Below are 72,089 nucleotides of genomic sequence, written 5' to 3' on the forward strand. Positions count from 1 at the left end.
TCAGAGAATAAAAAAGGAACAATAAACTTTTAACCCAAAGCAATAGTGAGGTTGCCTCAAAAGGATTTCCAGTTTTGTAACACAGATGGCTGGCTCAGTAGCATTGGCTTTGACTGTGTATAATAACACAGTAGACTAAAACAATCGATAGTAAAGCAACCACTTTGTGAGCCGAAAACTTTCAAAAAATATTACAGCAACTTTTTGCTAAAACCATCTTAACCGCTTCCCAACCACCCTATAGCAGAAGTACTGCTACAGGGTGTCACGGTTGCACAACAATCACATATATATGTGATTTTGCATTTCCGGGTAGGGGGTGCACGCCCTACCTGTGCCGCCTTTCGTGACTGTCAATCACCAGGTCCTGGCCGATGATTACTCGCCAGTGCCGTAACGCAAAAAATGGCCTGGTCAGGAAGGGGGGTAAATGCTCAGGAGGGCAAGTGGTTAAACATATACAAAGTAGAAGCACCGTTCCACGTTTGTCCAGACAGTATACTCCATTAGATACCTTGCATAGAGGTGCCAGCCTGATTCACAATCAAGGAAAGATTCAAAGTGGAAAGGTGGGTAGCTGCATACTGTAGCAACAACTCCAATGCTTTATTTAACCAAATATTCCAGATACAAACACCACAGCACTGCAGCCAAGAAGATATACGTGTTGCTGCATTTCACACTCGAAGGCACTTAATCATGATTATGAGTGCCTTTGAGCTGGAAAAGCATCAACATGTACAGGGGCTAGACAAAAAAAATGGAAAGCTGGCACCAACAATTTGTCCTCTTTGAAGCTCATTGAGCTCTGGCATGACTCCATATTACATGAAGAAAGTGAGGCTTCCCACCTGTTAGCTAGGTGTCTCATCACACAGCAGAAGCCAAATAATGTTACATCACTTCCGCTTTCAACGTAAAACATGTTGTCACTTTTACACCTGCAAATCATGTGTTTCCATTTTTTGTCTAACCCCTGTATATCTCCGTGGCTGCAATGCTGTGATTTTTTTTTTTTATCTAGAATCTTTGGTAAAATAAAGCATTGAGTTTCTTGCTACATTGTGTGTGGCTACCCACCTTTCCACTTTGCATCAAAAAAATATTGTAAAGAGATGGAATCTTTGGAAATTGATTAAAATGGAAATGATTTTTTGGTATTTAAATGCTTTTACTGAACTCTGAAATAACCAAATATTGTTTAACCCCTTGATGCCGACATAACACAAATATGTTGCCTCACAAAACTGTGTCTTTTTTCCATGGGGCCGCATATTTACGTACCTGTCTTTGTGCTGGGAGCGCACCATGGCTCCCAGCACAAAGACCAGGGTGTCACTGAGAGCACCGGGTCCCGTTCTAACAATCGGGACTCAGGACTTCAGATTCCAGGTCACATGATTGCTGTGATAGCCTCTGATTGGCTATCACAGTGATCAGTCACTGTACAGCCCGGCCCCCTAGTTTTTTTCTTTCTCTATGAATGGAGGAGAGAGATAGCTTGTATCTCTCTAACTCCTGGCATAGAGGGGGAAAAAGTTTGTAAAAAAAAAAAAGATAAATATTAAAAAATAAACAATACCTAGATCAAGGTTTGATCTAGTTCAGTGCCAGGGTTAGTGTTTGGGTCAAGATCAGGGTCAAAGGTCAGGATTTAAAAAAAAATTGATGTCAGTGTGTTTTTAGGTTAAAAAAGAAAAGACAAAAACAAAATGTGCACTATTGTTTCTGGGCTGTACTATGGGTACAAACAACAAATAACATACACATATATGGTATCACTGCGATCGCCAAGAGCCAGAAAATGTATTTTGGGTTGTTCTTTGGTGGTAGTTTATGGTAGTAACAAGAAACACATCTAAATAAAAAAAAAAGAGTTTTTTTTTTTACTATTTTGGGCCAGTTTTCCTTTGATAATAAAAATAAAATCAGGTGATATCCATTACCATTTACCACTAAATGAAAGCCCAATTTGTTCTGAAAAAAACCTGGATGCACAAAGTATTAGTGATGTTATGTACGGTTTTACTAACACAGGTCAACATTGCAAAATTGTGCTGAAGCATTTCGTTTTGTTTTACCCTTAGGCATGAAGGGGTTAAATACAAGTGGCATGTGTACTTTTGCTTGAATTTTGGTGCGCTTTGTCTATTGCTTCCAGATCTGTGCAGTAATCCAGCATGAAACGTTGCCTCAGTGCAGGATCTTCTCGGGACAGTCACTGATGTTATGCAAGGTATATGGTCTTGTATCCACCCCTCTTGTAGTTTTCTATAGGCAGCCTGTATTGGGTGTGCCTGCTGGGTCCCTCCCTCAGCTCTGCTCTCTGCATAAGCCATGTGCAGTGAAGTGATGATGTCACCACTACTTTTACATAGTAATAACAGGGTTTGCAAAGGCATTTGGTGCACACACAGTACATTTATATCTTTTGTGGTAATTAAGGAATATGAAATATGTTTTTATGTCTGGAGTTTGGTTTTAATATTCAGTAGAGGATTTTATATCTCCAGGCAGTCACTTCCCTCACAGTTAATGTCACAGCTGACTAACCAGGTTTTTTAGCTTCCTGCACGTATACTCTTTGCTCTGGTTAATGGTGTCACAAAAGCACAACATGAAACTCACATAAATATTCCTTCTTCTGTACACCTTTTTCTAATATCATGACACAAGCTAGAGGGGATACATATATTCAGAAATGCTGTCATTTGAATGTAATCAGTTTTATTCTCTCATTGAAACAGGTTTCTTATCCAAGGGTATCCATACCCCTTGGGGTATGGGAACCAACTGCTGAGGGTATGGGACTGGATCTCTGAATAATTATAAAAAAACATGTTTCTCTGTACTACTGAACCTGAAATCAAATAACATTCCATGTTTTGAATGGACAAAAAGAACAGTAAGATCTCAATAGTTGTATGTAGGTTGTATAATTGCGATTTGCTATTTTTGTATTTAAAAAATGATTTGATTTTATTTCATCTGTTTTGCTTGTTACATAAAGTAATGCTCTTTACATATATAAAGTAAAGCAAAGCTATCTGAACTCGTATGGCACCTAAAAGGGCTGGTGCTGATGATGGTAATGATGATTTCATCAGTCTGGCAATGGGTAGAGAGACACAGGCTACTTTCACACTGTATATTTTTTATTATTATTTTTATTTATTATTTATTGTACCTCATTATGATGTTAAGCATAGCGCTTCACCATTATTGATCACTAGTTTCACACTGATCCATAATAAAAACGCATATGCGGCTTTACCTTGTTTTTACCATGTTTGCGGTGCATTTTCTAAAGGACACGTGACTCAAAAACTCCATGAGAAACGTAACTCAGGTGTGTTTTTGCTGTGTTTTCCAATGATTTCATTAGGGAAGTGCTTTTTGGTGCACCTTGCTGCACCAAAAATGCAGCAAGCCTGATTTTAAATGCACTGGGCCCACAACGAATCAGTGTGACAAGTTCCATAGGAATACAGTCATATTGTTTTCTGCTTTTTTAGCACAAAAGCGGAAGAAAAATGGATCAATAGGAAAGCAACCATAATGAGCATTCCATAAGGAGTCTAGTAATTATAAGGTGCAAAGAACACCTGCTTTAGAAGTTAGTTTGATGAAACCAGTAATCTGTAGACAGTGCTTAGCCAAGTCCTTGAATTTATTTTCGCAGACTTCTCTTTCACTAATGGGTAAGTCTTTTTATTAATATTCTGTAATGTCTTTTGCAATAATATGAAAATGGGGCATTTAACATTTTATTTGTCTTTTCTTAATATTGTACTCAAGTTTGATACAGTAATATATGCATGGAATGTGCAAATTATCTTCGCATATACCTTCTGTATATTTTCAAAAGTATCAAAGAGGGAAAATTTCCAGGCATTATTAACATCTGCTTTTACAATCAGTTTTCAATGAGTGAAAAAAACTATATTTCTTTAGCTTTTCCTCCAAGAACAGCTTGATAAAAACCTGGCATCACACAGGTTCAGCTGTGCTTTTGTCCAATGTTACAGGAGCACTGCTGGATACTTTTTACTGGTGGGTAAGAGAGAGCAGTGTAATGAGAGTGTAACCTGCTTTTATATATCTGTTTGAATACTGTTTTGCATCAACCACTTCTTGTACAGCTTCTCGTTGATGGCGACCAGGTTCTACTGCATTGCCAGTGCCCTAAAGGGAGTTTTTTTGTGCAAATGCTCTGTTGTAGGAGCTAAATATTTTACTGGTACCTGCCGAGTGGATGGTTGCAGATGACTTTTAAGCATAAAAAATATATGTTAAAAAAAGGAAAGGAAGTAAAAACCACACAAATGCGTACCTTGTTTACCATTTTATTAACAAAGGTCCTGAATAAGTCTCACCCTTCTGTAAAATCCCCACCTGGGGTTATCGTCAAGGAGACTTGGTTCCCCTTTTCTTTACTTTTTTTAGAAAAATGCCAAGCATCTTGGAAGATTCCCATACTGTTATTTTCTGATATTTCTAGTATTTCACCAGGAGACATCAAGGTTTGTTGTATACAATAAAATGGCTATGCTTCACATTAAATTACTGAAGTAGTTCGAGAATACCAGCAAGGGACATTTTCAATATTCCCAGTGACATTCATTCACATAGATCACTATAGTTTGTTTACTTTCTGAATCATCAGAAATCAAATTGAATGAAATTTCCTTTTAACCATTTGCCCTCTTGAGGATTTACCCCCCCCCCCCCCCCCGACCAGACCATTTTTTGCGATACAGCACTTTATCTGACAATTGCTCGGTCATGCAACGCTGCAACCAAATGAAATGTATGTCCTTTCTCCCCCACATATAGAGTACCTGATCGCTTCTGTGTTGTTTTTTTTTACTTTTTGCTATTAAACATGTCAAGTAAAAAAAATTTAAAAATCATATTTTGTCATAAATTTAGGCCAAAATGTATTCTGCCACGTCTTTGCTAAAAAAAAAATCCCAATATGTGTAAATTAATTGGTATACATGAAAGTTATATCTTCAAATGGCGGTATAGATGCTGGAATTTTTGTTTTATACTAGCTATGGCGGTGATCAGTGACACATAGCGGGACTGCAAGACTGCAGCGGGCATTCTGACACTGGGGGGGAATCTGACTAACTGTCACTGATATTCCCAGGACACCAATACAGTGAGCAGTGCTAATAAAAAGCACTGACTCTGTACTAATGACACTGGGCAGGAAGGGGTTGACATCTGGGGCGATCAAAGGGTTAACTGCATGCTGTGTGTGTGCTTTCCACTTTAAGCACACTGCTTTGTATGGCTCTGCTATGCAGAGCCATACAAAGCAGTGTGCAGGAGCTGACGGGAGAGATCTGTATTGTTTACATACAGGTCTCTCCCCCGTTGATGATACATGGCAATTGTCGGGTGCTGGCGGCTGAGTACCGCAAACCAAATATGCAATATAATTCCTTTCTAATATTCAAAACAAACTCCTCCACCTATCCATGTCTCCATGTTTTATTTTGCTGAGTAATCATTTTGAAAAACACCTCCTGACATTTCTAGCAGTGGCCATCTTGAGTAAGGGCAGATGATTCATGTAGAAGTTAACTTCCTGGAATCCATCTGTCCTTAGCTCATGCATTGGTTGAGCTGAGAGCCCTCCCTTCCTTCCTGAAGACTCCCTGTATGTATGAATAATTTGCCTAGGCTTGGAAAACAGGAAGTAAATGAAGGAATGCAAAAAAAAAAAAAAGGTTAAAACAAGTAAATATGATATACTTTCCTATCTACAGTGGGGCAAAAAAGTATTTAGTCAGCCACCAATTGTGCAAGTTCTCCCACTTAAAAAGATGAGAGAGGCCTGTAATTGGCATCATAGGTAGACCTCAACTATGAGAGACAAAATGAGAAAAAAAATCCAGACAATCACATTGGCTGATTTGGAAAGAATTTATTTGCAAATTATGGTGGAAAATAAGTATTTGGTCACCTACAAACAAGCAAGATTTCTGGCTCTCACAGACCTGTACCTTCTTCTTTAAGAGGCTCCTCTGTCCTGCACTCATTACCTGTATCAATGGCACCTGTTTGAACTTGTTATCAGTATAAAAGACACCTGTCTACAACCTCAAACAGTCACACTCCAAACTCCACTATGGTGAACATCAAAGAGCTGTCAAAGGACACCAGAAACAAAATTGTAGACCCGCACCAGGCTGGGAAGACTGAATCTGCAATAGGCAAGCAGCTTGGTGTGAACAAATCAACTGTGGGAGCAATAATTAGAAAATGGAAGACATACAAGACCACTGATAATCTCCCTCAATCTGGGGCTCCACGAAAGATCTCCCCTCCCGTGGGGTAAAAATGATCACAAGAACGGTGAGCAAAAATCCCAGGACCACACAGGGGGACCTAGTGAATGACCTGCAGAGAGCTGGGACCAACGTAACAAAGGCTACCATCAGTAACACAGTACGCCGCCAGGGACTCAGATCCTGCAGTGCCAGACGTGTCCCCCTGCTTAAGCCAGTACATGTCTGGGCCCGTCTGAAGTTTGCTAGAGAGTATTTGGATGATCCAGAAGAGGATTGCGAGAATGTCATATGGTCAGATGAAACCAAAATAGAACTGTTTGGTAGAAACACAACTCGTCATGTTTGGAGGAGAGAGAATGCTGAGTTGCATCCACAGAACACCATACCTACTGTGAAGCATGGGGGTGGCAACATCATGCTTTGGGGCTGTTTCTCCGCAAAGGGACCAGGACGACTGATCCATGTACAGGACAGAATGAATGGGGCCATGTATCGTGAGATTTTTAGTGCAAACCTCCTTCCATCAGCAAGGGCATTGAAGATGAAACGTGGCTGGGTCTTCCAACATGACAATGATCCCAAACATAACGCCCGGGCAACGAAGGAGTGGCTTCGTAAGAAGCATATCAAGGTCCTGGAGTGGCCTAGCCAGTCTCCAGATCTCAACCCCATAGAAAACCTTTGGAGGGAGTTGAAAGTCCGTGTTGCCCAGCGACAGCCCCAAAACATCACTGCTCTAGAGGATATCTGCATGGAGGAATGGGCCAACATACCAGCAACAGTGTGTGCCAACCTTGTGAAGACTTACAGGAAACGTTTGACCTCTGTCATTGCCAACAAAGGATATATAACAAAGTATTGAGATGAACTTTTCATATTGACCAAATACTTATTTTACACCATAATTTGCAAATAAATTCTTTCCAAATCAGCCAATGTGATTGTCTGGATTTGTTTTCTCATTTTGTCTCTCATAGTTGAGGTCTACCTATGATGCCAATTACAGGCCTCTCTCATCTTTTTAAGTGGGAGAACTTGCACAATTGGTGGCTGACTAAATACTTTTTTGCCCCACTGTATGTACTAATGCTAGCAGCATAAGTTTTAAAAAATAGTCCATGTTGATTGAGAGAGTGAAGTTCCCCGTTAAAAACACTAAAAGATGCTGACAAGTATAAAGTTCATGCACCTAGAGGTATAAAAAAAAAAAATGTATATATGTGCAATTAGTTAACTACCCTTCCCTAAAAAGCTAAGTACCCTTCCCTAAAAAGCAAGTCAGCACTTGTGTTTTACACCAATACAATTAGACCTCATGCACACAAGACATAAAAAACTTTTACAAGCGTTTGACTTTTTTTTTTTAGCCTGTAAAAGTTTTTAGTCCTTGGACAGCTTTTTGATCTTTGCCATGGTGGAGAGTTTAGAATCTGATTGTTTGATTGCTCCTGTGGACAGGTGTCTTTTATACAGGTAACAAAATGAGATTAGCAGTACTCCCTTTAAGAGACTGCTGATAATCTCAGCTTGTTACCTGTGTGAAAGACACTTGGTAGCCAGAAATCCTGCTGAATGATAGGGGATCAAATACTTATTTCCCTCATGAACATGCAAATTAGTGTATTATTTGTTAGACATGCATTTCTTTTGTATTTTTTGTTGCTATTCTGTCTCCCAGTGTTACAATACACCTACCATTAGATTTTTAGACTGACCATTTCTTTGTGAGTGGGCAAACATTCAAATTCAGCAGGGGATCAAATACTTATTTCCTTCATGTTAAAGCAAACATAGAGATATAAGTGAACAAAAAAAAACCTAGTGACAAAATACCTAACTAAATGACCTAACTGAATAACAGCAATCCTGTCGTACTAACTATATACAATAATGGGGATCGCAGGAAAGCGAGGTAAAACTGGAGATGAAGGGAACATATAGGAAGGGGGAACCAAAACTGGGATCAGGAAGAAGGGAGAGTAAGAACAAGGCAGCACGGTTCAAGGTAAAGGTACTGGGAAGAGAGCACAAAGACCAGGAACAAGATAACAGCTAGCAGTATCTAAATACCCTCCCAGCAGCCAGCACCAAATGAAGCTGATTACTGGGATTTGCTGGCTGCTGGGAGACACTCGCTGGTGGACACTGGAATTAAAACCCTCCACCTAGGGAACCACAGCATCTCAAATATTCCAATCAAGTAGGTAACATGGTGAAAATATATTTAGCACAGTGCTGTGAATTGAAACACCCGATTGCTCTGTAGTAGTGACACCCAGCTTATCACCCTCCAGCATGATGACTTCACTAGGATGACTTCACCTTACATGTTGTGTCCTTACAGGACTGCGTCCGAGGCTTGAAGACCTGGTCCAGTCTCGAGGTACCAGCATATACTGCAGCTTTTAAGGCCTCCGCTGTGGTTGAATTTTGCAAGGCAGTTTAGATAAGGCAAAGTTATCTTAGTAGTTCCTGGTAGTGTCAGAACTTGCCTACTCCCTTCTGCCTCCTGACATTCCTATTGGTCATTTCTATTGGTCAGCCCAACATAGTGATGGGCCTATAAGAATGTATGAGAACAGAAGGAAGTAGGCAAACTGGGGATGAGCATATTGCCCGGAATTTGATTCATAGACTGCTCGATGAACCCAATTGGAAATCACGTCTGGCAATTTTTAAGGATAATGGTCAAGGGATTATCAAACAAAGGGCATTTGAACTGGGCACTGGCATGGGTGATATGTAACAATGTTTAAAAAAAATACTGTACAGCATGGAGAGGGTTCTTTTTTAAGTTGTTTTAAGGCCAACTTGCTTGGAATATGTCTTTAAACTATATAGCAGTTTACAGAACAGTGTGATTCTCAAATGGCAGCCAACCAGATAGACCGTCAGTAACACCATATTCTGGCATCACATATTTTGCATATGTAATTGATTTTTTTAGTGTTACATTATTGCTTGACTTAAGTAAAGCAACAGTACCACAATATGAATAATATCAACTTATGAAAAGGGCTTTTTAGGTAGGTTTGGATAAGAAACCTGGTTTATTTTATGCAGCAATAGGCCTGAATTGAGCAGTGAAAGTAGAAGTCACAAAAGATTTATAAGCAATAAAAAAGTTTGCTCTTACAGAAAAAATACAGCTAAAGCCCCTAACTTTGTAGCAATTGGCCAGCTGCAAAACAGTTTAAAAGTATAGCTTGTGATCTTTTTTTTTATGTTTAAATATTAAAAAATGTCATAACAAAATCCACAAAAACCACAGCCCCACATTCCAAAAATAAGCCAGTTTTAACCTGAAATAAAAATTGCCATGTTTCAGAGACAATAGTCACCCATATAGCACAGTGGCTGGAGAGTTTTAAGGGTCTGCAATGTAAGGATTGAGACAAACGCTGTAAATGTTGTACAGACTTTGTGAACACTATAACAGCCTATTCACTAGGCTGCAATTTCAGAGAAAGAGACAGGTCAGATTTTCCTGTGGAATAAAGTGTATTAACTCATAGACAACAGCCAGAAATATTTTATAGACTCCATAGACAGCATTAAAGCAGATAGGGTAGTATACATTTTCAAAAGGGAACACAGCGTGCACCTTTTCATTCAAAAAGTTAACATTTGTATATAAATATTTCACAAAAGAGGAAGTATTGTGCAGATCTCATAGACCGCATTGCAGCAGTTGGCTGCATTTTAAAAATGACACGCACCTTGCATATTTTCATCCCAAAATCCTTCATAAAGTGTACATATTTCATTAAAAAAAGACAAAATATTGTACTGACTCTGTACACAGTATTTAAGCACTTTTAGAAGGCCACACTTTGAACAAGAGAAACAACAGTAAGATTCTAATCCAAAAGACAACACTGTAATTATTACACAGAAAAAGCAAGCAAAATATTGTATTAACTCCATACACATTATTTAAGCACATTTAGTAGGCTGCATTGTGACACGGAAACACCAGGCAGCTTTTAAATAAAGACACTACCATAAGAGTGTAATTATTTTACTTTAACTTGCCAGCATTTTGAACAACAGAGACACCAGGCAGCTCTTTATCAGAAAAACCAACATTAGAGTGTTTTTTCACCAAAAAAGCAAGCAAAATATTGTACTGACTACATACAGAGTATTTAAGCAGTTTTATTAGGCTGCAGATTAACAGGAATAAACCAGGATAGTTTTAATCAAGAAACCAAAACCAAGGTGTACTATTTTAGGGAGACAACGGCCACAAATTGATCAATCTTGATTCCCAAGGCAATGGCATAGACCATGAACTCGGAGACACAGAACATTATTTACCCTACAGCACACACTATACATTTTGTAGTTAAGGCCCAACTGTAAAAAAAAAATTGAGAGCAAACACATAACACAGTGAAAAAAGTGAAAATACACATAAATTTTATGTAATCACACAACTTTTCTTTATAAATGCTATAAATTATTTCTCACTAACATATACTGCACTCTTCTAGGTATCTAAAGAGATTGAATACACATTTTACAACGGAAACATGAACCAAAGCACCTATGGAATTCATGGACTTGTAATTCTTATGTGATTGTTTCATTGCTGATAATTGAAAACATCTATCACGTCATCCAGTGTATATCTGCAGCATCGATGACTCTTTCAAAGAAATATCACAGTCCCTAATGAAGCCATATATCAAAGATAATGTCCACAATTTTTCACCAACAATATGCCTCATTTCTGCCCAACACCACCAAAAGCAGTCTACATTATCATTTAGTGGTATTGCAAACAGAGCTCTGACATTTCTGCTTCAATTGCTTTAATCGGATCATTTGCCTTTTGAGCTACTGACAACATTTTTGTAAGTAAAATAAGTGATTAGGGACAGGATGGAAAGTCTGTGACATTGTTATTTAAGTACTAAATTGCTGTTGTTGTGGGCTCTCAAGCCCATTTAAATGACAGTATCCTATAATTGTTTTTTGCTTAGAGAAGATGCGTCAGCAGGATTACTAACTTTTTTTATGAAAAGAAAATGCTGCATACTAACATTTAGAGAGCACAGAGGCAAATACTTGACATGCCAATTCATAGGCAATTCTATGTACCATTTTAAATAACTATACGGTTTAATGGTTCCAAATATAAGAGAAAGAGTTAAATGTAGCCCAGAGCTGCCAACCTCAGTTTAAGCATTTAATCAATGTCCATCACCATAACCAGATTAGATTGTTTAGAATTATTTTGTCACCTATGCAAACCAGAGTACTGGCATGGTAATATTTCCAATGCTATTGGACTTTGCAATGGCTGAAAGAAAACTATAATGGTTTTGGGGTTAATTTTATTTTAAATTTTGTATATTTTTTTATATGCTAAAAGTTATAAAAATTTAGATTTTTCTTTTTTTCTCTTGTGCTTTTAAACTTGCCAGAAAATTTGTCTAGTCAATTCTCTAGCACAGCACCTCCCTCCATGTCATAGCCCTCTCCTCTGGGAGAGTATAAAGACTTTGCATTTCCAAGGTCCACCGCCACTCTTCTCCCTACATAATGCTTTATATATCTGCTGGAGAAGAGCAGAGGGGAATGTTGTGGTGTCAGCAAGCCGTCGATCACAATCTGCCTGTAAACCACGGACAGCCAATGGATAGATCACGAACACAGCGATGCTGCCCTCATCTTCACTGCAGAGTGGAGAGCATGAGGCAGCACAGTACTGAATAGATTAGACTGTACACCCCTTGAGCGTTAGGGACTGATGTGAATGTACAATATATATATGTAAAGCGCTGCGCAAATTGGCGGTGCTATATAAGTACCTGAAATAAAGTAATAAATAAATAGAGGGCGGGAGTGGGAGCTGCCTCAGTTAACCTTTGAAGTTAACCAGCAGTTGATTGGTTGTGAGGATTCCGGGTGGCCCTAGGAAACAATCACCACCTTGTTAATGTGAAAAGTTAATGCCAGCAGCGCTCGCTCCTGCCCTCCACCCAGTACTGTGCTGCCTCCTGCTCTCTGCTTTGTTGTACACGCTGCCCTACTCACACTGGTGTTTGTGTGGGAGGGATGATGTGAAGGGGGCAAAGGACACTGTTGGAGGGGACAGAGGACACTTGGAAGGGAGCATGGGAGACTACTGGGGGGGGGCAAAGGTCACTACAGTGGAGGGTGATATGAGGGGGGGCACAGGACACTGCTGCGGGGGGGAGGGTGATGTGAAGGTGAAGAGGACACTGCTACGAGGGGGGGACACCAACAGTAGTGCAGTGAAATGAAGGGGGGCAGAGGACACTACTGTATGGGGTCAGAAGGGAAAAGGACACTTCTGTGGGGGGGGGGGCAAAGTACACCACTGTGTGGGATGGGACACAGGACACTACTGTGGGGGGGGGGGTGATATGAAGTGATGTGAAAGGGGCAGAGAAACCTAATGTGTATTTTTCATGCCATCTTTTTACTGGGGCTTGATAATGTTTTTTTTTTTGTGTTTTTTTTTTAAGAACCCCACCCCTTGTTGTCCTAGATTTCTGCCTCTGAAAGGTTGCCTATCCCTGCTATAGAGTGTCACTTGAGTGACCCCTCTGAGTCTACTGGGAGAGCTGATATTACATCCAAGATGGTGGCACCCAGCTGCAGGCTCAGGGCTTTTGGATGTGTACAGAATGGGAGCTTTTACCAGTTAAAAGCCCCCCAAAAATTACAAACTCAGAAGCTACAAATACTGGAGAGGTCGGCAGGAGCAGGATAATTCAGAAGAATTTGGTAGGTATGTGTGTAAACAACACAGGTCTCTTTCCTGCCAGCAAAACCATGCACAGCAGAGAAGTACACAGCAGCATGTCTCCCTAGTAAAACACACACAGTAAAACAGCACGCAGTTAACCCTTTGATCACCCAGATGTTAAAACAGTTGCAGTGTTTGCTAGAAAAAAATTTTAAGACATGCAAAAACAGCTAGATTTGTTAGGTACATGTTAAGACAACATTTTTAAATTAAGACATGCTTTTCTTAACATGGGGACATAAAACCAATATCATAAAAAACAGCAAGGTGCATTATTTGGGAGCTGATTACATTATAAACCTTGAATGTTTTCTCACGTATTCATAATATAAAGTAAAAAGAGGCGAAACTGTATCACAGTGACACCACATAGGGGAAATAATAATAATAGCAATAATTATTCCGTTCCCTAACTGCACCAATTGGGCGTGGGTCACCCAAAACTACACTGAAAAAAATGTTTATGGGGGGAAAGCCCCCGTAAGGAAAGAAGGTACTCACTAAATGTTTAACAGAAATAATAGCTTTATTGAAACCACATATAAAAATTTTATGCAGTTGTATATAAATAGATCAAGCAATGTCTCCACCCATTACTTATTAAAAACATGACAGCATTGTCACTTAAAAATTAGGAAACCCCGGGTTAGATGTAAAAAATGCACAATGTCAAGTGCCCTGAATGATATATCAATAAACTCTGTATAAACGAAAAGCAACCCAATAGAGACCACCAATGAAGGATATATGGGAACAGAGTCACGATATAGCATAGAGGGAGATAACAGATCCTAATATATGCACAGCTGAGGTTGAAAATCAGGTATAGACATAACCATATGTATTGGGAGTATTAAAATTGTATAGGCCTCAGCCAGTCATGCAATATGAAGAAACTAAAGCTTCAAGCAAGGATCAGATACAGCTTAATGTCCAGCCTCCCTAATAGAGGTTGTGCGGAGGTAGCCAGTAGATCATAGGAGCACAATCAAATCTGGACATGACATAAACGATGAGAGCCATGATAGAATCAAGCTGGTAGGTAGAGCACCGTCTGGTGACTTAGGGGGTACAGTCCTTGTGAACCTTAAGGAGGAAATATATTTTGGGGAACGTGTCTGTAATCGGGTCAAATTTGGCAGTCTATGCATTGGTGCCCAAATAAAGTATAATAAAGAAGATGCTTCAGAAGATGACCATCAGGCCACAACAGTTACAGATAAGATAGCAAAATACTGAGACTGCGATCCAAACAGACTGACTTGTCCAGCAGTAACCCTCGGTTATGGATAGGAGATAAGGCTAGATGAAGATCCCACTTACGTCCCAGATGCCATACTCAACATATAGTGTCCACATTCTAGTAGGAGATAGAATCGACACCATCTTGTGTGTAGGTAGCTATCACCGTCTCGAGGCAAACAGCAATCACGTCGACAGTCCAACATCCTAGCTCTGCGATAACACCACAACACTCCTTCCAGGTTCATGGCAAATCCAGACCTCCATCTGATGACGCTAATCACAGTTCTGCTACTGTCAGTCGGACAGATAGATCATAAGTAGCTTGACACTGAAACAAAGTCCTGGGGCATCCTAATAAAGGAGCTACTGTTAATGCGTTTTACCCGTCTACTTTGACTATCAAGACCAGTAGAGGGCGTTTCGCTCATCGACTTTGACTATCAAGACCAGTAGAGGGCACTCTCCACTACTCAATTTATTTGCTCAGCCTCCTAATGAGATGAATTAAACATAAGGTGGCACCCTAAATATGCTCAGCTGCTATCATTTACTCTAATTACTAGAATGCTCACATATTGTATTAATATAATCATCCAAAATCAGTGCATATCTATTTATTGAGGTCTGCCAGAAAGAAAGGCACTTCTCGATGAATTTCATGAACCAAAGTCCACTTTTTCAGGACAGTATGTGAGGTGTAATCAAATAAAGTACTTGCACTACAACCCAATTACAGATATAGGATGGGCTAGAGCTCTCGTCACTCGTCACTTTAGCTTGGAGTATGTGAGGTGTGGTGTATATAATGTATATCTATCAGCTAACACATTCAAATCGGCCATAGACAATTAAAAACAAAAGTATCCAAGACTGTGCGTTGACACCCATCTGATAGATTATGGAAAGAAGACCAGTAGGGGACCCTCACTAAAAGTACTGTCCACATGCCTTGAAAGGCTTGTAGAGGCCTCACATTATACCCATGAAATCCTTGTGGATAACTTTGGATCTTACAATATTTAGTGCATCTGCATATCACAGAACTACATACCAAATTCATGTTTGTCTTATTCCTGGGGTCCTTCTACCTTTCAATTATTTTACCCTCCAGAATCCTTCCAATTGCCACCTTCGGCCCAAGTTAAGGATAAAAGTTGAAGTTAATGGGTAGCTCTAGTTGTTGCTTGGAATTTCTCTTCTTAAAGTGAATAAATACTAATTAAAACACATACATCTGTTTGTTCCAGCATCCTGATTCCCACTTTGTAATGTCTGTCACAAACTACAAATAAGCTGCTGACTAAATACTCACTCATAAATATTTCACAATTACATTTGTACAAGCACATTGCATCCTTGATGAACATTAATAAAATATCAGGTGAAAGCCATAAGCAACTGTTTCAATCACGATGTATTTCTGATTTGCATTCAGAATTATATTCAGTACAGTTGACATTTTACTTTTGTTATCAGTGTAGTTATATTTTTAGACCACTTAATCAGTAGTGATAAACAAAAGTGCTAGATTTGTGGGTCATTAGTTGAACATCCTAAAATTGCAAATTGCAAATTGAAATTGCAAATTTTGAAAACTAATTCTGGCCATTTTCTAGGCTAATAATCAAGGGATTGTCAAGTATATGTCACAGGGAACTGGGCAACGCGTCCAGACAAGGGCCCTGCTTTATATGTGGGAAAACACCAATCCTTTTAATTACATGCTTGAGAAATTCCTTTAAAGTATTACTAAACCCACAAAAGTAAAATCAGTCTGTATATGCAGAAACACATGCTTGTTATACTCACTGTGGAACCTAAGGTGTTAATCCTCCACATTGTGTAAAAAGGATATTTGATCCTGTCTTCTCTGATCCTTCCCTTCTTCACGTGTCTCCTAAATATCTCCTGATAGAACAGAGGCTCTTGGGCAAGCTGCACATGCTCAGTTTGGTGTGTATTGCTAGATTTTTTTTTAGGGAGAGTGCATGTGATCAGCACAAGGCCAATCCACTTTCCAGACGGAGGTCTGGGGTTCTGCATCCTCCTACAGGAGAAAGAGAAAAATCCCCCTACAAGCTTTAACCACTGCTCTGCTGAAAAAAATTGCATTTCCATGTTCTGTGTACTGTGGGAGACCAGATATAGTGAATGCAGGGTCCTAGGTTTAGTAACACTTTAAGATGCATGTAGTTTTAGATACACATAGGTACTCACAAACAGTATTAGTAACAACTCATGCTGGTATTGCATAATTTGCATATTTAATACATTTGTTTAAGGTCATATTCTTGCTTTAATATAGCATTAGCAGCACTGCAGGGTATTTATTATAACTAGAAAAAAAAATAGCTTTTTTCAGGTAGTTGTCAAGGTGCCACATGATTCCTTTAACCGGGCCATGAAATGACAGGTGGAATTGGCAAGTAGCCACAACAGATTTAAAAGCTATAGCAAATAGTACTTTTCAGAAAAATAAAGCCTAATCCCTCAACTTTGTATAAATTGGACAGCAGTACAACAATTTGATGTCTATACTGTGCTGTGAAAAAGTATTCACCCCCTTCCTGATTTTTAACTTTTTGCATATTTGTCAAACTTAATTTATTCAGATCATCAAACAAATTTTAATATTACACAAAGATAACCTGAGTAAATACAAATGTTTTTAAATTATTATTTCATTTAGTAAGGGAAAAAAGCTGTACAAACCTGCCTGGCCCTGTGTGAAAAAGGAATTTTGGCTAGCTTTAGGGCAATAACAAATCACTTAAATAGGAAGGGGAAAATTGAAAGAGTTCTGCAGTGTGGGCCTGTTTTTTTAATATATCAGCTGGCAACAGCCCAGATTTCGTCTTTAGCTTTTGCCTTCAAAATATCAGTGGGGATAAAAGTAATAGTCATTTGTATACTACATGTATGAGGAAACGCAGGCCAATGCACCAAATAGCTGAGTGGGAGGAGTGCCCAGTTGGCAGCAAAAGCCCCCCATTTTATAGTGTGTGCTGCACCATAGAAGCAGGTATGAAGATGCCATTTTTTGCCCAGAAGGTCATATCTGCCCTCCTTTAGCTGGATCATGCTATCAGTGTCAGGGTCCTTATGACCACAGACAACTGGTCCAACAAGTATGGGCAGGAACAGTATATCAACAGTACAAATAAATGGCCACTGCCCCAATCTATAACTGGTCTTCACAGCAAGGAGCACATGGAAGGGTGAAGCATGCCAAACAATAAAAAGTTATAGATTGGGGCAGTGGCCATTTGTACTCTTCACATACTGGTGAGGGGACACACTGGACACCTTGGCTGTCATTGTGCCATATGCTGGGTGTCCAGTGCACCCCTGTGTCTTTAAGGAGGGGTGAGCTCCCTCAGTCTTACCTGCCTTCAGTCTATCCATTATGATATATGTGCTCCTACAATGGAGGCTCTCAAACTTATAGAGTTAGGAACTGCAGAATAATGGGGTGCCATGAAGAGTCTCTGCAGCTTATGCACGTATTTGCAAATGTGTGCAAACTGTACCCCTGTTTTTAACGCAAACTGTTAAAAAAACACAATTCAGTTGGTAGCAGGCTGGTCAGTAAGTTGAGCTAGGAAGTTTTCTTTTTTTTTGTTTGGTATGAGTCACCCTTCCATGTGCTCCTTGCTTTGAAGGCCAGTCATAGATTGGGGCAGTAGCCATTTGTTTGTACTGTTGATATACTAGTGAGGAGACACACTGGACACCTTGGCTGCCATTGTGCTATATGCTGGGTGTCCAATGTGCCGCTGTGCCTCTAAGGAAGGGTGGGCTCCCTCAGGCTCACCTACCTTCAGTTTATCCATTATAATACATGCGCTTCTACTATGGAGGCTCTTAAAATTATAGAGTTAGGAACTGCAGAATAATGGGGTGCCATGAAGAGTCTCTGCAGCTTATGCATGTATTTGCAAATGTGTGCAAATTAAACCCCTGTATTTAACACAAACTGTTAGGACAATTCGGTTGGTAGCAGGCTGGTCGGTAAGTTGATTTAGGATTTTTTCTTTTTATTGTTTGACAGGAAGAGTATATCACCTTCATGGCACACCGGCAAAAAGTACTGCAGCTGAGAAAGATGAAGAATGAGGCACAAGGCTGTAGCTGGTGGTGCCACTCAGTGTCCTGCACATTGGTGAGGGAGACAACATGATCACCTCTCTCCCCTTCTCCTTAATGGCCTTGAGCAGTCACTCCTCAGAACCATCAGTGCTGGAGTTTTTGCGACATCCAATTAGAAAAGCTGCAAAAATTCTTTGCAGCTGGTACACTTGAGAGACAGGAGCGACACTGGGTCATAGGCTCTGGAGGCTCCCCAGGGACATGCAGGCTTAGAGGTGACTATCCCACACCACCTTAGCCAGGCCAGAGGCAACTGGAAGCGGGAGCCATGAAGAGGCTCACAATCTCTCTGGTGTTCCAGCTGGAGTTCATATTGTATGGTGTAACATAGCCACTGGAGACCCAGCAGCAGGAGGAAAAGAGAAAACATCATATTTAGAGATGAGCGAATCGAACTTGGCGAAGTGGAATTCGTTTTGAAGATTAGGAAAAATTTGATTCGCGCCGAATCCGAAAATTAGCAGACTTCGGATGCGCGAATCAAAATTTTCCAAAAATGGCGGCGACGTGTGGCGACGGAGCGGGGATCTCTGGGAAGGCGCGCTGACCCATAATGCATTCATTCATGACATGTGATCGCATTAGCCAATCAGCAGCCAGCCAGCCAGCACTGTGTAATGGTCGACCTATAAATTGCGGCCATCTTAGAATTCTCCATTAGCCTCCGGTCATTCAAGAGAGACAGACCTCTCTGTATTAGGGACAGAGTTAGGGCCAAAGAGACTTTAGGGCCACAGAATCGTTACTTAGGGACACAGAATTGTTACTCAGGGACACATAACTGTTACTCAGGGACACAGAATTGTTACTCAGGGACAGACACAGAATTGTTACTGAGGGACACAGAATTGTTACTCAGGGACACAGAACTGTTACTCAGGGACACAGAACTGTTACTCAGGGACACAGAATTGTTACTGAGGGACACAGAATTGTTACTGAGGGACACAGAATTGTTACTCAGGGACAGACACAGAATTGTTACTGAGGGACACAGAATTGTTACTGAGGGACACAGAATTGTTACTCAGGGACACAGAATTGTTACTCAGGGACACAGAATTGTTACTCAGGGACACAGAAATGTTACTCAGGGACACAGAACTGTTACTCAGGGACACAGAATTGTTACTCAGGGACAGACACAGAATTGTTACTGAGGGACAGACACAGAATTGTTACTGAGGGACACAGAATTGTTACTGAGGGACACAGAATTGTTACTGAGGGACACAGAATTGTTACTCAGGGACACAGAACTGTTACTCAGGGACACAGAACTGTTACTCAGGGACACAGAATTGTTACACAGGGACAGACACAAAATTGTTACTGAGGGACACAGAATTGTTACTGAGGGACACAGAATTGTTACTGAGGGACACAGAATTGTTACTGAGGGACAGACACAGAATTGTTACTGAGGGACAGACACAGAATTGTTACTGAGGGACACAGAATTGTTACTGAGGGACACAGAATTGTTACTCAGGGACACAGAATTGTTACTCAGGGACAGACACAGAATTGTTACTGAGGGACACAGAATTGTTACTGAGGGACACAGAATTGTTACTGAGGGACACAGAATTGTTACTTAGGGACACAGAATTGTTACTCAGGGACAGACACAGAATTGTTACTGAGGGACACAGAATTGTTACTGAGGGACACAGAATTGTTACTGAGGGACACAGAATTGTTACTCGGGGACACAGAACTGTTACTCGGGGACACAGAATTGTTACTCAGGGACACAGAACTGTTACTCAGGGACAGACACAGAATTGTCACTGAGGGACACAGAATTGTTACTGAGGGACACAGAATTGTTACTCAGGGACAGACACAGAATTGTTACTGAGGGACACAGAATTGTTACTGAGGGACACAGAATTGTTACTGAGGGACACAGAATTGTTACTCGGGGACACAGAACTGTTACTCGGGGACACAGAACTGTTACTCGGGGACACAGAATTGTTACTGAGGGACACAGAATTGTTACTGAGGGACACAGAATTGTTACTGAGGGACACAGAATTGTTACTGAGGGACAGACACAGAATTGTTACTGAGGGACACAGAATTGTTACTGAGGGACACAGAATTGTTACTCAGGGACACAGAATTGTTACTCAGGGACAGACACAGAATTGTTACTGAGGGACACAGAATTGTTACTGAGGGACACAGAATTGTTACTTAGGGACACAGAATTGTTACTCAGGGACAGACACAGAATTGTTACTGAGGGACACAGAATTGTTACTGAGGGACACAGAATTGTTACTGAGGGACACAGAATTGTTACTGAGGGACACAGAATTGTTACTGAGGGACACAGAACTGTTACTCGGGGACACAGAACTGTTACTCGGGGACACAGAATTGTTACTGAGGGACACAGAACTGTTACTCAGGGACACAGAATTGTTACTCAGGGACAGACACAGAATTGTCACTGAGGGACACAGAATTGTTACTGAAGGACACAGAATTGTTACTCAGGGACAGTCACAGAATTGTTACTGAGGGACACAGAATTGTTACTGAAGGACACAGAATTGTTACTGAGGGACACAGAATTGTTACTGAGGGACACAGAATTGTTACTCAGGGACACAGAACTGTTACTCGGGGACACAGAACTGTTATTCGGGGACACAGAACTGTTACTCGGGGACACAGAACTGTTACTCAGGGACACAGAACTGTTACTCAGGGACACAGAATTGTTACTCAGGGACAGACACAGAATTGTTACTGAGGGACACAGAATTGTTACTCAGGGACAGACACAGAATTGTTACTGAGGGACACAGAATTGTTACTCAGGGACACAGAATTGTTACTCAGGGACACAGAACTGTTACTCAGGGACACAGAATTGTTACTCAGGGACACAGAATTGTTACTGAGGGACACAGAATTGTTACTTAGGGACACAGAATTGTTACTCAGGGACAGACACAGAATTGTTACTGAGGGACACAGAATTGTTACTCGGGGACACAGAACTGTTACTCGGGGACACAGAATTGTTACTCAGGGACACAGAACTGTTACTCAGGGACACAGAACTGTTACTCAGGGACAGACACAGAATTGTCACTGAGGGACACAGAATTGTTACTGAGGGACACAGAATTGTTACTCAGGGACAGACACAGAATTGTTACTGAGGGACACAGAATTGTTACTGAGGGACACAGAATTGTTACTCGGGGACACAGAACTGTTACTCGGGGACACAGAACTGTTACTCGGGGACACAGAATTGTTACTGAGGGACACAGAATTGTTACTGAGGGACACAGAATTGTTACTGAGGGACAGACACAGAATTGTTACTGAGGGACACAGAATTGTTACTGAGGGACACAGAATTGTTACTGAGGGACACAGAATTGTTACTGAGGGACACAGAATTGTTACTCAGGGACACAGAATTGTTACTCAGGGACAGACACAGAATTGTTACTGAGGGACACAGAATTGTTACTGAGGGACACAGAATTGTTACTGAGGGACACAGAATTGTTACTGAGGGACACAGAATTGTTACTTAGGGACACAGAATTGTTACTCAGGGACAGACACAGAATTGTTACTGAGGGACACAGAATTGTTACTGAGGGACACAGAATTGTTACTCGGGGACACAGAACTGTTACTCGGGGACACAGAATTGTTACTGAGGGACACAGAACTGTTACTCAGGGACACAGAATTGTTACTCAGGGACAGACACAGAATTGTCACTGAGGGACACAGAATTGTTACTGAGGGACACAGAATTGTTACTCAGGGACAGTCACAGAATTGTTACTGAGGGACACAGAATTGTTACTGAAGGACACAGAATTGTTACTGAGGGACACAGAATTGTTACTGAGGGACACAGAATTGTTACTCGGGGACACAGAACTGTTACTCGGGGACACAGAACTGTTACTCGGGGACACAGAACTGTTACTCGGGGACACAGAACTGTTACTCAGGGACACAGAATTGTTACTCAGGGACAGACACAGAATTGTTACTGAGGGACACAGAATTGTTACTGAGGGACACAGAATTGTTACTCAGGGACACAGAATTGTTACTCAGGGACACAGAACTGTTACTCAGGGACACAGAATTGTTACTCAGGGACACAGAACTGTTACTCAGGGACACAGAATTGTTACTCAGGGACAGACACAGAATTGTTACTGAGGGACACAGAACTGTTACTGAGGGACACAGAATTGTTACTCAGGGACAGACACAGAATTGTTACTGAGGGACACAGAATTGTTACTGAGGGACACAGAATTGTTACTCAGGGACACAGAATTGTTACTCAGGGACACAGAATTGTTACTGAGGGACACAGAATTGTTACTGGGGGACACAGAATTGTTACTCAGGGACACAGAATTGTTACTCAGGGAAACAGAATTGTTACTCAGGGACACAGAATCGTTACTCAGGGACACAGAATCGTTACTCAGGGACACAGAATCGTTACTCAAGGACACAGAATCGTTACTCAGGGACACAGAATCGTTGAAATAAAGAGTATGTCAGACAACACGCAGAGGAGTGGCAGAGGAGGCAATGTTTCAGGAGCGAGCAGACGTGGCAGCAGAGGAAGGGGTTCGAGGCAGCACTAGTCGCAGCCAGAGGCCAGTGCTCCCGGTGTCATCCAGCGGTCGTGTCTCCACCGACAACCCTGCCGTCATCGATTGGTTGGCTCGGTCGTCTTCCTCTTCCCAGGTCACCTCTGACACCTACAGCCAACGGTCGGTGGGTACGTCAGACACAACCGTTAGTTGGCATGGCCCGGGAGCAAGCCCACTGAAATCACGTGTCCTCTACCTGCCCCTGTCCTTTGGTGTTCCCTCACCAAGCGAAGTATCGCATGCTGTGGGCTCAGCCCCACTGTACAGTGAGGAAGAGCTAACAGAGGGCGGTCAGGAACGGGGGGAGACATCCGCCTCTTCAGCAGCCAGGCGAAGAAGTACTGGCGAGGAGAGTGGCTCGGTAGCCGGTCTAGAGACAGGTCTGTCTCCTGACCCACAGGCAGCCGAGGGGGCTAGTAGTGAGGCGGAGACCCTAATTGATGATGATGAGGCTGATCGCACTTGGCAGCCTCGTCGTCATCAGGCTATTGCTTCCGCATCATCAGGAGAAGAGGGTGCCAGCTTGGCAGCGAGCAAAACAGTCGGTGGGTTGCCCAGGAGGCAGCAGGGTCGCAGCAGTGTCAGTGGAGGCAAACGGCCACGGAGTAGAGCACCAGCTCCACTGCAGCCTACCACCACGGCCAGTAGTGGTGCCGGTGTGCACGGAGGAAGTAGCAGTCAGCCAGTGAGGAGTAGCGGGGGCAAAGTTTCCTACTCGGCGGTGTGGCAATTTTTCGTCAAGCCGCCCGAGGAAGTAAACGTAGCCGTATGTCGACTATGTGGCCAGAAAGTCAAGCGTGGCCAGGGGGTCCATGTCTCCATCGCCACACTCTGCCATGTGCCACTTTCAGGTCTCCTCACACTGCTGGTGGGTTCCATTTTGTCATAGGGTGCTGGCAGATTACGGGCCTCCCATTGCTGCTGCCAGGCCCGTAATCTGCCATGGGCCCCCGTACCGACTCCTCATGCTGCTGCCAGGTCCAGAGTGTGTCATGGGTCCCTGTACGGCCTCCCATTGCTGCTGTCTCCATCGCCACACTCTGCCATGTGCCACTTTCAGGTCTCCTCACACTGCTGGTGGGTTCCATTTTGTCATAGGGTGCTGGCAGATTACGGGCCTCCCATTGCTGCTGCCAGGCCCGTAATCTGCCATGGGCCCCTGTACCGACTCCTCATGCTGCTGCCAGGTCCAGAGTGTGTCATGGGTCCCTGTACGGCCTCCCATTGCTGCTGTCTCCATCGCCACACTCTGCCATGTGCCACTTTCAGGTCTCCTCACACTGCTGGTGGGTTCCATTTTGTCATAGGGTGCTGGCAGATTACGGGCCTCCCATTGCTGCTGCCAGGCCCGTAATCTGCCATGGGCCCCCGTACCGCCTCCTCATGCTGCTGCCAGGTCCAGAGTGTCTCATGGGTCCCTGTACGGCCTCCCATTGCTGCTGTCTCCATCGCCACACTCTGCCATGTGCCACTTTCAGGTCTCCTCACACTGCTGGTGGGTTCCATTTTGTCATAGGGTGCTGGCAGATTACACGCCTCCCATTGCTGCTGCCAGGCCCGTAATCTGCCATGGGCCCCCGTACCGCCTCCTCATGCTGCTGCCAGGCCCATAATCTGTCATGGGTCCCTGTACGGCCTCCCATTGCTGCTGTCTCCATCGCCACACTCTGCCATGTGCCACTTTCAGGTCTCCTCACACTGCTGGTGGGTTCCATTTTGTCATAGGGTGCTGGCAGATTACGGGCCTCCCATTGCTGCTGCCAGGCCCGTAATCTGCCATGGGCCCCTGTACTGCCTCCTCATGCTGCTGCCAGGTCCAGAGTGTGTCATGGGTCCCTGTAAGGCCTCCCATTGCTGCTGTCTCCATCGCCACACTCTGCCATGTGCCACTTTCAGGTCTCCTCACACTGCTGGTGGGTTCCATTTTGTCATAGGGTGCTGGCAGATTACGGGCCTCCCATTGCTGCTGCCAGGCCCGTAATCTGTCATGGGCCCCTGTACCGCCTCCTCATGCTGCTGCCAGGCCCGTAATCTGTCATGGGTCCCTGTACGGCCTCCCATTGCTGCTGTCTCCATCGCCACACTCTGCAATGTGCCACTTTCAGGTCTCCTCACACTGCTGGTGGGTTCCATTTTGTCATAGGGTGCTGGCAGATTACGGGCCTCCCATTGCTGCTGCCAGGCCCGTAATTGCCATGGGCCCCCGTACCGACTCCTCATGCTGCTGCCAGGCCCGTGATCTGTCATGGGCCCCTGTACCGGCTCCTCATGCTGCTGCCAGGTCCAGAGTCTCTCATGGGTCCCTACACGGCCTCCCATTGCTGCTGTCTCCATCGCCACACTCTGCCATGGGCCACTTTCAGGTCTCCTCACACTGCTGGTGGGTTCCATTTTGTCATAGGGTGCTGGCAGATTACGGGCCTCCCATTGCTGCTGCCAGGCCCGTAATCTGCCATGAGCCCCCGTACCGCCTCCTCATGCTGCTGCCAGGTCCAGAGTGTCTCATGGGTCCCTGTACGGCCTCCCATTGCTGCTGTCTCCATCGCCACACTCTGCCATGTGCCACTTTCAGGTCTCCTCATACTGCTGGTGGGTTCCATTTTGTCATAGGGTGCTGGCAGATTACGGGCCTCCCATTGCTGCTGCCAGGCCCGTAATCTGCCATGGGCCCCCGTACCGCCTCCTCATGCTGCTGCCAGGTCCAGAGTGTGTCATGGGTCCCTGTACGGCCTCCCATTGCTGCTGTCTCCATCGCCAAACTCTGCCATGTGCCACTTTCAGGTCTCCTCACACTGCTGGTGGGTTCCATTTTGTCATAGGGTGCTGGCAGATTACGGGCCTCCCATTGCTGCTGCCAGGCCCGCAATCTGCCATGGGCCCCCGTACCGACTCCTCATGCTGCTGCCAGGCCCGTAATCTGTCATGGGCCCCTGTACTGCCTCCTCATGCTGCTGCCAGGTCCAGAGTGTGTCATGGGTCCCTGTACGGCCTCCCATTGCTGCTGTCTCCATCGCCACACTCTGCCATGTGCCACTTTCAGGTCTCCTCACACTGCTGGTGGGTTCCATTTTGTCATAGGGTGCTGTATGGCCTCCCATTGCTGCTGCCTCCACCGCCACACTGTGGCTCCACACTCTGGTTTTGGCCCCGTGACTGCCCAAATGAGTGAAGTGTGCGGTGATTCTAAGATCGACGGCGCTCATCTGCATGTCATACTGACTGACAGTATTATTTCTCTTCCCCAGCGGACTCCAAGGGCATTTAAATTAAAGGTACAGTGTTCTGCACTAATATAAAGGCTCTCTGAAGCCTAGAAACACCCTTTTTATAAGTTAAATTCGCAGCGAATATATTCGACTCGAATCAAATTTATTCCGCGAATTTGCCGAATCAGCCGAATCGAATTTTTGAATACTTCGCTCATCTCTAATCATATTCTCTGAGGAGAGATCATTATCAGCGCCTTCTTCCCTCCTCAGTTCCTATTTTCCAGGGGTGGCGGGTATCATTTGAGGACTTCTCATTTTGGGCCCCATATTTTGGAGGCTTTCTTCTATACATATACATATGATCTATGACTCACTTATGTGGTTGTCAATATATCTATTTTGAGAAAACAGATCCCCCATAAATATAACAGTGGGTGTCTCTGCCTAACTATATTGTGGCCCTTTTTTCCTTCATTCTGTAGTCACGCATGTAGATATTGGTTACCATGTAAATCCTGTTTTTTTAGTGATCTGGGTTGGCCCCTGTGTTCTGTCTGGGTGGGACTCTTGGATGCCGTAGCCCACAGGCGCCCTGGCCGGGGGATGCTGATGACTTTGGAGTTTGCTTTTATGATTAAAAGCTGATTCATGTTTTGCTTCTCTCATATTGTGAGTATATTTACACATCTGGAACCATACAGATATCTCATTCTTCTATATATGATATGCAATAAACAGTTGTATTTTCAATCTGACAGACTATATCACCTTTACTCAGAGTATCTGCTATCCCTGAGGAAGGAGTTATATAACTCCAAAACACTTCGGATTTCTGCAGAACCATCTCTGTAATCATTTAGGATCATTGTTCAACTATTGTATGATATCCTCCAATGGTGATATAAGAATATTTACAATATCATTGTTTGTATTAATGGTGTGCTAGGCCATAATGTTATGGAATTGTTTGAAAAGTAAACAGTTTATATATTCATGTACAAATGCCTTCAAAGTCCCATTCAGTGTAGGGGGGTTCTACAACTATTTATATACAGGTAATAAAGGTAATGGTAGGGCAAATGGGAAAGGGAGACTAGAGAGGGACGAAAAGGGAGGGTCAGGGGACATGATAAATGGGAAAGGGGGAAAACCAGTGTTCGTAAATCCAATGGTCACACAGAGCAAATGTTGCTAAAAACATGACAAAGGTTGTAGAGTGAATAGGGACTGGACTCAAATAGCCCCGGAGAACAGAAAAATAAAAGTGATAGTAAGTACAAAGTAAGAACAAAAGGGTAGAGAGGAATGAGGGAAAGAGAGGGTCAAATCGGGAGATATCAAGGCACAGAAATGTATTGAATCCATGTGTCCCACGTTTTATCAAATGTGTTAGTATTGTTGTGTAGAATGTAGGTGAGTCTGTCATTAATCATGATCCAATTCAATTTATTCTTAACATATTGAAGCAGAATAATTGATCTCTTCCAATGTCTAGCAATAGTGATTCTCAGGATTTGTTGGAACCGTATTTGGGAATTTATGAAAGAGGGCCGTTAAACATGCGTATCCAAAATCTGGTTGCTATCGGACATTGCCACCAGACATGATACATAGAGCCCATCTGCCCGCAATGCCTAAAACACATCGGTGAGGCAGATGGATGCATCCTCGCAGTCCAAGTTGGGGCCAAATACCATCACAAAAGTGTTTTCTAATTTGCTTCAATTAAGGTGGTATTGATAGAAACTTTAGATAACGCCAAGGCTATGTCTTGCCAATCAGATCATAATTAACATTCAGGTCCCATTCCCAGTAATCGATATAGGGAAGTTTGCAACTCGGATCAGTAAGAAGGGCGTACACCGTAAAAATACGGCCACTAGAGAAATTTCTATTCTGCATGAAAGTTCAAAATTGGTAAGAATGGGTGGTCCATCTAATAAAACAATTTTCGAGCAGATAAAAAAGACGATTTGATTGTATCTAAAGATTTTGGTAGGAGACATCTGAAATTTCTCTTTAAAATGTTGAAAAGAGTAGATTCAGTCACCCTGGAGGTAGTCTCCTATACGCAATAACCCCTTATTAATCCACCATTGGAATGGGGCCAGAGCTAGACCGGGTACAAATTCAGGGTTACAAAAAACAGGCGCTAAAGGAGTGTGCGAAGAAGCTAATGGTTTGCGATAGCAACAGGAAAGGCAGAGTGGGACATAATATAGGAGAGCGAGATCGATTAGGGAGCCAAAGTAAGGAACCAACCGCAAAAGGATGGCAGGAAAGAGCCTCAATAGAGACCCAGAGGGGAGCAGATCCTTTAGCGGTAGTATAGGCAAATTGAGCAATCTGGGCAGCTTGGAAGTATGGTTGAAGATTAGGGAGGAAAATCTCACCTTGTGATCTTAAACCGTATGGTGTCCTCTGGTTCATCCGAGGTCTTTTATTGTTCCAAATAAAATGAAGCACCTCAGCTTGTAGGTGTTGCAACTCACATCTCGGAAGTAGTATCGATAATGTCCTAAAAAAATATAGCAGTTGAGGCAAAAACATAATTTTAATCGAGTTGATCCTGCCAAACCAAGATATAGAATAAGCAGCCCAACAATGAAGATCATCTTTAAGTTGTTTAAAAAGGGGGGGATAGTTCGCTTGATATAGGGTCTCAATAGAAGCAGTCAAATTAATCCCTAAATAGGGTAAAGTATTGCATGACCATTGAAAGTTATATGTAGTTCTAAGCTGTTGTTCTATAAGAGAGGGTAGCGCAACATTAAGAGCTGTCATTTTTTGAGAATATAAGGAGAGCAGATTAGGTAAGGTGGTCAAAGGAGAGGTAATATACATAAGAACATAAACAAATAAAGTGCATTTATGTTCTTGATATCCACAGTGGACACCATGGATTCCGGGATGAGAATGGATCGCCATAGCCAAGGGTTCTATCCCCAATGCAAAGAGCAGTCTAGTGCCGCGTCAAATTGGGAACACAGAAGATCTGTAACTTCGAATGGAAACGAGCCGAGGGAGTATTGTATAAGGACTGCAATAGTGTAAGAAGCACAGGACCAAAACTGAAAGCTTGCAAAGTAGTAAACAAATATTCCCAGGTTAAACTATCAAAAGCTTCATGAAGGTCCAAAGAAAGAAGCAACAACTCCCGGGAGAGGGGGAATCCCATTTAAAGCAGACAGCGGAAATCAAAGCGATGGACCAACGAATCTGATCCAACATTTGGCAATCAGATATGAAACCTGATTGGTCTTTGTGAACATACTGCGCCAAACAGGAACTAAGATGCAGAGCCAAAAGTTTTGTCAGAATTTTCAGGTCACAATTAATTTGGGGATATTGGTAGAGTCCTTATTAGGTTTAGGAATGACGCTAATATATGCTTTGTTTTCATCTGAAGGGATCACACAGTCCTCCCTCAAAGAATTGAAGTAAAGGGCCATATGGGGGAGAAGTTGTTCAGAAAAGGGTTTATAGTAAATATTTGGTAAACCGTCGGGGCCCGGAGATTTATGTGACGTTAGCATTTTAATAACTTTGCTAAGCTCCTCGCTAGTGATAGGTTGTTCCATAAGTTCCCTGTGGGCCTCGGCAAGGAATGGAAGCTGCAAGGACCTCAGAAAATCTTGAAGCAGAAAAAGCTCAACAGGCTGGGTTTGACTGTATAAAGTAGCATAGAAATTATGAAATTCCCGAAGGATCTTCTGAGGATCCTGTGAGATATGACCCCCCAAAAGCCTAAGCTTAGGAAGCACCGAATAGGTTTGTCTCGCCATGTAAAAAATATATGGTTCACCCAGCGTAGCTGTTTTTCCTCTTTCGTGGGAGACAAAGATTAAGTTCTAAACGAGCTTGCGCCATCTTAAGTAACAAGTCCGGAGTTGGGGCAATCTTGTGTTGGGCTAATAAAGCCTCATACTCCTTAGTTTTGGCAGAAGTCAACTCTTCACGGGAAGTCTAGAGGATAGTTGCATAAACAAACCTCTGATAGAGGCTTTATGAGCTGCCCAATTAATAGCAGGGGTCGCATCTTCCGCTTTTTTAATGGTAAAGTAAGAGTTCAAGTGTTCCACTACTTTGAGGCGGATAGGTTCATTGCTAAGAAGGGACTCATTCAATCTCCACTGTGGCTTGAGCAGGTTGGTAGTTAGATTAGAAAGCATTAGTATCATAGGGTCATGGTCTGACCAGGGTGACGATACAATTTTAGCCGAACGTAATTTGAACAGCATCTCCATAGGAAGAAAGATGTGATCTATACGTGAATAATGATTATGAGCTCTAGAAAAATCAGAATAGTCTCTAGAAGTAGGATTGGCCTCTCTCCATGCATCTATCAAGTTATAGCGATACAAAAGTTGTTTAAATTTGCGTCTTTGTTTGAGAGGGGATTTAAGTTTGGCTGCATGCAGTTTATCAAGTGTTTGATCTAAGGCTAAATTTGAATTCCCCGCCGAAATGATATCACCTTCCAATTCGGGAGATAGAGATTGAAACAGGGATCGAAAAAACGCTACCTGATTCTTGTTAGGGGTGGAATAAATCAGAAAAGTCACTAGATTTCCCCCTAAATTGCTTTTGACTGATAGAAATCACCCTTCCTTGTCTTGTATCACTCTAGTTTCCATAAATGAAAAAAAAGCATACAGGGAAGTCCCTATGAATATACCTAGATGTAAAAGCGGAGGCAGAATGGAATTCCTGTAGAGCAACTATATCAGCTCCAAGGTACATATAACAAGAAAAAACCTGGAGCCTCTTAGAGAGGGAGCCCAATCCTTGCACATTATGGGAAAGTAAGCGGATAGTGGCACTAATAGATCTTAAAGTAGACATTGAAAAAAATCAAAGCAGCTATAGTGAGACCCACACACCCACCAATGTGAAATACTGTGTATCCAAGACCTAATAGGAGATCCTAAGATGGGAACGGTGAAAAAAAGTAAGAAAGAGAAAGATAGAAAGGAAAAGAGACAAAAGATGCTGAGCCCAATAAATGAATAGCATCAGACCAGGTGGCAAAATAACAATATGCAACATAAAACAATAAAGTAACAGGTATCCCAGACACGAGGTCAAGGAACGGAAGAGTCTCCGCCAAAGCGAAGCAATGGGGAGAGTTTTTCCATTAGGGAGAGCGCATAGACTCTTCCCGGCACTATGGGGTCTATATATGACATATACATTAAAGGTTCCCAAAGTAATGTATCTGGCATATAAACAGTCAAGCCAATAAACAGTTAAAGGTCAATATGACTATAGTGCAATTTTACAGGGGCGGACTGACAACTCATGGGGCCCCCGGGCAATAGGGGATCATGGGGCCCCTATGTCCTTGCCCAAACTCAAAAAAGCCTATGAAAAAGGTACCAGGGGCATCTCATGAGGCCCCCTACTGACCCCGGGCCCTCAGGCAGTGCCCGAGTTTCCAAATGGTCAGTCCACCTGAGTGCAAAACATACAAAAACAACTCAAAAATGGAGGTGGAGGCCAATGCCCCAGAAAGGGACCACAGAGAGGTCCACACCACTCAGAAAATCAACTAGTAACCAGCAGAGTCCTTAGGGAACCTGACTTGGGGTAGCAGGTTTTTTCTTCCTAGGAGAGGAGGACCACAGAGGAGAAAGTGGGGGAGGAGGGCCATCAGCTTTGGGTTGATTCCTCGAGGAGGGGCTAAGGGAAATAAAGCCCAAGTTCAGCAAAATTTTCTCCCCTTCAGGGAATGTAGAAATGGAGTAGGATTTACCATTGTACGCAAATTGTAAGTGAAATGGATAGTTCCATCTATAGCGGATGTCTCCAACCACTATTTTAATGTTAAACAAATATACTAGGAAGTTGCAGCCGCTACCACGATCATAACATGAAAATAAAATAAAACCAAGGTGCAACACATCTTCTAATTCTTGATGTTTCAAAAAATAAAATCTTGTGTCTGTGCCACCGATCGCCAACACCACCATGAGAAAAACACACTCATTGACACTCCAGTGACCCTTATATTACTAAGGGTCAGAAAGCACTTTTGGGTATTTTATAATCTTTCAACCATAATGGTGTTGTTCATTCAACCGCCTTGCTCATATGTAAAACTACCTCTCCATATGGATGGACCATGCCACCAAAAAAACAGAAAGGACTAATAATGTAGTATGTTTATTTTTTAAATCCATATATAGGTATAAATTATTGCACTCACATACACAGTGCTCAGACTGGCACAGTTGTAAACAGTCTGGATGAGTCTCGCAATCCTTCCCAGGACCAGGCCGGAAAGAAGGAAAACCGAAAGTGACAACTCCGAGAGAGGATATGAAGACACTCAACAGCCTTAACTAGTTTCACTGGATCACATCTGCAGGAAGCCACAGAGCCGCTATTTCGATGACACTTTTTATACCACCCACTCCCTCTTGATTGATTGAAGGGCACCTCCTTGTATTTCATGTCTATTAAGGCTCTGTACAATGTGAGGAACCCTCAGCTTACAGTTTCAATATATTCAATTGCACTTTGCAAAGTGCACAGTCAAATTGCCTTTAGTAAATTAACCCTCATGTTTCAATAATATCTAATGTCATACAAAGTCATTTTTACATTTTTTCCCAAGGCGTTTCAAATCAATTCACACCTTTAGCCAAGTAACTCAAACAATTAACACAATGTCATGGCATCATAGTGATTGGATTATGTTAAATATAACATGGTGTTTTCACAGCATTCACACCTTCATTAATGTCTGGAAAAATTAACACCTGACACATTTAAACCTAGTACATGCCATGAGAATATCAGACGAATGATTGTCCTACGTTTTTTGCATACTAGTCTCATATCAAAAATGAATAGGTTACTAGAGTTACAAAAATTTTCGTAAGACAGAATACAACTTTCTGTGATAATGTATTGTATTGTAATCAGGGGTGGACTGACCATTTAAAAACTCGGGCACTGCCCGAGGGCCCGGGGTCAGTAGGGGGCCCCATGACATGCCCCTGGTACCTTTTTCATAGGCTTTTTTGAGTTTGGGCAAGGACAGGGGCCCCATGATCCCCTATTGCCCGGGGGCCCCATGAGTTGTCTGTCCGCCCCTGATTGTAATGTATACTTTAATTTCTGAGCATGCACAGTGTTGGTCACTAAATTTTTTTCAGATGAAAACTGCACTGATTTGTTATCTAGAAAAATGTTTGTGCTTGTCCCATCTGATACTTTTACATGAATTGAAATAATTGGCTCTTGAAAGCTGTGTACTAACAATCAAATATCGGACGATCACTTCAAAAAGGTTTTTTTTTCATCCATTTTTGTCATCAAATTTTCAGATTAAGATGACTAAACTACCCACATAAATATAGAAACTGGGATATAATCCTGATACTCATTGGAACTGAGGAAGCCACATGGGTAGCCCATTTTGGTCTGTTTATTATACTGTTGTAAGCATTTTGTTTTAGCTGTTTGATGTGAAAAAAATACCCATTGATTTTGTCAGCTGATAACTTCCTGTATCCTGTAGTTCTGTCATGTTTCTAGTGTCCTGACACAGTGCGGTGAGTGAGCGTTGTCACCATAGCATAGCAAGTGTATTACTAAAAGAATCAGGATCAGCAAGTTCTAATAAAGGATAAGAAGCCTAAAAAAAAAAAAGATTGATGCAACCACCACATCTAAGGACTGGTAAGCTGCAATTTATTACATTTTTTGTTTTAAGGTTTATATACACTTATGGGGTTAATTGGAGACCTATATCAGATAAATGAATGTTGTGTTTACTTTATAAATATGTTAACTGCATAACTAAGCTATGATTATGGTGACATTTGACATATACTGTATATAGTATAACACATTTTTCTAATAAAGGTCTCATATTAGCTTCACTACTACATTCCATAGTACCCTTTATATCCTTTTTTAGCTTTTTTTAGAAAACAAACATCTGTAAAATTCAATTTAGTACAACATAAAAACAAACTTTTTAGTATTCTGCTTGAAAACATGTTAAACATTGAATTTCCCTCAGCCGCATTAAATATATGCAAACCCAATAAGTAAAATCGTATCTAATTTTCACTCACCGGCCACTTTATTAGGTAAACCTGTTCAGTTGTTTGGTAACACAGATTGCTAATCAGCCAATCACATGGCAGCAACTCAATACAATTAGGCATCTAGACGTGATGAAGATGACTTGCTGAAGTTCAAACTGAAGATCAGAATGGGAAAAAAAGGGGATTTAAGTGATTTTGAACACGGCATGGTTGTTGGTGCCAGACGGGCTGGTCTGAGAATTTCAAAAATTGCTGATCTACTGGGAGTATCATGCACAACCATCTCTAGGGTTTACAGAGAATGATCCAAAAAAGAGAAAATATCCAATGAATGGCAATTGAGTGGAGGAGAATGTTTTGTTGATGTCAGAGGTCAGAGGAGAATGGGCAGACTGGTTGCTGCGGCATTGAAATGGCAGCGTCAGAATTTGTCATAAACAACATAAAAGCAAGGATCCATCCTAAAGAAGGTAAAATGCCTGCGCTACTGTGACAAATCATATACTTAATGTAGAAAATATGAAAAATGGTGTTGCTCCTAAAGTGAAAACACCTTAACCTCCCTGGCGGTATGATTATTTCAGATTTTTGGTGCTGAAAGCGGTACCATTTTTTTTCATGGAAATATGTATTTTTTTTATTGTAGGCTGTAATTTTTAGGAAAAACTCACTGAAATCTGTCCGAACAAGAGTCTAGTAAACATCCCGGGTATGATAAAATTTGAAACACAAAATCATAAATTATAATTTAATAAATAATCATAAAAATAATATAAAAATAATAAAAAATTTAATTCAATAATATAATCAAACCAAAAACACTGAAATGTGAAATAGAGCGCCAAGTTCGCACATTGCTGAGCTCAGTCGCAAAATCGTTTTCAGTGTCTGATGACGAATTTCCCCCACGAATCATTATCACTCAATTCTGAAAGTGGTTCTGATTTACTATCGCTGTTCTCTAGCTGATCTAAACCGCTTTTGACCTAAAGGGACACTTTTTGGACGCCATGGACATTTCTCAGTTTCCAGGCAGAAAGAACAGACAAAATGCAGGCAGGGCGCAGGACAAAGCACTAGGGACAATATGTATGTGAAACTGGTTGAGACAGCAATGTTTTACTATGTAAAATGTAAAAAAAAAAAAATGACATTTTTTTAAATTTTTAAATTTCCCGCCGCCGGCGGCGCCCGTACGTCCCGACGTCACAGGGACAGGACACAGAAGCCGGATGCCGGCATCGCCCGGAGGAGATGGCCGGGGACGCTGCAGGGGACACATCGTGGGAGCGCAGGGTAAGGTAAGTGAAGAACACATGCCGGAGCAGTGCCGCAGGGTAAGCCCGAGTGTAGCTCGGGGTTACCGCTTTTGGTACTGAAATGTTACCCCGAGCTACACTCGGGAATACCGCCAGGGAGGTTAACATGTAAATAATCAATAGCACAGCTCAAAAAATATAAGGGAAAAAAAGATTCCAAAAGTTGATAAAAGTCCACTGTGCCAAACAAAACGGTGCTTGAGTACTATAAAGAAAAAAATAGTGAAGCGCTTAAATTAAATGATATAGCAATAAATACACTCAAAATTGTGCTAAAATATATACCATATCCAGGAAAAATAAATCGAATATAATACACATTAATACCACCCCCCAGTGGAGGAAGGTGGAATAGTGCAACCAAATATATTTAGAATTAGTGAATTGTCACACACAGTGAAAAAAACTTACTTACAGTGCATATACTTAAAGACTCCACAAATCGGAGTAAATAATAAATAAATTAAACCAGTGAGTGAAAACCACTTATAATATATTAATTATTCACTATCATTAGTGCCTTATGCAAATTAACTATATAAACGTCATAAGTGAAAAAGTCCATGCATGTGACTCTGTGCTTCAAAACCACACGTGTTCTCCACTTCTAGGTGCAAAATTGGATCCTCCGAATGGCAGCAATGCTTGAGTACTCCAAACCAAAAATTGTGTCCAAACAAGATGTGTTCTGTAAATAATATCACCCCGCAGTGCTCCGTGACCACCTCTCAATACACTCTACACTCCCCAGATATGATGGACTCTTAGCTTTTAGGGCTTAAGAGTCAAACAAGCTTAAACTAGTGAAGTGTATTCTTGGGCATAACCAGGACTCAAAACGGCATAACCTGGATCCAATATGTTATTGAGAGGTGGTCGCGGAGCACTGCGGGGTGATATTATTTACAGAACACATCTTGTTTGGACACAATTTTTGGTTTGGAGGCTCAAGCACCGTTTTGTTTGGGACAGTGGACTTTTATCACCTTTAGGAATCTTCTTTCCCTTATATTTTTTGTGCTGTGCTATGGATCCATCCTGCCTTGAATCAACAGTTCAGGCTGGTGGTGGTGTAATGGTGTGGGGGATATTTTCTTGCCACTATCAAGGTGTACCTAATAAAGTGGCTGGTGAGTGTGAGTTCATTCCATTAGGGTTCATATGTTTTTTAATGGCACAAGCTAAAATGATAATTTGGCTTAAAAGTAATTTTGTCACATTGAGGATATGATGCATAATGCACTAAGTCTACATGTACACTGGACAGGTCCGTGGATAAGGAGGTACCACCAGTCCCCCTGTACGGGGCCCAGGCCTGCAGGGGGGCCCAGTCAGCTGGGTGAATCTTATGTGGTCAGGAAGGTTGAACGGGGCATTTACTGGAACCAATCACCTGTATGGCTCTCCCTGCAGCAGCTGAAAGCTGGGTTCTTCTCCTCCCCCCGGATGGTTTTCAGCTGCTGCAAAGAGAAACATACAGGGGATCGGTTCCAGTAATTTACCAGCCCCTTTCATTCCTGAATGAACACAATGAGTGATCAGTAGCGATCACTCACTGTGTTCATTCATAACTGAAGCATAGTAAACTAAACATAGTAAACTTTTTTTTTGTGGGGATGGGGGGGGCCTTGTTAGGTTGGCTGTATGAGGCCCTGTGGTTTGGGGGGGTCCTGTCAGGTTGGCTGTAAGGGGCCCTGTGGTTTCTAACAGCAGTCCTGACACTGGAAATATATATATTGAAGACCACTTGTCCAAACAAGAAGTAGATCCACTTGAGCAGTTGAAGTATACACTGCTATAGGTTTTCCTGTAAAGGTTGAGCTTGTCATCACTCCCTAGCACCTCTTAAGCTTTTCTGTTTGTAAATGAGATCACCCATCACAAGGCCATGTTGTCCATGAAAACAAATGAGGCAACTAAGCACAGCAATGCTGGTCACTGCACCTGCCTATATGAAAGACACTGTGTCCATGCAGGAAACTCTGCTGAAAAAAATAAGTTTGCATTTTAACTGGCTCAGCATCACTGGGCTGACTGACTATGTGTGTGTGTGCGGGCACAGAATGCTACCATCTGAGGTGGCCATGATTGTGGTGGGGGGATAGGGGTGGCAAAAATGGGTTCCTCAGGTGGCATCCACAACCAGTACATCCCTGACCCATCACTTAAGTAAGTTGACAGTTCTCCACTTTACCTATCTCCTCTATATGTTGTTTGGTACACTACTACCATTAACCTACTTCTACTTGGCCTACTAACTCCCCATTAGGTAGGTAGTGCTGGATGTAGCCTCACCATTCACCATACAACCATCCCTTCATACAGGGTCCTTCTTCTTGAATTCTGAAGAAGGCCTTTATCAAGATTAGTTGTTACTATGTAAGACACTTATGGTTTAATAATATTCTACACAACTGAATTTTATAGACTGTAGGAGATTCACGGCTGTGTGTCTTCATTTACTGGTGATATATTTTTCAATTGAACTTGGCTGTCATAAATTCTTACATTGCAACCATAATGCAAACCTTCAATAAAAATATATTGAAACAAATAGTGGGGTCAAGCTCAACTTTTACTGGAAATCGATGTTTTCATATGTCAGTGACTGTAATTACCATAAAATGCCAGTGAACACGTTCAAATACATATAGGCTAATGTAAAGTAAACGGATGGTAATGCATTTCAAATTTATTTAAAAGCATAAAAAACACACAAAGCCATCGAGCATGCAGGCTGCATAGTAGGTCCATAATAGCAATCATATATGTAAGTCCTGTTCTTGAGACCCTCGGCTCTAACTGGTTCCTTACTCTGACCTCACAGCACTGTAGGCTTCAGCAGGGACATGAGATCAGATGGATAAATCAGTGAGTATTGGAGTCGGGAAGTTCCATGCTTTGGGGCGTGATATGGGAAGCCTACCAGTGCTCTACATTATAAGGGTGGTTTGGACCCCCTGTAATTAAGGGGTCTCCAGTTCTGGTAAGCCTCCATTCGTTACTTTGATGGTGGTATGCACTCTGGTGACCAATTGAAGCAAGTTTATTTGCATTTACAGCATTGTCTACAATAATACCATCTACTGTGGAATTTTCTTCTAATACGTATTGACTATGGTTTATGTCTTTTTGTTATTGCTTTTTTTGTTTTTGAAATTTTTCTACTAACCTTTATGTATATTTGAGGTGAATTTTTTGCACATTGAGATTTGACCTATCCTCAACCTCGATCAGTGTGAGGGTCTTCATAGGGCTCATAAATAATGCATGAACTTTTAGGTTAATTTGACCACATATTTTGGTTTCTTACATGTATTTATGATTACTGTATTCACTCGGTTTATTCAATTAACTGTTTTCAAATGTTGATTGCCCTTCAGAGGGGTGAGGGTCTTCATAGGGCATATGTATGCACTTATTTAGTTTAACTATTACAGTGTTTTATTTTCAATTTTGATTGCTTTTCAGAGGTGTGAAGGTCTTCATAGTGCTCACAAGGGTTAAGGGTTCACCTAGCCCAGCAATGGGCAAACTACGGCCCGCGGGCCGTATACAGCCCGGCGGACCTTTTAATTCGGCCCGCGGAGCGTGATACTGTCAGGATGGCTGTCAGGATGTGTGTAGGCGGGGCAGCGTGACAAACGTGAGGGGAGTTAGGCTCCTCTCACAGTCCGTCCTGAAGACCGGAACGGCGCGGGAACACGGCGAGAGGAACGCGCGGAGCAAAGGTAAGTAAATTGACACAGGGGGGACTTGGGGACTTAATATGGGGGATGAATTAATATGGGGAATGAATTACTATATGGGGGAGGAATTACTATATGGGGGATGAATTACTATGGGGGATGAATTACTATATGGGGGATGAATTACTATATGAGGGATTAATTACTATGGGGGATTAATTACTATGGGGGATGAATTGCTATATGGGGGATTAATTACTATGGGGGATGAATTACTATATGGGGGATGAATTACTATGGGGGATGAATTACTATGGGGGATGAATTACTATATGGGGGATGAATTACTATGGGGGATGAATTACTATATGGGGGATGAATTACTATATGGGGGATTAATTACTATGGGGGATGAATTACTATGGGGGATGAATTACTATGGGGGATGAATTACTATATGGGGGATGAATTACTATATGGGGGATTAATTACTATGGGGGATGAATTACTATGGGGGATGAATTACTATATGGGGGATGAATTACTATGGGGGATGAATTATTATGGGGGATGAATTACTATATGGGGGATGAATTACTATGGGGGATGAATTACTATGGGGGATGAATTACTATATGGGGGATTAATTACTATGGGGGATGAATTACTATATGGGGGATGAATTACTATGGAGGATGAATTACTATATGGAGGATTAATTACTATGCTTACTATGGATGACACATACACATCATTCTACTCTTGGTCCGGCCCCCGGGTCCAATATATGAACCCATTGCGGCCCTCAAGTCAAAAAGTTTGCCCACCCCTGACCTAGCCCAATATCTATTTGAAATGACACTTATTGATGTGCCATCCTGGAGGAGTTGAACTGCCTGTGCAACCTCTGTAGGGTCCAGGTATCGCCTCATGCTAAAAACTAGTGAAAAACAGTAAGAAAAGATGAGTAGGGGAAAAATGTCAGTGGCCTCCACCTGTAAAACCATTCCTGTTTTGGGGCTTGCCTCATTGTTTCCCATCTAGTCCACCTGTTGTTAATTTTATTGACACAAAAGCAGCTGAAACTGATTAACAACCCCCTCTGCTACTTAACTGATCAGATCAATATCCCAGGAGTTTAATTGACTTCATGCTATACTCTGATTAAGAAGTGCTTCTTTAATTTTTTTGAACAGTGTATTTGCTGCTAACAGATACTGACAATCGATCCCTGTTGTAAGCAGTAATGTAAGCTCGAAGTAAGATGGGGAAAAATAACAGTCTTTTGGCAGCTATCCAATGGATGCATAAGGCCCTAATGAGGTCAAAGGTCTATAGATAATCAATGTGGCCATGTTAGCAAGGTATAATGTTTTATAACCAGAATGGACTGTTAAATGTTGTTGGAAATGCATTCTCAGGGATCGTGGGTAAGAATCAAAGTTTTGTGATGAAAAGTGATGAGGAGAAGGTCAATTTTGCACCAAAATTGTGTGACATAAGTTATCAATGACAATGCACAGGTAACAAAAATATATTGTCACAAAGCATATGTATACATAGTGAAGAATCTTCAATAAGCAAAGAAAACAAACATGCTATATACACAATAATTAAAACAATAATATGTCACTAATACACCCAATACATATACTGCAACAACATCCAGTTTATTATTATATTATACAGGATTTATATAGCACCAACAGTTTGTTCAGCGCTTTACAATATAATGGGAAACAATACAGAAATGATACAGTTCAATACAAGAGGATTAGGAGGGCTGATCCTGGGAGTTTACAATCTAAGAAGCATCAAGCTTTTAGTATGAAGGGAAGAATCATTTTACATATTGTTGCTGTACCAGAACTACTATGTTGTATCTCAGAAAGCAAAATTCAAGGAAAATTAACCATCTGTCCATTGTTGTTGTTGTTATTGAGATATGGAATGAGTAGGACATTGTATGTTGTATAGACAGAACTGTTGGTCAGACTGTAGCTAAATTAAAAATCAAATCTACATCAAAGTGTAGTATGGTAACAATGTTAACAGGGCAAGCATATTTAAAACTGATACCAGAATCAAAGTGCCCAGACTATGGACATTAAAGTATTTACATATTCTTAACAAACAGTAAACAAGCTTTAATCTAAACCCTTGCTCACCTATCTAGCTACTTGTACTGTGAAGTAATTCATTCTCAAAATCCTCAAAGATCACAACAAATATTCTGAAGTTTGCTTTCAGTCAATTCTGACCAGTGTAGAAATGTCTGCTGGTTGAAAGACTGGCGGACTGTCAAGAATTTCTCACTACTCTCAGAAAAAATGTTGAAATGTATGATCTTTGAAGATTAATTTCTCCACTATACCTATAGTTACACAGATGAATGAGTGCTTGTTTTAAAATGCCTTTACTCTTGTCCAGAATATATAAATACTTTAGCATGCATAGTGTGGGCATAGGTGTAAAGGTGTTACCTGGCAAGCTGAGTAACCCACTAGCTTATGTTATCTCCTGAGAACTCAAGCAGCAAAATCCCATAGACTCTGACTTTTGTTCCTCCTCACTTGGAGTTTTTTCTGATGCCATTCACCTTTCGATGCTTCAGATTCTCTAGTCATGTGCACAGCTCCTCTAGCTGTGACGTACCTGGTGGAGATCGAGCTGGAGAGGGGGCTTCTCTAGCACCTCTTGTCCAACACCCCTATTAGTGGTGACAAGAGGTGTAAAGACACAGAGTGGCATGAGGCTGGAACATGGTGACACTTGATTAGCAGACGGGCAAAGCCAGGACACAAGCCAGAAAGTTATCGACAGCTGGGCAGCGGGGTACAGGAACATCAGGGAGAGGCATAATCAGGATACAAGCCAGGATCAGTTCACAGCTGGGCAGTGGGCAGCAGGGTACAGGAACATCAGGGAGAGGCATAATCAGGATACAAGCCGGGATCAGTTCACAGCCGGGCAGTGGGCAGCAGGGTACAGGAACATCAGGGAGAGGCATAATCAGGATACAAGCCGGGATCAGTTCACAGCCGGGCAGTGAGGTATAGGAACGTAAGGCAAAAGCGGAGTCAGAATACAAACAGAGGTCTCAACAAGTAGACAGGCATCCAAAGACAGGTTAGAGGCAAGCCAGGACGTACACAAGAAGACAGGGCACAGGTACAGCAGGAACTAGCTGAAGACCACTCAGCAATCTGTTCATGTCACAGTCCACCTTAATTAAACTGTTTGACACCAATGCCAGTGCAAAAGTCTTCTTAATCTGATACGTACTAGACTTTTCTTACACTAGCACTGCCATGTATAGCTCTTCCTCAGGTGATTCTGAAGCACGTGCTTGAGCCAAACCTTTTGTTCTTCATGGACTTCTAATATCCCAGCAATTTGTAAAGTGTAGCTACAGGGGAAAAAATTATCTTCCAAATGGTTTATTAAATTGTAGGATCTATTTACAAGTCCAGAAAATATATAGGTATAAGCAGTTAGCATCAACTATACTCTGCCAGATGCTTTTCATCCAGAAGCTGAGAAAAAGTCCCATGGACCTAGGGTGTACATAATATGAACAGATTAGCCACAATGAGCTAGAAATAGGAGACACATAAAGCATTATTATGACTTATACCAGGGGTGCTCAATCGGTGGACCTCTGATGCGGCCTGGGACCTCATGCTCTGGGATGGTGGGTTGGAAAGCCCAGATTGCAGGTTGCCAACCCACCATCCCACGGCATCAGAGTGCATGGATCCGGCGCCAACAGGGGAGGAAGCAAGCGGCTGCAGAGAGAGCAGAAGCTGATGCTTCCTCTGTAGCTCTGGCTCCTGTCCCAAGTGCGCTGCCAAGTGCGCTTCGTCTGAGATCTTTCTAGCAGCCTAGCGATGCCAGCAGAACCTGGAAGAGAAAAAGGTCAGTTTGCTAAGCATAACATAGTTTTATAATGGGCATATTAACACTTTCAAAAAAAGGGTATTAGGCTGCTTTCACACTGATCCGCAGGCGCAGGGCAGTGCACCTGTTGCCTTCTTGCAGGTTAGCTTCACTGAGCCATACACTTCTATTGTATCCTGCGAGTTTGCTGTGCTTTCAGAAAGTGTACTACACCTGAAAGATATGATAGAAGTATATGACAAAATGCAGCCAACCCACATGAAAGCAGCAGGTGCACTGTGCTACATCTGTGCGGTAAACTGCAGTGCATCAGTGTGAAAGTAGCCCTATAGGGCACTCATGACAGTAAGGAATCATTTACATTTGTGGCTTGGAGGGGGGATAAAACCCAATAGTTGAGATGTGCTTTTACCAGAACCCCTCCCCCCCAACTACAGGTGTAGTGACCCCACTTCATGCTCCAGGGGGCCCATGCAGCCTCCCTGTAACATTCAGTTTAACACTTGGAGTGGAGGGGTAGCAGGGGTGGCATGTACAGGAACCAATCCTCTTCATCTTTCTTCTGCAACTGCTGAAATCTGGCTTCTCCTGCCGACATTCAGCGACTGCAGGAGGAAAAAAAAAAATCTAAATTCTGAACCATTTCATTGTTGCCCATGACCAGTTACCAAATCACTCAGGTGGCTCTCACTTTTCTAAAAGATGAGCACCCCTGACTTATACATACCCTTTAGGCAATCTGCTGGTGAACATGATTGCTCAGGGAGATGGAAGGAGAGTTCAAAACCACAAGAAATGCATGTAACAGAATTGCAACAAGGAGGGTGGCACTCCTTTGTAACTACCCTGACCAGTGTTTGGACCTATAATCAAAAACAGAGCTCTTACCAGAATAGTTACTGATAGAAAAATAATCAGAGTGTGACTTAAAATCTTAGTGTGATATCAAAATTAGATAAATTGGTTACCATTGCAGACTCTAGAGCAGTTGACACAAAAAGCTTAGATAATGGAGAGGAACTTTATTAATGAGGAAGCAAGCTACACATAATTTACTCAATGCAAGATATACCTTTGAACGACTACAAATCTCAAAAGGAAAAAAAAAAGATTTTAATCAGACTGTGGTTATGTATTTAGCTGTATGAGAAAGGATGGCCGACTCGATAAAAAAGAAAATTGTCCACTAGATCATATAGTTTTTATTTATAACTATCTATTTGTAAAGAGGACAGCATTAAAGACCCACCAGGTTTCAGATCTGAAATTTCAAAGATGACACATTTGATATTCCAAAATAAAGACATTTGATATTCCAAAATAGATACAATTGATAATGCTTGGCCTGGCATATCTGAAGACAAACAAGTAGTGGAAAACTGCTAAGTCTCAAGAAAGCAGATCAGAAAAGATTTTGTTGTCAGATGATAAACACAAACTGCCAAAGAACAAGCTAGTCATGGATGTCTTTGATATTACAAACATGCAGATGCGATGGCATTGAAAAATACACTTACTGAAACAAAGATTCTTATATATTCTGTCTTTGTTTACCTTGCGGTATTAAGGGTTTGCAAAGAGACTGCAAATTTCCTGTCTAGACTACATTTGCCTAGTCATTTTTCAGTATTATCCTTCCATATTCCTTGGCTCTATCTTTTTTCAGATTTCCTCATACAGTATTTTGCAATGGGCAGACTATCCCATGCTAATTACTAATCCAAAACTACATACTGGATTATCTTTGTCTTTGGTCATGATCTCTCTTTCCATGGCTGTAAGTTCTTGTAGACTTTTGTAGAAATCTTTTTGCCAGTTGCTCAGATAAACCGTTTTCCTGTGTCTGAGAATATTTTCATTTATCTAGGTTATAGTGTAACCAATAGATAGTCACACTTGTTGAAAATGTTTCAACAGTCATTCTGAGTTCAAATGAGTATGAACTGATGAAGCCACTTGGATAAGTGACACAACGTCTTCAACATAACAGAAAATGTTTTCTTCTGATTTCAAAGCTATGCCAGTCCTTAGCAATATGAACTATAATAGTACCATATTGTTTTCCTGTCTTACTTCAGCTGCTATGTTCGGTGAGTAGCTCTAACTGATACTATAACATCTCTGCAAATCCTAAGCACTGATTGATGCTTCTTCTTTTAAAAAGAAAGAGAACTCTTGAAGCTGTGCCCAGAAAAAGGGAGTCGGAGGATAAAAGGCTATTCACCAGTATTGCCTGTGGTCTTGAAAATGATCATTCTCCAATATTTACTTGCCAGGCCCTATTCAAGCCTCTGTATCTGTTTGAAGGTGGCTATCTCGGTAGAGGCAAGGTGCTGCTTCCTCATGTTAGAGCCTCCAGCAAGAAGAACAGTGAGTAACCTATTGACATGACCAAATCTTTCTCCAAACTCCCTACAACTAGCAGTCAGAGGCAGTAGTGACTTAGGTTTGCACTGAAAATAAAAAGCTATGAGGCAGTAGGCATAGGAGTGACTAGACACCTTCACATACCAGGTAGTGCACTATTAATGTTAGAAGGAATTTAAGACAAAGGTCAATGTTTTTGACCACTGCTTAGACAGATTTTCTAAATGTTTCCAAAACATACCAAATCTGAAGTTTTTTAGTTCAGGTTCACATTACAATCCCTCCACAGCTCTTTTCATAGTACACAAATGAAAGCTTTCTCTATACTCTACCATCTTTTCTGAGGTTTGTGTCAGGGTAAGGATCCACTTATGGGTACCTTGAATGTGCCTATACCTTACAAGAATTTCCCTCTTTAGGTGCTGTCCAATCACTCCTGGTGTCAAGTATGACTGAGCAAATTATTCCTCTAACCCTAGGTCACAGGCAACAGTGGTTTTGCCAATTTCTCTCATCTTAAAAATTTGCATTATTCTTGAAACTTCCTAGCCTTTGGAAACTTTTTTTCAGTTCATGCCAGTCTTAACACCTCCAACTAAAATGCTCTATCTGCTGCCCTAAAATGTCGACATTTACTTCCATGCATCATTTTCTTTAAAGCATGCTTCAGTTCTTTTATCATTGTTATTTTTTTCTGCTTTCACTGCAGCCACTCCCGTCACTTTTTGTTTCTGTCTTTTTCCCCCAAGGTTCACTTACTAGCAACTCTTAAATGTACATTTTTCATTATTCTATGTTTTCCATTTTATATGTTAGGAGCCTTCCTCTGTTATCTTTAATGAATTTCAATAGACATTCTTTTTCTCATCCCAGGCTTTAAGAACCTTATAAATCAGCTTTCAGTTCTCAATAAAACCTTCATCCAAAAAATCCTTAAACATCTCCCATGGCAATTGTTTTGCAGTTTTTACTATTTTCTTATTGGCATCTTGCTATCAGTTATGCTCTTTAAGAATTTGTTCAGTCCTGTCTCTTGGGTGTTTCTTTCTCCAGTTTTTCCGCTTGCTTTCAGCTTCTTTTACTTTACTTATCCATCATGAAGTCTTCTTCCAATGGTCATCTGCTGTGGTATCAGGTTTATTGAAAGGCCGAGACATCTTAGCTTATTGTTATGGATAAAGATTAGCTAGTATAGATCAGATCCCAGTACTGATAGCATTTATTACTTATAATATGGATGGAGGCCCTGAACTGTGGGAGCTGTGTAAAAAAAAAATCAAGCAAAAGGAAAGGACTATTCACCTGTATCATCTACGTGCTCCCTGCTGCTGCTTTTTTCCCCATTGTTTAGGTAAGATACCTTGTACTGCACTGTGTATCTATACGGAGGTGGCCATCTTGGTGGAGGCAAGTGTTTGTTTCCTGTTCCCCTAATGACTTGTAATTTGATGACTGGCGTTGCAATGTTTAAGAAGCAGCAGAGGTGGATGAAACACAGATCCACAAAATGAATGAAGCAGAAGCAGGGAGATCCCTACACTACAGGTTTTCAGGTACAGCTACCTCTCAGTCATCAACACAAAAGTGACATCACCAATTCTCACTCCAAGTTTCCTGAGATGAACAGTCAGAAAAAGCAGTGCTTTAGATTCCATGCTTCAGGTATACAGCTATGATGTTTAACCTCCCTAGCGGTCTGATTATGTCCATATTTCTGTGCTCAAAGCGGTACCATTTTTTTGCATGGAAGTATGTATTTTGTTTATTGTAGGCCTGTAATTTTTAGGAAAAACTCACTGAAATCTGTCCGAACAAGAGTCTAGTAAACGGGTAAGTTAAAATTTGAAACATGAAATCATAAATTATAATTTAATATATAATCATAAAAAATAATATAATAATAAATTTAATTCAATAATATAATCAAACAAAAAACACTGAAATTTGAAATATAGCGCCAAGTTCACACATCACTGAGCAAAGTCGCAAGATCGTTTTCAGTGTCTGATGACGAATTTCCCCACGAATCATCACTCAATTCTGCAAGTAGTTCTAATTTACTATCGCTGTTCTCTAGCTGGTCTAAAACCGCTTTTCACCTAAAGGGATGCTTTTTGGGCACCATTGACGTTTCTCAGTTTCCAGGCAGAAAGAACAATAAAAATGTAGGCAGGGCACAAGACAAAGCACTAGGGACAAAATGTATGTGAAATGGTTTGATACAGTAATGTTTTACTATGTGATTTTAGTGAATTTAATGAATGTCACTTTTTGTCATTTTCAAATTTCCCGCCGTTCCGTCCCCGTACGTCCCGACGTCGCAGGGGACGGAAACCCAGAAGACAGATGCCGGCATCTGCTGGAGGACATTACAGGGGACACTACAGGAGGGACATCACGGGAGCGCAAGACAAGGTAAGAGAAGAACAGATCCCAGAGCAGCGCCGCATGGTAAGCCCGAGTGTAGCTCGGGGTTAAGGCTTGTGGTACTGAAATTTTACCCCGAGCTACACTCGGGAATACCGCCAGGAAGGCTATGGCACAGGAAATGCACTGCTATTTTTCAGGAGAAATTTACACCAAAAGGTAAGTCTCAGGGTAGTCATTAGGCATATTTACCTTTCTGGATCTTCAGTTTTTGAATTTAGGTCCTTTTCAACAGCTTCAACAAAGCTTACAAAACATCAGGTCACCAGGTCAAAGTAAATCACAACCTGGAATAATTGGCCCAAAACTTAAAAGACTTTCTATCACAATTACAAGTTAGGACAGTGCTAGAGAATGAGTCATTGCCTCCATCCTAATTACATATTTGATAAATTAATGTTTATAATTAGAGATGAGCGAATCGAAGTAGCCGAAGTGGAATTCGAGTCGAATATCGGAAAAATTTCGATTCGCGCCGAATCCGAAAAATAGCCTAATTCGGACGCGCGAATCGAAATTTTTCCGAAAATGGTGGCTGACATGTGCGGCGACGGAGCGGGGATGTCTGGGAAGGCGCGCAGACAAGGCGCGCTGACCCATAATGCATTCCTCAACGACATGTGATCGCATCAGCCAATCAGCAGCCAGCCAGCTAGCACTGTGTAATGGTCGAGCTATAAATAGCGGCCATTTTGGAATTCTTCATTTGCCTGCAGTCATTGAACAGAGGCAGACCGCTCTGTATTAGGGACAGGGACAGAGTTAGGGCCACAGAAACGATACTTGGGGACAGAGAAAAGTTACTTAGGGACAGAGAACTATTACTCAGGGACACAGAATTGTTAATTAGGGCCACAGAATCGTTACTTAGGGACAAAGAAACGCTAGTTAGGGCCACAGAATTCATACTCAGGGACAGACAGAATTGTTACTGAGTGCCAGAGAATTGTTACTTAGGGCCACAGAAACGTTATTAGGGCCACAGAATTGTTACTGAGTGCCAGAGAATTGTTACTTAGGGCCACAGAAACTTTAGTTAGGGCCACAGAATTGTTACTCAGGGACAGACACAGAATTGTTACTGAGGGCCACAGAACTGTTACTTAGGGCCACAGAATTGTTACTCGCACAGACACAGAAATGTTACTCGCACAGACACAGAATTGTTACTGAGGGCCACAGAACTGTTACTTAGGGCCACAGAATTGTTACTCGCACAGACACAGAATTGTTACACAGGGACACAGAACTGTTACTGAGGGCCACAGAACCGTTACTTAGGGCCACAGAATTGTTACTCGCACAGACACAGAATTGTTACTCGCACAGACACAGAATTGTTACTCGCACAGACACAGAATTGTTACTGAGGGCCACAGAACTGTTAGTTAGGGCCACAGAATTGTTACTCGCACAGATACAGAATTGTTACTCGCACAGACACAGAATTGTTACTGAGGGCCACAGAACTGTTACTTGGGGCCACAGAAACGTTAATCAGGGACACAGAATTGTTACTGAGGGCCACAGAACTGTTACTTAGGGCCACAGAATTGTTACTCGCACAGACACAGAATTGTTACACAGGGACACAGAACTGTTACTGAGGGCCACAGAACCGTTACTTAGGGCCACAGAATTGTTACTCGCACAGACACAGAATTGTTACTCGCACAGACACAGAATTGTTACTCGCACAGACACAGAATTGTTACTCGCACAGACACAGAATTGTTACTCAGGGACACAGAACTGTTACTGAGGGCCACAGAACTGTTACTTAGGGCCACAGAATTGTTGCTCGCACAGACACAGAATTCTTACTCGCACAGACACAGAATTGTTACTCAGGGACACAGAACTGTTACTTAGGGCCACAGAACTGTTAGTTAGGGCCACAGAATTGTTACTCGCACAGACACAGAATTGTTACTCGCACAGACACAGAATTGTTACTGAGGGCCACAGAACTGTTACTTGGGGCCACAGAAACGTTAATCAGGGACACAGAATTGTTACTGAGGGCCACAGAACTGTTAGGGCCACAGAATTGTTACTCACACAGACACAGAATTGTTACTCGCACAGACACAGAATTTTTACTGAGGGCCACAGAACTGTTACTTGGGGCCACAGAAACGTTAATCAGGGACACAGAATTGTTACTGAGGGCCACAGAACTGTTACTTAGGGCCACAGAATTGTTACTCGCACAGACACAGAATTGTTACTCGCACAGACACAGAATTGTTACTGAGGGCCACAGAACTGTTACTTAGGGCCACAGAATTGTTACTCGCACAGACACAGAATTGTTACACAGGGACACAGAACTGTTACTGAGGGCCACAGAACCGTTACTTAGGGCCACAGAATTGTTACTCGCACAGACACAGAATTGTTACTCGCACAGACACAGAATTGTTACTCAGGGACACAGAACTGTTACTGAGGGCCACAGAACTGTTACTTAGGGCCACAGAATTGTTACTCGCACAGACACAGAATTGTTACACAGGGACACAGAACTGTTACTGAGGGCCACAGAACCGTTACTTAGGGCCACAGAATTGTTACTCGCACAGACACAGAATTGTTACTCGCACAGACACAGAATTGTTACTGAGGGCCACAGAACTGTTACTTGGGGCCACAGAAACGTTAATCAGGGACACAGAATTGTTACTGAGGGCCACAGAACTGTTACTTAGGGCCACAGAATTGTTACTCGCACAGACACAGAATTGTTACTCGCACAGACACAGAATTGTTACTGAGGGCCACAGAACTGTTACTTGGGGCCACAGAAACATTAATCAGGGACACAGAATTGTTACTGAGGGCCACAGAACTGTTACTTGGGGCCACAGAATTGTTACTCGCACAGACACAGAATTGTTACTCGCACAGACACAGAATTGTTACTGAGGGCCACAGAACTGTTACTTGGGGCCACAGAAACATTAATCAGGGACACAGAATTGTTACTGAGGGCCACAGAACTGTTACTTGGGGCCACAGAAACGTTAATCAGGGACACAGAATTGTTACTGAGGGCCACAGAACTGTTACTTAGGGCCACAGAATTGTTACTCGCACAGACACAGAATTGTTACTCAGGGACACAGAACTGTTACTGAGGGCCACAGAACTGTTACTTAGGGCCACAGAATTGTTACTCGCACAGACACAGAATTGTTACTCGCACAGACACAGAATTGTTACTGAGGGCCACAGAACTGTTACTTGGGGCCACAGAAACGTTAATCAGGGACACAGAATTGTTACTGAGGGCCACAGAACTGTTACTTAGGGCCACAGAACTGTTACTCGCACAGACACAGAATTGTTACACAGGGACACAGAACTGTTACTGAGGGCCACAGAACCGTTACTTAGGGCCACAGAATTGTTACTCGCACAGACACAGAATTGTTACTCGCACAGACACAGAATTGTTACTCAGGGACACAGAACTGTTACTGAGGGCCACAGAACTGTTACTTAGGGCCACAGAATTGTTACTCGCACAGACACAGAATTGTTACTCGCACAGACACAGAATTGTTACTGAGGGCCACAGAACTGTTACTTGGGGCCACAGAAACATTAATCAGGGACACAGAATTGTTACTGAGGGCCACAGAATTGTTACTCGCACAGACACAGAATTGTTACTCGCACAGACACAGAATTGTTACTGAGGGCCACAGAACTGTTACTTGGGGCCACAGAAACGTTAATCAGGGACACAGAATTGTTACTGAGGGCCACAGAACTGTTACTTAGGGCCACAGAATTGTTACTCGCACAGACACAGAATTGTTACTCAGGGACACAGAATTGTTACTCAGGGACACATAATCGTTTAATTAAAGAGTATGTCAGACAACATGCAGAGGAGTGGCAGAGGAGGCAATGTTTTAGGAGCGAGCAGACGTGGCAGCAGAGGAAGGGGTCGAGGCAGCACTATTCGCAGCCAGAGGCCAGTGCTCCCGGTGTCATCCAGCGGTCGTGTCTCCACCGACAACCCTGCCGTCATCGATTGGTTGGCTCGGTCGTCTTCCTCTTCCCAGGTCACCTCTGACACCTACAGCCAACGGTCGGTGGGTACGTCAGACACAACCGTTAGTTGGCATGGCCCGGGACCAAGCCCACTGAAATCACGTGTCCTCTACCTGCCCCTGTCCTTTGGTGTTCCCTCACCAAGCGAAGTATCGCATGCTGTGGGCTCAGCCCCACTGTACAGTGAGGAAGAGCTAACAGAGGGCGGTCAGGAACGGGGGGAGACATCCGCCTTTTCAGCAGCCAGGCGAAGAAGTAGTGGCGAGGAGAGTGGCCCGGTAGCCGGTCTAGAGACAGGTCTGTCTCCTGACCCAGACGCAGCCGAGGGGGCTAGTAGTGAGGCGGAGACCCTACTTGATGATGAGGAGGTTGATCGCACTTGGCAGCCTCGTCGTCATCAGGCAATTTCTTCCGCATCATCAGGAGAAGAGGGTGGCAGCTTGGCAGTGAGCGAAACAGTCGGTGGGTTGCCCAGGAGACAGCAGCAGGGTCGCAGCAGTGTCAGTGGAAGCAGTGTCAGTGGAGCCAAACGGCCATGGAGTAGAGCACCAGCTCCACTGCAGCCTACCACCACGGCCAGTAGTGGTGCCGGTGTGCACGGAGGAAGCAGCAGTCAGCCAGTGAGGAGTATCGGGGGCAAAGTTTCCTACTCGGCAGTGTGGCAATTTTTTGTCAAGCCGCCCGAGGAAGTAAACGTAGCCGTATGTCGACTATGTGGCCAGAAAGTCAAGCGTGGCCAGGGGGCCCATGTTGGGACTACAGCGTTGCGGCAGCATATGCAGCGTCGCCATTTGGTGGCCTGGGAAAACCGTGATAAAGATACGGCGGTTCTGCCCGCCCCAGCCCCCGCTCCATCACCCGCTCCGTTACTTGCTCCGTCACCCGACGTCAATCGCCCTCCATCAGCCAGTCAAGGCTCCAACACCTCTGCTGAGGGGAGTTGTCGCTCGTTGGCATCTTCCGCTCGTTCAGATGCTCCTTCTCCTGCTATTCCTCTTCACGGATTCCGTCAGCAGTCTTTCTTGGAATCCGTTTCCAAGAGACAACAGTTTGCGAGCACGCACCCGACGGTGCAAAAGCTGAACGTCCTCCTGTCCAAGTTGCTGGTGCTGCAGTCCCTCCCTTTCCAAGTGGTGGACTCAGCACCTTTCCGAGAAATGATGGCTTGTGCCGCGCCGCGGTGGAGAGTGCCAAGCCGTCATTTCTTCGCCAAAAAGGCAGTGCCAGCCCTGCATTCACATGTAGAAGACATGGTGGGCCAGTCTTTGAGCATGTCGGTCTCTGCCAAAGTGCACGGCAGCGCCGACGTGTGGAGCTGTAACTACGGTCAGGGACAGTACATGTCATTTACGGCCCACTGGGTGAACGTGGTGCCGTCACAGCCGCACCAGCAACTTGGACAGGTCACGCCGCTTTTGCCTCCACGTTTGCACGTCCTTGGTCCGGCAAAGATGTCCGCCTCTACCACCTCTTCTTCCGCCATTTCCTCAGCCGCCACCCCCGTGCCAAGTCCCATTACCCGACCGGCATATCACATGTGCAGGGCGCAACGGTGTCACGCTGTTCTGCACCTGGTATGCCTTGGCGAACGTAGTCACACAGGGGAGGAACTTCTGAGTGTAATGAACAGAGAAATCGACAGATGGCTGTCTCCGCGCAAACTGAAAATCGGAACCATGTTGACCGACAACGGAAAGAACATGGTGTCTGCTCTGCGTCAAGGAAGGTTGTGCCATGCGCCATGCATGGCTCACGTGTTCAATCTGGTTGTCAAGCGGTTCCTAAAATCCACCATCCCACTGCAAGACATCCTTAAAATGTCACGTAAACTTTGCATGCATTTCAGCCATTCCTACACCGCAAAGCACACCCTCCTTGAGCTGCAGCGGCAGAACGGAATTCCACATCATCGCCTGATCTGCAACGTTGCAACAAGGTGGAATTCAACCCTACACATGTTAGACCGCCTTTACGAGCAGCGAAAGACCATCACCGATTTCCTGATGTTACAAGCGGATAAAGGTACTACCCTGTGTAACTTCGATGTCAGCCATTGGCAGCTCATGCGTGACACCTGCCGCTTGCTCAGACCCTTTGAGGAGGCCACGCTATTCGTGAGTCGGCAGGACTATGGGATGAACGACGTCATTCCTCTGTTGCACGTCCTTGAACAAATGCTGTTAGCAATGGCTGGTCAGGGTGCGGTAGAGGTGGCGCACAGATCTCAACGCCACATGACCCCTGTGGGGGCAGGACAGGAAGAAGAGGAGGAGGTAGAGGAGGACATTTGTGCTCAGGAATTATTGAGTGAAATGGGTGGTTTTTCCACTCAGCGGACAGGAGTGGAGGAGCAGGAGCATCTGGTAGAGGAGGAGGAGGAGGAGACAGAGGACCCAGAAGCACCGTGGCAGTATGCTGTGGAGATGGAGGCAGGGAGTCCCTCGCATTCCTTGGCACAAATGGCCCATAGCATGCTCGGTTGCTTGCGTAGCGACAGCCGAATAATAACCATCAGACAGAGGGATGACTTTTGGCTGTCCACCTTGTTGGACCCTCGCTACCGTTCCAAAATGGTGGCCTTTTTCACACCTGCTGAGAGGGAGGCCAAAATAACGTACTATAAAAACCACCTATGTAGTCAGTTGGTCTCTGCCTTTGTGCGCCAACGTCCATCCTCAGACACTGTGGGCCCTGTGCGCTCGCGTTCCGCTGCCATGGCAGCAGGGGAGGGGTGGGGTGGTAGGAGCAGTGGCAGCTCCACCAGCAGCGGCTGCCTCAGTCTGCAGTCGATGATGAGTAGCTTTCTTCACCAGCGCAGTGAGGAAACTACTAACCAGCCACAGCAGCAGCAGCAGCAGCATCAGGTGGACCTGGAGCAGGAGCTCAAACAACAGGCTTGGGCCTACTTGGACAGCACCCTGCCAACCGAGGTAGACAATCCCCTTGACTACTGGTCAACGAAACTTGACCTTTGGCCCCAACTAGCTGAATTTGCCCTTGAAAGGCTGTCATGCCCGGCCAGTAGCGTGGCATCGGAGCGCGTGTTTAGTGCGGCAGGAGGTATTGTAACTCCGCGGAGGACACGACTGTCCACCCAAAGTGTGGAGAGACTCACGTTTGTGAAAATGAATCAGGCGTGGATTAGTCTGGATTTCAAACCACCAGTTCCTGACACAACTGACTAAATCCGCCATGAATCATGCCTCAAACATGTGCCACTTTGAGGTCTCCTCACACACTGCTGGTGTGTAGAATTTTTTGACATAGGGTGCTGGCAGATTACGGGCCTCCCATAGCTGCTGCCAGGCCCCTAATCTGCCATAGGCCCCTATATACCGCCTCCTCATGCTGCTGCCAGGTCCAGAGTCTCTCATGGGTCCCTGTACGGCCTCCCATTGCTGCTGTCTCCATCGCCACACTCTGCCATGTGCCACTTTCAGGTCTCCTCACACACTGCTGGTGTGTAGAATTTTTTGACATAGGGTGCTGGCAGATTACGGGCCTCCCATTGCTGCTGCCAGGCCCCTAATCTGCCATGGGCCCCTATACCGCCTCCTCATGCTGCTGCCAAGTCCAGAGTCTCTCATGGGTCCCTGTACGGCCTCCCATTGCTGCTGTCTCCATCGCCACACTCTGCCATGTGCCACTTTCAGGTCTCCTCACACACTGCTGGTGTGTAGAATTTTTTGACATAGGGTGCTGGCAGATTACGGGCCTCCCATAGCTGCTGCCAGGCCCCTAATCTGCCATGGGCCCCTATATACCGCCTCCTCATGCTGCTGCCAGGTCCACAGTGTCTCATGCCATGTGCCACTTTCAGGTCTCCTCACACTGCTGGTGTGTTGAATTTTTTGACATAGGGTGCTGGCAGATTACGGGCCTCCTATAGCTGCTGCCAGGCCCCTAATCTGCCATAGGCCCCTATATACCGCCTCCTCATGCTGCTGCCAGGTCCAGAGTCTCTCATGGGTCCCTGTACGGCCTCCCATTGCTGCTGTCTCCATCGCCACACTCTGCCATGTGCCACTTTCAGGTCTCCTCACACACTGCTGGTGTGTAGAATTTTTTGACATAGGGTGCTGGCAGATTACGGGCCTCCCATTGCTGCTGCCAGGCCCCTAATCTGCCATAGGCCCCTATATACCGCCTCCTCATGCTGCTGCCAGGTCCAGAGTCTCTCATGGGTCCCTGTACGGCCTCCCATTGCTGCTGTCTCCATCGCCACACTCTGCCATGTGCCACTTTCAGGTCTCCTCACACTGCTGGTGTGTAGAATTTTTTGACATAGGGTGCTGGCAGATTACGGGCCTCCTATAGCTGCTGCCAGGCCCCTAATCTGCCATGGGCCCCTATACCGCCTCCTCATGCTGCTGCCAGGTCCACAGTCTCTCATGCCATGTGCCACTTTCAGGTCTCCTCACACTGCTGGTGTGTTGAATTTTTTGACATAGGGTGCTGGCAGATTACGGGCCTCCCATAGCTGCTGCCAGGCCCCTAATCTGCCATGGGCTCCTATATACCGCCTCCTCATGCTGCTGCCAGGTCCAGAGTCTCTCATGGGTCCCTGTACGGCCTCCCATTGCTGCTGTCTCCATCGCCACACTCTGCCATGTGCCACTTTCAGGTCTCCTCACACTGCTGGTGTGTTGAATTTTTTGACATAGGGTGCTGGCAGATTACGGGCCTCCCATAGCTGCTGCCAGGCCCCTAATCTGCCATGGGCCCCTATATACCGCCTCCTCATGCTGCTGCCAGGTCCAGAGTCTCTCATGGGTCCCTGTACGGCCTCCCATTGCTGCTGTCTCCATCGCTACACTCTGCCATGTGCCACTTTCAGGTCTCCTCACACTGCTGGTGTGTAGAATTTTTTGACATAGGGTGCTGGCAGATTACGGGCCTCCCATTGCTGCTGCCAGGCCCCTAATCTGCCATGGGCCCCTATACCGCCTCCTCATGCTGCTGCCAAGTCCAGAGTCTCTCATGGGTCCCTGTACGGCCTCCCATTGCTGCTGTCTCCATCGCCACACTCTGCCATGTGCCACTTTCAGGTCTCCTCACACTGCTGGTGTGTAGAATTTTTTGACATAGGGTGCTGGCAGATTACGGGCCTCCTATAGCTGCTGCCAGGCCCCTAATCTGCCATAGGCCCCTATATACCGCCTCCTCATGCTGCTGCCAGGTCCAGAGTCTCTCATGGGTCCCTGTACGGCCTCCCATTGCTGCTGTCTCCATCGCCACACTCTGCCATGTGCCACTTTCAGGTCTCCTCACACACTGCTGGTGTGTAGAATTTTTTGACATAGGGTGCTGGCAGATTACGGGCCTCCCATTGCTGCTGCCAGGCCCCTAATCTGCCATAGGCCCCTATATACCGCCTCCTCATGCTGCTGCCAGGTCCAGAGTCTCTCATGGGTCCCTGTACGGCCTCCCATTGCTGCTGTCTCCATCGCCACACTCTGCCATGTGCCACTTTCAGGTCTCCTCACACTGCTGGTGTGTAGAATTTTTTGACATAGGGTGCTGGCAGATTACGGGCCTCCTATAGCTGCTGCCAGGCCCCTAATCTGCCATAGGCCCCTATATACCGCCTCCTCATGCTGCTGCCAGGTCCAGAGTCTCTCATGGGTCCCTGTACGGCCTCCCATTGCTGCTGTCTCCATCGCCACACTCTGCCATGTGCCACTTTCAGGTCTCCTCACACTGCTGGTGTGTAGAATTTTTTGACATAGGGTGCTGGCAGATTACGGGCCTCCTATAGCTGCTGCCAGGCCCCTAATCTGCCATAGGCCCCTATATACCGCCTCCTCATGCTGCTGCCAGGTCCAGAGTCTCTCATGGGTCCCTGTACGGCCTCCCATTGCTGCTGTCTCCATCGCCACACTCTGCCATGTGCCACTTTCAGGTCTCCTCACACACTGCTGGTGTGTAGAATTTTTTGACATAGGGTGCTGGCAGATTACGGGCCTCCCATTGCTGCTGCCAGGCCCCTAATCTGCCATAGGCCCCTATATACCGCCTCCTCATGCTGCTGCCAGGTCCAGAGTCTCTCATGGGTCCCTGTACGGCCTCCCATTGCTGCTGTCTCCATCGCCACACTCTGCCATGTGCCACTTTCAGGTCTCCTCACACTGCTGGTGTGTAGAATTTTTTGACATAGGGTGCTGGCAGATTACGGGCCTCCCATTGCTGCTGCCAGGCCCCTAATCTGCCATAGGCCCCTATATACCGCCTCCTCATGCTGCTGCCAGGTCCAGAGTCTCTCATGGGTCCCTGTACGGCCTCCCATTGCTGCTGTCTCCATCGCCACACTCTGCCATGTGCCACTTTCAGGTCTCCTCACACTGCTGGTGTGTAGAATTTTTTGACATAGGGTGCTGGCAGATTACGGGCCTCCTATAGCTGCTGCCAGGCCCCTAATCTGCCATGGGCCCCTATACCGCCTCCTCATGCTGCTGCCAGGTCCACAGTCTCTCATGCCATGTGCCACTTTCAGGTCTCCTCACACTGCTGGTGTGTAGAATTTTTTGACATAGGGTGCTGGCAGATTACGGGCCTCCTATAGCTGCTGCCAGGCCCCTAATCTGCCATAGGCCCCTATATACCGCCTCCTCATGCTGCTGCCAGGTCCAGAGTCTCTCATGGGTCCCTGTACGGCCTCCCATTGCTGCTGTCTCCATCGCCACACTCTGCCATGTGCCACTTTCAGGTCTCCTCACACACTGCTGGTGTGTAGAATTTTTTGACATAGGGTGCTGGCAGATTACGGGCCTCCCATTGCTGCTGCCAGGTCCAGAGTCTCTCATGGGTCCCTGTACGGCCTCCCATTGCTGCTGTCTCCATCGCCACACTCTGCCATGTGCCACTTTCAGGTCTCCTCACACTGCTGGTGTGTAGAATTTTTTGACATAGGGTGCTGGCAGATTACGGGCCTCCTATAGCTGCTGCCAGGCCCCTAATCTGCCATGGGCCCCTATACCGCCTCCTCATGCTGCTGCCAGGTCCACAGTCTCTCATGCCATGTGCCACTTTCAGGTCTCCTCACACTGCTGGTGTGTTGAATTTTTTGACATAGGGTGCTGGCAGATTACGGGCCTCCCATAGCTGCTGCCAGGCCCCTAATCTGCCATGGGCCCCTATATACCGCCTCCTCATGCTGCTGCCAGGTCCAGAGTCTCTCATGGGTCCCTGTACGGCCTCCCATTGCTGCTGTCTCCATCGCCACACTCTGCCATGTGCCACTTTCAGGTCTCCTCACACTGCTGGTGTGTAGAATTTTTTGACATAGGGTGCTGGCAGATTACGGGCCTCCCATAGCTGCTGCCAGGCCCCTAATCTGCCATGGGCCCCTATACCGCCTCCTCATGCTGCTGCCAAGTCCAGGGTCTCTCATGGGTCCCTGTACGGCCTCCCATTGCTGCTGTCTCCATCGCCACACTCTGCCATGTGCCACTTTCAGGTCTCCTCACACACTGCTGGTGTGTAGAATTTTTTGACATAGGGTGCTGGCAGATTACGGGCCTCCCATTGCTGCTGCCAGGCCCCTAATCTGCCATAGGCCCCTATATACCGCCTCCTCATGCTGCTGCCAGGTCCAGAGTCTCTCATGGGTCCCTGTACGGCCTCCCATTGCTGCTGTCTCCATCGCCACACTCTGCCATGTGCCACTTTCAGGTCTCCTCACACTGCTGGTGTGTAGAATTTTTTGACATAGGGTGCTGGCAGATTACGGGCCTCCTATAGCTGCTGCCAGGCCCCTAATCTGCCATAGGCCCCTATATACCGCCTCCTCATGCTGCTGCCAGGTCCAGAGTCTCTCATGGGTCCCTGTACGGCCTCCCATTGCTGCTGTCTCCATCGCCACACTCTGCCATGTGCCACTTTCAGGTCTCCTCACACTGCTGGTGTGTAGAATTTTTTGACATAGGGTGCTGGCAGATTACGGGCCTCCTATAGCTGCTGCCAGTTCCCTAATCTGCCATAGGCCCCTATATACCGCCTCCTCATGCTGCTGCCAGGTCCAGAGTCTCTCATGGGTCCCTGTACGGCCTCCCATTGCTGCTGTCTCCATCGCCACACTCTGCCATGTGCCACTTTCAGGTCTCCTCACACACTGCTGGTGTGTAGAATTTTTTGACATAGGGTGCTGGCAGATTACGGGCCTCCCATTGCTGCTGCCAGGCCCCTAATCTGCCATAGGCCCCTATATACCGCCTCCTCATGCTGCTGCCAGGTCCAGAGTCTCTCATGGGTCCCTGTACGGCCTCCCATTGCTGCTGTCTCCATCGCCACACTCTGCCATGTGCCACTTTCAGGTCTCCTCACACTGCTGGTGTGTAGAATTTTTTGACATAGGGTGCTGGCAGATTACGGGCCTCCTATAGCTGCTGCCAGGCCCCTAATCTGCCATAGGCCCCTATATACCGCCTCCTCATGCTGCTGCCAGGTCCAGAGTCTCTCATGGGTCCCTGTACGGCCTCCCATTGCTGCTGTCTCCATCGCCACACTCTGCCATGTGCCACTTTCAGGTCTCCTCACACTGCTGGTGTGTAGAATTTTTTGACATAGGGTGCTGGCAGATTACGGGCCTCCCATAGCTGCTGCCAGGCCCCTAATCTGCCATGGGCCCCTATATACCGCCTCCTCATGCTGCTGCCAGGTCCAGAGTCTCTCATGGGTCCCTGTACGGCCTCCCATTGCTGCTGTCTCCATCGCCACACTCTGCCATGTGCCACTTTCAGGTCTCCTCACACTGCTGGTGTGTAGAATTTTTTGACATAGGGTGCTGGCAGATTACGGGCCTCCCATAGCTGCTGCCAGGCCCCTAATCTGCCATGGGCCCCTATACCGCCTCCTCATGCTGCTGCCAAGTCCAGGGTCTCTCATGGGTCCCTGTACGGCCTCCCATTGCTGCTGTCTCCATCGCCACACTCTGCCATGTGCCACTTTCAGGTCTCCTCACACACTGCTGGTGTGTAGAATTTTTTGACATAGGGTGCTGGCAGATTACGGGCCTCCCATTGCTGCTGCCAGGCCCCTAATCTGCCATAGGCCCCTATATACCGCCTCCTCATGCTGCTGCCAGGTCCAGAGTCTCTCATGGGTCCCTGTACGGCCTCCCATTGCTGCTGTCTCCATCGCCACACTCTGCCATGTGCCACTTTCAGGTCTCCTCACACTGCTGGTGTGTAGAATTTTTTGACATAGGGTGCTGGCAGATTACGGGCCTCCTATAGCTGCTGCCAGGCCCCTAATCTGCCATAGGCCCCTATATACCGCCTCCTCATGCTGCTGCCAGGTCCAGAGTCTCTCATGGGTCCCTGTACGGCCTCCCATTGCTGCTGTCTCCATCGCCACACTCTGCCATGTGCCACTTTCAGGTCTCCTCACACTGCTGGTGTGTAGAATTTTTTGACATAGGGTGCTGGCAGATTACGGGCCTCCTATAGCTGCTGCCAGTTCCCTAATCTGCCATAGGCCCCTATATACCGCCTCCTCATGCTGCTGCCAGGTCCAGAGTCTCTCATGGGTCCCTGTACGGCCTCCCATTGCTGCTGTCTCCATCGCCACACTCTGCCATGTGCCACTTTCAGGTCTCCTCACACACTGCTGGTGTGTAGAATTTTTTGACATAGGGTGCTGGCAGATTACGGGCCTCCCATTGCTGCTGCCAGGCCCCTAATCTGCCATAGGCCCCTATATACCGCCTCCTCATGCTGCTGCCAGGTCCAGAGTCTCTCATGGGTCCCTGTACGGCCTCCCATTGCTGCTGTCTCCATCGCCACACTCTGCCATGTGCCACTTTCAGGTCTCCTCACACTGCTGGTGTGTAGAATTTTTTGACATAGGGTGCTGGCAGATTACGGGCCTCCTATAGCTGCTGCCAGGCCCCTAATCTGCCATAGGCCCCTATATACCGCCTCCTCATGCTGCTGCCAGGTCCAGAGTCTCTCATGGGTCCCTGTACGGCCTCCCATTGCTGCTGTCTCCATCGCCACACTCTGCCATGTGCCACTTTCAGGTCTCCTCACACTGCTGGTGTGTAGAATTTTTTGACATAGGGTGCTGGCAGATTACGGGCCTCCCATAGCTGCTGCCAGGCCACTAATCTGCCATGGGCCCCTATATACCGCCTCCTCATGCTGCTGCCAGGTCCAGAGTCTCTCATGGGTCCCTGTACGGCCTCCCATTGCTGCTGTCTCCATCGCCACACTCTGCCATGTGCCACTTTCAGGTCTCCTCACACTGCTGGTGTGTAGAATTTTTTGACATAGGGTGCTGGCAGATTACGGGCCTCCCATAGCTGCTGCCAGGCCCCTAATCTGCCATGGGCCCCTATATACCGCCTCCTCATGCTGCTGCCAGGTCCAGAGTCTCTCATGGGTCCCTGTACGGCCTCCCATTGCTGCTGTCTCCATCGCCACACTCTGCCATGTGCCACTTTCAGGTCTCCTCACACTGCTGGTGTGTAGAATTTTTTGACATAGGGTGCTGGCAGATTACGGGCCTCCCATTGCTGCTGCCAGGCCCCTAATCTGCCATGGGCCCCTATACCGCCTCCTCATGCTGCTGCCAAGTCCAGGGTCTCTCATGGGTCCCTGTACGGCCTCCCATTGCTGCTGTCTCCATCGCCACACTCTGCCATGTGCCACTTTCAGGTCTCCTCACACTGCTGGTGTGTAGAATCTTTTGACATAGGGTGCTGGCAGATTACGGGCCTCCTATAGCTGCTGCCAGGCCCCTAATCTGCCATGGGCCCCTATACCGCCTCCTCATGCTGCTGCCAGGTCCACAGTCTCTCATGCCATGTGCCACTTTCAGGTCTCCTCACACTGCTGGTGTGTAGAATTTTTTGACATAGGGTGCTGGCAGATTACGGGCCTCCTATAGCTGCTGCCAGGCCCCTAATCTGCCATAGGCCCCTATATACCGCCTCCTCATGCTGCTGCCAGGTCCAGAGTCTCTCATGGGTCCCTGTACGGCCTCCCATTGCTGCTGTCTCCATCGCCACACTCTGCCATGTGCCACTTTCAGGTCTCCTCACACACTGCTGGTGTGTAGAATTTTTTGACATAGGGTGCTGGCAGATTACGGGCCTCCCATTGCTGCTGCCAGGCCCCTAATCTGCCATAGGCCCCTATATACCGCCTCCTCATGCTGCTGCCAGGTCCAGAGTCTCTCATGGGTCCCTGTACGGCCTCCCATTGCTGCTGTCTCCATCGCCACACTCTGCCATGTGCCACTTTCAGGTCTCCTCACACTGCTGGTGTGTAGAATTTTTTGACATAGGGTGCTGGCAGATTACGGGCCTCCTATAGCTGCTGCCAGGCCCCTAATCTGCCATGGGCCCCTATACCGCCTCCTCATGCTGCTGCCAGGTCCACAGTCTCTCATGCCATGTGCCACTTTCAGGTCTCCTCACACTGCTGGTGTGTTGAATTTTTTGACATAGGGTGCTGGCAGATTACGGGCCTCCCATAGCTGCTGCCAGGCCCCTAATCTGCCATGGGCCCCTATATACCGCCTCCTCATGCTGCTGCCAGGTCCAGAGTCTCTCATGGGTCCCTGTACGGCCTCCCATTGCTGCTGTCTCCATCGCCACACTCTGCCATGTGCCACTTTCAGGTCTCCTCACACTGCTGGTGTGTAGAATTTTTTGACATAGGGTGCTGGCAGATTACGGGCCTCCCATAGCTGCTGCCAGGCCCCTAATCTGCCATGGGCCCCTATACCGCCTCCTCATGCTGCTGCCAAGTCCAGGGTCTCTCATGGGTCCCTGTACGGCCTCCCATTGCTGCTGTCTCCATCGCCACACTCTGCCATGTGCCACTTTCAGGTCTCCTCACACACTGCTGGTGTGTAGAATTTTTTGACATAGGGTGCTGGCAGATTACGGGCCTCCCATTGCTGCTGCCAGGCCCCTAATCTGCCATAGGCCCCTATATACCGCCTCCTCATGCTGCTGCCAGGTCCAGAGTCTCTCATGGGTCCCTGTACGGCCTCCCATTGCTGCTGTCTCCATCGCCACACTCTGCCATGTGCCACTTTCAGGTCTCCTCACACTGCTGGTGTGTAGAATTTTTTGACATAGGGTGCTGGCAGATTACGGGCCTCCTATAGCTGCTGCCAGGCCCCTAATCTGCCATAGGCCCCTATATACCGCCTCCTCATGCTGCTGCCAGGTCCAGAGTCTCTCATGGGTCCCTGTACGGCCTCCCATTGCTGCTGTCTCCATCGCCACACTCTGCCATGTGCCACTTTCAGGTCTCCTCACACTGCTGGTGTGTAGAATTTTTTGACATAGGGTGCTGGCAGATTACGGGCCTCCTATAGCTGCTGCCAGTTCCCTAATCTGCCATAGGCCCCTATATACCGCCTCCTCATGCTGCTGCCAGGTCCAGAGTCTCTCATGGGTCCCTGTACGGCCTCCCATTGCTGCTGTCTCCATCGCCACACTCTGCCATGTGCCACTTTCAGGTCTCCTCACACACTGCTGGTGTGTAGAATTTTTTGACATAGGGTGCTGGCAGATTACGGGCCTCCCATTGCTGCTGCCAGGCCCCTAATCTGCCATAGGCCCCTATATACCGCCTCCTCATGCTGCTGCCAGGTCCAGAGTCTCTCATGGGTCCCTGTACGGCCTCCCATTGCTGCTGTCTCCATCGCCACACTCTGCCATGTGCCACTTTCAGGTCTCCTCACACTGCTGGTGTGTAGAATTTTTTGACATAGGGTGCTGGCAGATTACGGGCCTCCTATAGCTGCTGCCAGGCCCCTAATCTGCCATAGGCCCCTATATACCGCCTCCTCATGCTGCTGCCAGGTCCAGAGTCTCTCATGGGTCCCTGTACGGCCTCCCATTGCTGCTGTCTCCATCGCCACACTCTGCCATGTGCCACTTTCAGGTCTCCTCACACTGCTGGTGTGTAGAATTTTTTGACATAGGGTGCTGGCAGATTACGGGCCTCCCATAGCTGCTGCCAGGCCCCTAATCTGCCATGGGCCCCTATATACCGCCTCCTCATGCTGCTGCCAGGTCCAGAGTCTCTCATGGGTCCCTGTACGGCCTCCCATTGCTGCTGTCTCCATCGCCACACTCTGCCATGTGCCACTTTCAGGTCTCCTCACACTGCTGGTGTGTAGAATTTTTTGACATAGGGTGCTGGCAGATTACGGGCCTCCCATAGCTGCTGCCAGGCCCCTAATCTGCCATGGGCCCCTATACCGCCTCCTCATGCTGCTGCCAAGTCCAGGGTCTCTCATGGGTCCCTGTACGGCCTCCCATTGCTGCTGTCTCCATCGCCACACTCTGCCATGTGCCACTTTCAGGTCTCCTCACACACTGCTGGTGTGTAGAATTTTTTGACATAGGGTGCTGGCAGATTACGGGCCTCCCATTGCTGCTGCCAGGCCCCTAATCTGCCATAGGCCCCTATATACCGCCTCCTCATGCTGCTGCCAGGTCCAGAGTCTCTCATGGGTCCCTGTACGGCCTCCCATTGCTGCTGTCTCCATCGCCACACTCTGCCATGTGCCACTTTCAGGTCTCCTCACACTGCTGGTGTGTAGAATTTTTTGACATAGGGTGCTGGCAGATTACGGGCCTCCTATAGCTGCTGCCAGGCCCCTAATCTGCCATAGGCCCCTATATACCGCCTCCTCATGCTGCTGCCAGGTCCAGAGTCTCTCATGGGTCCCTGTACGGCCTCCCATTGCTGCTGTCTCCATCGCCACACTCTGCCATGTGCCACTTTCAGGTCTCCTCACACTGCTGGTGTGTAGAATTTTTTGACATAGGGTGCTGGCAGATTACGGGCCTCCTATAGCTGCTGCCAGTTCCCTAATCTGCCATAGGCCCCTATATACCGCCTCCTCATGCTGCTGCCAGGTCCAGAGTCTCTCATGGGTCCCTGTACGGCCTCCCATTGCTGCTGTCTCCATCGCCACACTCTGCCATGTGCCACTTTCAGGTCTCCTCACACACTGCTGGTGTGTAGAATTTTTTGACATAGGGTGCTGGCAGATTACGGGCCTCCCATTGCTGCTGCCAGGCCCCTAATCTGCCATAGGCCCCTATATACCGCCTCCTCATGCTGCTGCCAGGTCCAGAGTCTCTCATGGGTCCCTGTACGGCCTCCCATTGCTGCTGTCTCCATCGCCACACTCTGCCATGTGCCACTTTCAGGTCTCCTCACACTGCTGGTGTGTAGAATTTTTTGACATAGGGTGCTGGCAGATTACGGGCCTCCTATAGCTGCTGCCAGGCCCCTAATCTGCCATAGGCCCCTATATACCGCCTCCTCATGCTGCTGCCAGGTCCAGAGTCTCTCATGGGTCCCTGTACGGCCTCCCATTGCTGCTGTCTCCATCGCCACACTCTGCCATGTGCCACTTTCAGGTCTCCTCACACTGCTGGTGTGTAGAATTTTTTGACATAGGGTGCTGGCAGATTACGGGCCTCCCATAGCTGCTGCCAGGCCACTAATCTGCCATGGGCCCCTATATACCGCCTCCTCATGCTGCTGCCAGGTCCAGAGTCTCTCATGGGTCCCTGTACGGCCTCCCATTGCTGCTGTCTCCATCGCCACACTCTGCCATGTGCCACTTTCAGGTCTCCTCACACTGCTGGTGTGTAGAATTTTTTGACATAGGGTGCTGGCAGATTACGGGCCTCCCATAGCTGCTGCCAGGCCCCTAATCTGCCATGGGCCCCTATATACCGCCTCCTCATGCTGCTGCCAGGTCCAGAGTCTCTCATGGGTCCCTGTACGGCCTCCCATTGCTGCTGTCTCCATCGCCACACTCTGCCATGTGCCACTTTCAGGTCTCCTCACACTGCTGGTGTGTAGAATTTTTTGACATAGGGTGCTGGCAGATTACGGGCCTCCCATAGCTGCTGCCAGGCCCCTAATCTGCCATGGGCCCCTATACCGCCTCCTCATGCTGCTGCCAAGTCCAGGGTCTCTCATGGGTCCCTGTACGGCCTCCCATTGCTGCTGTCTCCATCGCCACACTCTGCCATGTGCCACTTTCAGGTCTCCTCACACTGCTGGTGTGTAGAATTTTTTGACATAGGGTGCTGGCAGATTACGGGCCTCCTATAGCTGCTGCCAGGCCCCTAATCTGCCATGGGCCCCTATACCGCCTCCTCATGCTGCTGCCAGGTCCACAGTCTCTCATGCCATGTGCCACTTTCAGGTCTCCTCACACTGCTGGTGTGTAGAATTTTTTGACATAGGGTGCTGGCAGATTACGGGCCTCCTATAGCTGCTGCCAGGCCCCTAATCTGCCATAGGCCCCTATATACCGCCTCCTCATGCTGCTGCCAGGTCCAGAGTCTCTCATGGGTCCCTGTACGGCCTCCCATTGCTGCTGTCTCCATCGCCACACTCTGCCATGTGCCACTTTCAGGTCTCCTCACACACTGCTGGTGTGTAGAATTTTTTGACATAGGGTGCTGGCAGATTACGGGCCTCCCATTGCTGCTGCCAGGCCCCTAATCTGCCATAGGCCCCTATATACCGCCTCCTCATGCTGCTGCCAGGTCCAGAGTCTCTCATGGGTCCCTGTACGGCCTCCCATTGCTGCTGTCTCCATCGCCACACTCTGCCATGTGCCACTTTCAGGTCTCCTCACACTGCTGGTGTGTAGAATTTTTTGACATAGGGTGCTGGCAGATTACGGGCCTCCTATAGCTGCTGCCAGGCCCCTAATCTGCCATGGGCCCCTATACCGCCTCCTCATGCTGCTGCCAGGTCCACAGTCTCTCATGCCATGTGCCACTTTCAGGTCTCCTCACACTGCTGGTGTGTTGAATTTTTTGACATAGGGTGCTGGCAGATTACGGGCCTCCCATAGCTGCTGCCAGGCCCCTAATCTGCCATGGGCCCCTATATACCGCCTCCTCATGCTGCTGCCAGGTCCAGAGTCTCTCATGGGTCCCTGTACGGCCTCCCATTGCTGCTGTCTCCATCGCCACACTCTGCCATGTGCCACTTTCAGGTCTCCTCACACTGCTGGTGTGTAGAATTTTTTGACATAGGGTGCTGGCAGATTACGGGCCTCCCATAGCTGCTGCCAGGCCCCTAATCTGCCATGGGCCCCTATACCGCCTCCTCATGCTGCTGCCAAGTCCAGGGTCTCTCATGGGTCCCTGTACGGCCTCCCATTGCTGCTGTCTCCATCGCCACACTCTGCCATGTGCCACTTTCAGGTCTCCTCACACACTGCTGGTGTGTAGAATTTTTTGACATAGGGTGCTGGCAGATTACGGGCCTCCCATTGCTGCTGCCAGGCCCCTAATCTGCCATAGGCCCCTATATACCGCCTCCTCATGCTGCTGCCAGGTCCAGAGTCTCTCATGGGTCCCTGTACGGCCTCCCATTGCTGCTGTCTCCATCGCCACACTCTGCCATGTGCCACTTTCAGGTCTCCTCACACTGCTGGTGTGTAGAATTTTTTGACATAGGGTGCTGGCAGATTACGGGCCTCCTATAGCTGCTGCCAGGCCCCTAATCTGCCATAGGCCCCTATATACCGCCTCCTCATGCTGCTGCCAGGTCCAGAGTCTCTCATGGGTCCCTGTACGGCCTCCCATTGCTGCTGTCTCCATCGCCACACTCTGCCATGTGCCACTTTCAGGTCTCCTCACACTGCTGGTGTGTAGAATTTTTTGACATAGGGTGCTGGCAGATTACGGGCCTCCTATAGCTGCTGCCAGTTCCCTAATCTGCCATAGGCCCCTATATACCGCCTCCTCATGCTGCTGCCAGGTCCAGAGTCTCTCATGGGTCCCTGTACGGCCTCCCATTGCTGCTGTCTCCATCGCCACACTCTGCCATGTGCCACTTTCAGGTCTCCTCACACACTGCTGGTGTGTAGAATTTTTTGACATAGGGTGCTGGCAGATTACGGGCCTCCCATTGCTGCTGCCAGGCCCCTAATCTGCCATAGGCCCCTATATACCGCCTCCTCATGCTGCTGCCAGGTCCAGAGTCTCTCATGGGTCCCTGTACGGCCTCCCATTGCTGCTGTCTCCATCGCCACACTCTGCCATGTGCCACTTTCAGGTCTCCTCACACTGCTGGTGTGTAGAATTTTTTGACATAGGGTGCTGGCAGATTACGGGCCTCCTATAGCTGCTGCCAGGCCCCTAATCTGCCATAGGCCCCTATATACCGCCTCCTCATGCTGCTGCCAGGTCCAGAGTCTCTCATGGGTCCCTGTACGGCCTCCCATTGCTGCTGTCTCCATCGCCACACTCTGCCATGTGCCACTTTCAGGTCTCCTCACACTGCTGGTGTGTAGAATTTTTTGACATAGGGTGCTGGCAGATTACGGGCCTCCCATAGCTGCTGCCAGGCCCCTAATCTGCCATGGGCCCCTATATACCGCCTCCTCATGCTGCTGCCAGGTCCAGAGTCTCTCATGGGTCCCTGTACGGCCTCCCATTGCTGCTGTCTCCATCGCCACACTCTGCCATGTGCCACTTTCAGGTCTCCTCACACTTCTGGTGTGTAGAATTTTTTGACATAGGGTGCTGGCAGATTACGGGCCTCCCATAGCTGCTGCCAGGCCCCTAATCTGCCATGGGCCCCTATATACCGCCTCCTCATGCTGCTGCCAGGTCCAGAGTCTCTCATGGGTCCCTGTACGGCCTCCCATTGCTGCTGTCTCCATCGCCACACTCTGCCATGTGCCACTTTCAGGTCTCCTCACACTGCTGGTGTGTAGAATTTTTTGACATAGGGTGCTGGCAGATTACGGGCCTCCCATTGCTGCTGCCAGGCCCCTAATCTGCCATGGGCCCCTATACCGCCTCCTCATGCTGCTGCCAAGTCCAGGGTCTCTCATGGGTCCCTGTACGGCCTCCCATTGCTGCTGTCTCCATCGCCACACTCTGCCATGTGCCACTTTCAGGTCTCCTCACACTGCTGGTGTGTAGAATTTTTTGACATAGGGTGCTGGCAAATTACGGGCCTCCTATAGCTGCTGCCAGGCCCCTAATCTGCCATGGGCCCCTATACCGCCTCCTCATGCTGCTGCCAGGTCCAGAGTCTCTCATGCCATGTGCCACTTTCAGGTCTCCTCACACTGCTGGTGTGTTGAATTTTTTGACATAGGGTGCTGGCAGATTACAGGCCTCCCATAGCTGCTGCCAGGCCCCTAATCTGCCATGGGCCCCTATATACCGCCTCCTCATGCTGCTGCCAGGTCCAGAGTCTCTCATGGGTCCCTGTACGGCCTCCCATTGCTGCTGTCTCCATCGCCACACTCTGCCATGTGCCACTTTCAGGTCTCCTCACACTGCTGGTGTGTAGAATTTTTTGACATAGGGTGCTGGCAGATTACGGGCCTCCTATAGCTGCTGCCAGGCCCCTAATCTGCCATAGGCCCCTATATACCGCCTCCTCATGCTGCTGCCAGGTCCAGAGTCTCTCATTGGTTCCTGTACGGCCTCCCATTGCTGCTGTCTCCATCGCCACACTCTGCCATGTGCCACTTTCAGGTCTCCTCACACACTGCTGGTGTGTAGAATTTTTTGACATAGGGTGCTGGCAGATTACGGGCCTCCCATTGCTGCTGCCAGGCCCCTAATCTGCCATGGGCCCCTATACCGCCTCCTCATGCTGCTGCCAAGTCCAGGGTCTCTCATGGGTCCCTGTACGGCCTCCCATTGCTGCTGTCTCCATCGCCACACTCTGCCATGTGCCACTTTCAGGTCTCCTCACACACTGCTGGTGTGTAGAATTTTTTGACATAGGGTGCTGGCAGATTACGGGCCTCCCATAGCTGCTGCCAGGCCCCTAATCTGCCATAGGCCCCTATATACCGCCTCCTCATGCTGCTGCCAGGTCCACAGTGTCTCATGCCATGTGCCACTTTCAGGTCTCCTCACACTGCTGGTGTGTTGAATTTTTTGACATAGGGTGCTGGCAGATTACGGGCCTCCCATTGCTGCTGCCAGGCACGTAATCTGCCATGGGCCCCCGTACCGACTCCTCATGCTGTGACGTTGCAACAAGGTGGAATTCAACCCTACATATGTTAGACCGCCTTTACGAACAGCGAAAGGCCATCACAGATTTCCTGATGTTAAAAGCGGATAAAGGTACTCCCTGTGTAACTTAGATGTCAGCCATTGGCAGCTCATGCGTGACACCTGCGCTTGCTCAGGCCCTTTGAGGAGGCCACGCTATTCGTGAGTCGGCAGGACTATGGGATGAACGACGTCATTCCTCTGTTGCACGTCCTGGAACAAATGCTGTTAACAATGGCTGGTCAGGGTGCGGTAGACGTGGCGCACAGATCTCAACGCCACATGACCCCTGTGGGGGCAGGACAGGAAGAAGAGGAGGAGGTAGAGGAGGACATTGGTGCTCAGGAATTATTGAGTGAAATGGGTGGTTTTTCCACTCAGCGGACAGGAGTGGAGGAGCAGGAGCATCTGGTAGAGGAGGAGGAGGAGACAGAGGACCCAGACGCACCGTGGCAGTATGCTGTGGAGATGGAGGCAGGGTGTCCCTCGCATTCCTTGGCACAAATGGCCCATAGCATGCTCGGTTGCTTGCGTAGCGACAGCCGAATAATAACCATCAGACAGAGGGATGACTTTTGGCTGTCCACCTTGTTGGACCCTCGCTACCGTTCAAAAATGGTGGCCTTTTTCACACCTGCTGAGAGGGAGGCCAAAATAACGTACTATAAAAACCACCTATGTAGTCAGCTGGTCTCTGCCTGTCTGCGCCAACGTCCATCCTCAGACACTGTGGGCCCTGTGCGCTCGCGTTCCGCTGCCATGGCAGCAGGGGAGGGGTGGGGTGGTAGGAGCAGTGGCAGCTCCACCAGCAGCGGCTGCCTCAGTCTGCAGTCGATGATGAGTAGCTTTCTTCACCAGCGC

The sequence above is a fragment of the Staurois parvus genome, unplaced genomic scaffold (genome assembly GCF_062004578.1).
Source record: "Staurois parvus isolate SC_StPar_1 unplaced genomic scaffold, SC_StPar_1.0 ptg000818l, whole genome shotgun sequence".
Classification (NCBI taxonomy): domain Eukaryota; kingdom Metazoa; phylum Chordata; class Amphibia; order Anura; family Ranidae; genus Staurois; species Staurois parvus.